This window comes from Coregonus lavaretus (assembly GCF_964263955.1).
Source record: "Coregonus lavaretus genome assembly, chromosome: 9".
NCBI lineage: Eukaryota > Metazoa > Chordata > Actinopteri > Salmoniformes > Salmonidae > Coregonus > Coregonus lavaretus.
In genome coordinates, this window is record NC_139996.1 from 37540674 (window position 1) to 37612581 (window position 71908).

Consider the following 71908-nt stretch of genomic DNA (forward strand, 5'->3'; position numbering starts at 1 on the left):
GTGTCAGACTCTGTCTAGACCCAGCCAACCCCCGATCCCTTACAGGTCCATCAACTTCGGACACTTTGGAACTCCCCATCTTATCTCTATAAACCCACCCACCTACCTTCACCCATTTTCCCTATGCTGCTTCCTTCACTTGTTCTTCTCCTGATTGGACAACATCTAAACTCAGTAACACATTTTAAACTGTTGTGGTGTGCTGTTTTTGATATCTTTTTTTCACCTGTGTAATGCTGTCCTCCTCCTGCTGATTCTGGGGTTTAGACTGAATGCAGTGGTAAATGGGCTGCTCACATCTGACAGCAGCAACATAGACCTGTTGAATTGACAAGAAGGGTGTTGCTATAGCTGCGTTTAGGCATGGCTTCCTTGTTTTGAGTCTGATAAGTGTGTTTCTCATTGTGCTGGAGTTGACCTAGTATTTTATATAAACCTACCTTACACATCCAGTTGTTTCTCCATTGTAACTCACCCACCAAACATCACAATATGCTGCTTTACATTTTCTGTTATGTGTGCTGGTCTAATTCCTGAAATGGAAAAGCAGAAGAGTCTGTGCGCTCTTGGATAGTGATAAAAGTTAATATGGTGATCTTCGATGTCTCAGGTTTGTGGCATTGATTAATACATCATTTAATCTTTACTTCAAAGTCAGATGTTTATATGTTATGTATAAAAGGCATATGTATGCATTTTTTACTATTTTGATTTCTTTAAAACAATGTAATTGTTGGAGTTCAGATGTTTGACGTGATTGATGGGTGACTAGGTGCATTCTTGTCAAATACAGTGCCTTTAGAAAGTATTCATACCCCTTGACTTATTTCACATTTTGTTGTGTTACAGCTTAAATTCAAAATGAAATATATTTTTTCTCACTCATCTACACAAAATAACACATAATGACAACGTTAAAACATGTTTTTAGACATTTTTGAAAAAAAAAATCTAATTTACATAAATTCACACTCCTTTGCGATGACACTCCAAATTGAGCTCAGGTGCATCCAATTTCCTTTGATCATCCTTGAGATGTCACTACAACCTGATTGGAGTCCACCTGTGGCCATTTCAATTGGCCACAGGTGGAAATGATTTAGAAAGAAACACACCTGTCTATATAAGGTCCCACAGTTAACAGTGCATGTCAGAGCAGAAACTATACCATGAGGTCCAAGGAACTGTCCGTAGATCTCCGAGAGAAATGTGATGAGGCATATATCTGGGGAATGGTGACCAAATGGTGACCAAGAACCCAACGACCACTCTGACAGAGTTACAGAGTTCCTTGGCTAAGATGGGAGAACCTGCCAGAAGAACAACAGTCTCTACAGCACTTCACCAATCTGGGCTTTATGCGAGAGTGGCCAGACAGAAGCCACTCCTGAGAAAAACGCCCATGACAGCACACCTGAAGTTTGCAAAAAGGCACATGGAAGACTCTAAGAGCATAAGGCAAAATATTCTGTGGTCTGATGAGACACAAATTTAACTATTTGGCCTGAATGCAAAGCGCTATGTCTGAAGAAAACCAGGAACAGCTCATCACCCGTCTAACACCCTCCCTACCATAGCATCATGCTATGGGGATGCTTTTCAGCGACAGGGACTGGGAGACTGGTAAGGATAGATGGAACAATGAATGGAGCCAAATACAGGCAAATCCTTGATGAGAACCTCCTTCAGAGTGCAAATGACCTTAGACTGGGGGCGAAGATATACGTTCCAACAGGACAATGAACCCAAGCATACAGCCAAAGCAATGCAGGAATGGCTTCAGAACAAAAATGTGAAAGTCCTTGAGTGGTCCAGCCAAAGCCCAGACCTAAATCCCATTGAAAAAATGTGGAAAGACTTGAGGATTGCTGTTCACGTCCACTCCCCATCTAATTTAACAGAGTTTAAGAAAATCTGTAAGAAGAATTTGATAAATCCCCAAATTCAGATGTGCAAATTCAGATGTGCAAAGCTGATATAGACATACCCAAACCTGTAATCGCTACTAAAGGTGCTTCTACAAAGTATTGACTCAGAGGTGTGAATACTAATGTAAATGAGATATTTCTGTATTTCATTTTCAATAAATTTGCAAACATTTCAAAAAACATGTTTTCACTTTGTCATTATGGGTTATTGTGTGTAGATGGGTAAGAAAAAATATATTTAATCAATTTTGAATTCAGCCTGTAACACAACAACATTTTGAATAAATCAAGGGGTATGAATACTTTCTGAAGGCACTGTAAATATGCTTATTCTTTCACGATTATGTAAACATTCTGCAATTGTAAAATAAGGGTATGTTGCTAATAATCATCTAGGTACAGTTGAAGTCAAAGGTTTACATACACTTAGGTTGGAGTCATTAAAACTTGTTTTTCAACCACTCCACAAAGTTCTTGTTAACAAACTATAGTTTTGGCAAGTCGGTTAGGACATCTACTTTGTGCATGACACAAGTCATTTTTCCAACAATTGTTTACAGACAGATTATTTCACTTACAATTCACTGTATCACAATTCCAGTGGGTCAGCAGTTTAAACACACTAAGTTGACTGTGCCTTTAAACAGCTTGGAAAATTCCAGAAAATGATGTCATGGCTTTAGAAGCTTCTGATAGGCTAATTGACATCATTTGAGTCAATTGGACGTGTATCTGTGGATGTATTTCAAGGCCTACCTTCAAACTCAGTGCCTCTTTGCTTGACATCATGGGAAAATCAAAAGAAATCAGCCAAGACCTCAGAAAGAAAATTGTAGACCTCCACAAGTCTGGTTCATCCTCGGGAGCAATTTCCAAACGCCTGAAGGTACCACGTTCATCTGTACAAACAATAGTACGCAAGATAAACACCATGGGACCACGCAGCCATCATACCGCTCAGGAAGGAGACGCGTTCTGTCTCCTAGAGATGAACGTACTTTGGTACGAAGTACAAATCAATCCCAGAACAACAGCAAAGGACCTTGTGAAGATGCTGGGGGAAACAGATAGAAAAGTATCTATATCCACAGTAAAACAAGTCATATATCGACATAACCTGAAAGGCCGCTCAGCAAGGAAGAAGCCACTGCTCCAAAACCACCAAAAAAAGACAGACTACGGTTTGCAACTGCACATGGGGACAAAGATCATACTTTTTGGAGAAATGTCCTCTGGTCTGATGAACCAAAAATAGAACTGTTTGGCCATAATGACCATCGTTAGGTTTGGAGGAAAAATGGGGATGCTTGCAAGCCGAAGAACTCCATCCCAACCGTGAAGCACGGGTGTGGCAGCATCATGCTGTGGGGGTGCTTTGCTGCAGGAGGGACTGGTGCACTTCAAAAAATAGATGGCATCATGAGGAAGGAAAATTATGTGGATATATTGAAGCAACATCTCAAGACATCAGTCAGGAAGTTAAAGCTTGGTCGCAAATGGGTCTTCCAAATGGACAATGACCCCAAGCATACTTCCAAAGTTGTGGCAAAATGGCTTAAGGACAACAAAGTAAAGGTATTGGAGTGGCCATCACAAAGCCCTGACCTCAATCCTATCGAACATTTGTGGGCAGAACTGAAAAAGTGTGTGCGAGCAAGGAGGCCTACAAACCTGACTCAGTTACACCAGCTCTGTCAGGAGGAATAAGCCAAAATTCATCCAATTTATTGTGGGAAGCTTGTGGAAGGCTACCTGAAACGTTTGACCCAAGTTAAACAATTTAAAGACAATGTTACCAAATACTAATTGAGTGTATGTAAACTTCTGACCCACTGGGAATGTGATGAAAGAAATAAAAGCTGAAATAAATAATTATCTCTACTATTATTCTGACATTTCACATTCTTAAAATAAAGTGGTGATCCTAACTGACCTAAGACAGGGAATTTTTACTAGGGTTAAATGTCAGGAATTGTGAAAAACTGAGTTTAAATGTATTTGGCTAAGGTGTACGTAAACTTCCGACTTCAACTGTATGTAGGTAGGTTGCTAGATAGCTAGCTTCTTTGCAAAAAATGTGTCTAGTATTCATGGAACATTGTAAATATCTGACTGCCACTAGGATAGTATTCTGTACAAGAAACAAAAACAAATGCATAAATAAGACAAATATTAGTTAAATAAAATCTGGAACAATATATGAAAATTTGAAAATATACATTTCGTTTTGAATCAAGGTAGTTAGTAGCTAGCTAGCTGACAGCAAAGGTGTCCGCTAGAGATGACATGCAGGAGTTTATAGGGATTTATAGTCTTGCCTGATGTCTACTTTTATGTTAATTAGCAGTTTTCGAATCTGAGAGTAAATAGACCCGAATATATTGTTAAAAGTCACCTTGTCCGAGAAAGATTTACACGGTTATCAAAACGTCACGCCAGGGAAAGCCTACATGAAACACAGACCTTGTTTGAAATGGTTCTAAAATCCACTATGGGGAAAATGGATGGTGAAATGTCACAACTTCCGCCGAGCCTGCCTCCCCTCTTTGTTCGGGCAGGTTTCGGCGTTCGGCGTCACTGGCTTACTAGCTACTGCCGATCCATTTATCATCACTCCATTTGTCTTGTCTTCAATCACACACACCTGGTCCTTATTCCCTCATTAGTGATTGTATAAGTGTTCCCTCTGCTTCCTTGTCTGTGTGGGTGATTGTTTATTGTGGAGGTTAGTGAAGCGCAGTGGAGCTTGTGAATTTTGTATCGACGGGAGTTTTCCCGTGTGCCTTGTATTTTCCAGTGCACCTGTTTTGTGCCCTGGAGTGTGTTTGACGCATTTCTGCGTAAACCTGTATTTTGCGGATTAAAGCCTGTTATTCTGTGATTTACTCTCCTGCGCCTGACTCCTTCAACACCACCTCATCACATGAAAAAACAATTGGAACCATTTCCGTGTTTGACCGCTAGGTTAAATGGGTATTACGACGCGTCTACTCTGGTGCTATATACAGTTGAAGTCGGACGTTTACATACACCTTAGCCAAATACATTTAAACTCAGTTTTTCACAATTCCTTAAATTTAATCCTTGTAAAAATTCCATGTTTTAGGTCAGTTAGGATCACCACTATATTTTAAGAATATGAAATGTCAGAATGATAGTAGAGAGAATTATTTATTTCAGCTTTTATTTCTTTCATCACATTCCCAGTGGGTCAGAAGTTTACATGCACTCAATTAGTATTTGGTAGCATTGCCTTTAAATTGTTTAACTTGGGTCAAACGTTTCGGGTAGCCTTCCACAAGCTTCCCACAATAAGTTGGGTGAATTTTGGCCCATTCCTCCTGACAGAGCTGGTGTAACTGAGTCAGGTTTGTAGGCCTCCTTGCTCGCACACACTTTTTCAGTTCTGCCCACACATTTTCTATAGGATTGAGGTCAGGGCTTTGTGATGGCCACTCCAATATCTTGACTTTGTTGTCCTTAAGCCATTTTGCCACAACTTTGGAAGTATGCTTGGGGTCATTGTCCATTTGGAAGACCCATTTGCGACCAAGCTTTAACTTCCTGACTGATGTCTTGAGATGTTGCTTCAATATATCCACATAATTTTCCTTCCTCATGATGCCATCTATTTTGTGAAGTGCACCAGTCCCTCCTGCAGCAAAACACCCCCACAGCATGATGCTGCCACACCCGTGCTTCACGGTTGGGATGGTGTTCTTCGGCTTGCAAGCATCCCCATTTTTCCTCCAAACATAACGATGGTCATTATGGCCAAACAGTTCTATTTTTGTTTCATCAGACCAGAGGACATTTCTCCAAAAAGTATGATCTTTGTCCCCATGTGCAGTTGCAAACCGTAGTCTGGCTTTTTTATGGTGGTTTTGGAGCAGTGGCTTCTTCCTTGCTGAGCGGCCTTTCAGGTTATGTCGATATAGGACTGGTTTTACTGTGGATATAGATAAGTTTGTACCTGTTTCCTCCAGCATCTTCACAAGGTCCTTTGCTGTTGTTCTGGGATTGATTTGCACTTTTTGCACCAAAGTACGTTCATCTCTAGGAGACAGAACGCTTCTCCTTCCTGAGCGGTATGACAGCTGCGTGGTCCCATGGTGTTTATACTTGCGTACTATTGTTTGTACAGATGAACGTGGTACCTTCTGGCATTTGGAAATTGCTCCCAAGGATGAACCAGGCTTGTGGAGGTCTACAATGTTTTTTCTGAGGTCTTGGCTGATTTCTTTTGATTTTCCCATGATGTCAAGCAAAGAGGCACTGAGTTTGAAGGTAGGCCTTGAAATACATCCACAGGTACACCTCCAATTGACTCAAATGATGACAATTAGCCTATCAGAAGCTTCTAAAGCCATGATATCATTTTCTGGAATTTTCCAAGCTGTTTAAAGGCACAGTCAACTTAGTGTATGTAAACTTCTGACCCACTGGAATTTAAATTTTTAGCCTTTATTATATATATTTTTTTTTTTGTTAATTATTATTCTTTTTTCTTTTTTTTAATGTATTTATTATTATTATTATTATTATTTTTTTTTTTTTTTATTATTATTTATTATTTGTTTTAATTTTTTTTTTTTTTTTTTTTTTTTTTCTCTAGCTGGAGGTAAGCAGGAGGTAAGCTTCTCATATGGTGTTGAGTAAAGCTTAACCATGTATTAGATCGTAGGTAGGTAGTCAGCTGTAGTTAGGTATTGTATTTATTATAGGTTAGTATTGTTGTTATTGTAGGTTTCCGTAGGTAATTGTAGGTTAGTATCGAAGCACGAGGCTAGCTAGCTAGCGGGTAGCTACTGGTAACGATTAGCAACGCTAGAGAGCTGGTTCCAATGTTAATGTAGTGCTAGCCAACGTTTAATTTTTTTGCTTAACCATGTATTAGATCGTAGGTAGGTAGTTAGCCGTAGTTAGGTATTGTATTTATTATAGGTTAGTATTGTTGTTATTGTAGGTTTCCGTAGGTAATTGTAGGTTAGTATCGAAGCACGAGGCTAGCTAGCTAGCGGGTAGCTACTGGTAACGATTAGCAACGCTAGAGAGCTGGTTCCAATGTTAATGTAGTGCTAGCCAACGTTTAATTTTTTGCTGCGTTATGCGTTATGAAAGGAACTAGACACGGACTTGAATTATCTGTTTAGTGTGCTAACACACTCTTGGCAGTTTGTTGTAACCAAGTATTGATGCTAAATTGTGTGTTAATGGATGCTAGCTTGCAAGTTAGCCACGGCGTCATAGCTAGGCATCGTGGGTTGTTGTGTGTAGTTACTGTGTCTTGGCAGTGCCGGCTGTAGCACGAAGCGAGCTACCTAGCCGTTTTTTCGAACAGAGTCAGAGTCAACACAATAGCCATTGTGTGCCGGGTGTAGCACGAAGCTAGCTAGCTAGCCGTTCTTCAAACAAAGTCAACACAGTGGCCATTGCTAGCTACCCAACACGACCAGCTAACTGTACGGTAGTAGCTAAATACAATATACTTGTCCTAGCTAGCCAACGTCTAATCATTGCTGCGTCATGAAAGGAACTTGACACAGACACGAATGATCTGTTTAGTGTGTTATCACACTATTGGTGGTTTGTTGTGACCAAGTGTTGGTGCTAAACGGTGTGTTATTGTTATTGGATGCTAGCTTGCTAGTTAGCTATGGTGTCATAGTTGGCTAGCTGAATAAAGTGGGTTGAGTCTATTCCTTTAAACATTGAACCGCTGTGGTTCACAACAATTCTGATTTCTAAAGGCGGAAGTTGGGAGAGTTTTTGTTCGGGTGGTTCAGTGAAACAATTTTAGTTTCTGAGGTAGACGTTTTTGGTGAGGGAGGCCCTGCTCTCTCCGCTCCCAGATGCTTAGCTCATTTCATTCCGATCTCCTCTGCATTTTTGTAGCCATTTGCTACAGCCTGTCAACTATGCCTCTGCCTATCCCTGTTCTCTCCTCTCTGCACAGGCTACACAAACGCACCACACCGCGTGGCTGCTGCCTCTCTAACCTGGTGGTCCCTGCACGCACCACCCACGTGGAGTTCCAGGTCGCAGGCAGCCTCTGGAACTGCCGTTCTGCTGCCAACAAAGCTGACTTCATCCCAGCCTATGCCAACCTCCAGTCCCTCGACTTCCTGGCGCTGACGGAAACATGGATCACCACTGAAAACACTGCTACTCCTACTGCTCTCTCCTCGTCTGACCATGTGTTCTCGCATACCCCGAGAGCATCTGGTCAGAGGGGTGGCGGTACAGGAATCCTCATCTCTCCCAAGTGGACATTCTCAATTTTTCCCCTAACCCATCTGTCTATCTCCTCATTTGAATTCCATGCTGTCACAGTCACTAGCCCATTTAAGCTTAATATCCTTGTCATCTATCGCCCTCCAGGTTCCCTTGGAGAGTTCATCAATGAGCTTGACGCCTTGATAAGTTCCTTCCCTGAGGATGGCTCACCCCTCACAGTTTTGGGGGATTTCAACCTCCCTATGTCCACATTTGACTCATTTCTCTCTGCCTCCTTCTTTCCACTCCTCTCCTCTTTTGACCTCACCCTCTCACCGTCCCCCCCTACTCACAAGGCAGGCAATACGCTTGACCTCATCTTCACTAGATGCTGCTCCTCTACTAATCTCACTGCAACTCCCCTCCATGTCTCCGACCACTACTTTGTTTCCTTTTCTCTCTCGCTCTCCTCCCACACTACTCACTCTGCCCCTACACAGATGGTAATGCGCCGCCGCAACCTTCGCTCTCTCTCTCCCACTACTCTCTCCTCTTCCATCCTATCATCTCTTCCCTCTGCTCAATCCTTCTCCCTCCAATCTCCTGATTCTGCCTCCTCAACCCTCCTCTCCTCCCTTTCTGCATCCTTTGACTCTCTGTGTCCCCTATCCTCCCGGCCGGCTCGGTCCTCCCCTCCAGCTCCGTGGCTTGATGACTCATTGCGAGCTCACAGAACAGAACTCCGGGCAGCGGAGCGGAAATGGAAGAAAACTAAACTCCCTGCCGACCTGGCATCTTTTCACTCCCTCCTCTCTACATTTTCTTCATCTGTTTCTGCTGCTAAGGCCACCTTCTACCACTCTAAATTCCAAGCATCTGCCTCTAACCCTAGGAAGCTCTTTGCCACATTTTCCTCCCTCCTGAATCCTCCCCCCCCCCCCCCCCCCCCTCCTCTCTCTCTGTGGATGACTTCGTCAACCACTTTGAAAAGAAGGTTGACGACATCCGATCCTCGTTTGTTAAGTCTAATGACACTGCTGGTCCTGCTCACACTGCCCTACCCTATGCTTTGACTTCTTTCTCCCCTCTCTCTCCAGATAAAATCCTGCGACTTGTGACTGCAGGCCGCCCAACAACCTGCCCGCTTGACCCCATCCCCTCCTCCCTTCTCCAGACCATCTCCGGTGACCTTCTCCCCTACCTCACCTCGCTGATCAACTCATCCTTGACCGCTGGCCATGTCCCTTCCGTCTTCAAGAGAGCGAGAGTTGCTTCCCTTCTCAAAAATCCAACACTCGACCCCACTGATGTCAACAACTACAGACCAGTATCCCTTCTTTCTTTTCTTTCCAAAACTATTGAGCGTGCCGTCTTTAGCCAACTCTCTTGCTATCTCTCTCAGAATGACCTTCTTGATCCAAACCAATCAGGTTTCAGGACTGGTCATTCAACTGAGACTGCTCTTCTCTGTGTCACGGAGACTCTCCGCACTGCTAAAGCTAACTCTCTCTCCTCTGCTCTTGTCCTTCTAGACCTGTCTGCTGCCTTTGATACTGTGAACCATCAGATCCTCCTCTCCACCCTCTCCGAGCTGGGCATCTCCGGCGCGGCTCACTCCTGGATTGCGTCCTACCTGACCGGTCGCTCCTACCAAGTGGCGTGGCGAGAAGCTGTCTCCGCACCACGTGCTCTCACCACTGGTGTCCCCCAGGGCTCAGTTCTAGGCCCTCTCCTTTTCTCCCTATACACCAAGTCACTTGGCTCTGTCATATCCTCACATGGCCTTTCCTATCATTGCTACGCTGACGATACACAACTAATCTTCTCCTTTCCCCCTTCTGATAACCAGGTGGCGAATCGCATCTCTGCATGTCTGGCAGACATATCAGTATGGATGACGGATCACCACCTCAAGCTGAACCCTGGCAAGACGGAGCTGCTCTTCCTCCCGGGGAAGGACTGCCCGTTCCATGATCTCGCCATCACGGTTGACAACTCCGCTGTGTCCTCCTCCCAGAGTGCGAAGAGCCTAGGCGTGACCCTGGACAACACCCTGTCGTTCTCCGCCAACATCAAGGCGGTGACCCGCTCCTGCAGGTTCATGCTCTACAACATTCGGAGAGTACGACCCTGCCTTACACAGGAAGCGGCACAGGTCCTAATCCAGGCACTTGTCATCTCCCGTCTGGACTACTGCAACTCGCTGTTGGCTGGCCTCCCTGCCTGTGCCATTAAACCCCTACAACTCATCCAGAATGCCGCAGCCCGTCTGGTGTTCAACCTTCCCAAGTTCTCTCACGTCACCCCCCTCCTCCGCACACTCCACTGGCTTCCAGTTGAAGCTCGCATCCGCTACAAGACCATGGTGCTTGCCTATGGAGCAGTGAGGGGAACGGCACCTCTGTACCTTCAGGCTCTGATCAGTCCCTACACCCAAACGAGGGCATTGCGTTCATCCACCTCTGGCCTGCTGGCTCCCCTTCCTCTGCGGAAGCATAGCTCCCGCTCAGCCCAGTCAAAACTGTTCGCTGCTCTGGCACCCCAATGGTGGAACAAGCTCCCTCACGACGCCAGGACAGCGGAGTCACTCACCACCTTCCGGAGACATTTGAAACCCCACCTCTTTAAGGAATACCTGCGATAGGATAAAGTGTTCCTTCTAACCCCCCCCCCCCAAATTGTAAAGTGGTTATCCCACTGGCTATAGGGTGAACGCACCAATTTGTGAGTCGCTCTGGCTAAGAGCGTCTGCTAAATGACGTTAATGTGCCCTTGAGCAAGGCACTTAACCCTAATTGCTCCTGTAAGTCGCTCTGGATAAGAGCGTCTGCTAAATGACTAAAATGTAATGTAAATGTAATACAGTGAATTATAAGTGAAATAATCTGTCTGTAAACAATTGTTGGAAAAATTACTTGTGTCATGCACAAAGTAGATGTCCTAACCAACTTGCCAAAACTATAGTTTGTTAACATGAAATGTGTGGAGTGGTTGAAAAACACATTTTAATGATTCCAACCTAAGTATACGTAAACTTCCGACTTCAACTGTAGTTTGCCCGCTCCATAGCAAGCTGCTCTATCTGCACTGCATGATTGGTGAAGTAATTTAATGTCGACATAAATGTTACAAAAATATAATTTCAGAGATTTAAAAAGGAACAGAAAGGAGCTATATAAACGGGTACTTTTTGGGGGGTTCGATCTGGTTCAGAACTTTATTTTGCTGGTCGGAAGAGTGGAATGGAACAAAAAAAATTGTTCTGTTCAATAACAAAATTATTGTAAAATTATTTTGATTCCAAACCCTGGTTCACACCCCTTTGCTTCTACATTTACACACAGGGACAAAAGCCTTCTTAATAATTAAGAGCTTGTTTGTGGTTCTCTGAAACATGAGACATCCTCTTTGCTGTGTTCTGTGTGTGTAGTGGGGGTTCATAGGGAGCAGTGAGCTCACTTGGTGATGTCAGAAGTGGGCAGGTCTGTTTTGTATTGGCTGTAATGTAGTTGTCCGTACCCTATTCAGCATCACTGTCTCAGAAGCTATACGAAGGTGGCATGTCCGCAGAGTGGCTCAAAATTACCCTCCCACCTGAACCACAGCACTCCATCTCAGTCCATGGCAACTGTAGTGCCTGTGAGTATTTCTGTCTTTGGGTTTGGTAAATGTGGGGAATTTATGGATGATCCTCAACAGAACTGGATAAGCAGAAGAGTTTTAATGAAATTATGGTTATTATGTAAAGTTAATGGATAAATGTGGGAGATTACAAGGTGGAGAACTACCTAATCTCACTTCATTTAGACAAACCGAAATAGACTACATACTTTTTTGGACAGGAGCCTCAGTTGATAATCTCTGATATGTCAGTGTACCCATGGAGGGGCTTCAGTTCAGCTGTGTGTCTGTCTGTAGCAGACTAGGTCAGGTTGTCTGGCAGTCAGAGTGAGGATGTTCAGCCAATGTGCTCATTATGATCAGGTGTCAAGTAAAATAATCTGGTCATCTGGAGTCTCACTATGAGGTAGATGGATGGATCCAGTGATAGATGGAGCCTGTGAGTGTGTGCTGGGCTTGGGTTTCTGATGGAGAGGGTGATTAAGAGGCCAGTGGCGGCTCGTATGCAAATTAATTGGGTGTGATCTGACAGTGTTAATGTTCTGTATTTATTTAATATCTCTTGTTCACATGTGGCCTGTTTTTTTCTGAACTGTTTACTGAAATTCTGGGCAGAGACAAAACATTTTGCACTGTGTGAAATCGATGAAACAATGTTCATTGTTAGAAACTAAAATGAACAAAACTTAACATAATGCTGTTTTTTTCTTTTTGTGTTTTTGAAAACATAGTAATTTTCATTGACGAGGTTCTGAATTAGTTTTTATTTTGGCACTAAAATCCAGTAAATAGACTTGACATTCTGTGTTGTTTTAGAATGCTAGGCAAAAAAGCTTTATTTGTCTCTCCACATGTATCCTCCAGTTTGCCTCCTGTTATGGAAACAGCACTCTCCATCAGCCTCTCCAACTCTTTGGGAAGGGCCCTAAGTGTGGCTACATGTCCCTCATCGCCTACCGTAGCCCTTGTAATGTCCCCCGCCCACGTCTGGCATGCAATGCCCCTAAATTGACTCTATGTCAGATCTGCAGAATGCTGCGTGTGATGCGGTTTGAGGCTGCTGCTGCAGCCAACAACAGGTGAGGCCGAATCCCCATGCTGCACTCCCCTGCAACATCTCTCTAGATGCATTGTGTCATCTCTCTAGATGGATTGTTGTCAGTCTTATTTCTCTTCATGCCCTGTGTGTGTAGGTAGAATATATATAATCTAGCACTGTCAAAATGTGTTATATTGGGGAGAAGTGGTATGGTCTGAAATTGTCAATTCAATTTTTACAAATCACATGGTCTGAATATTTTTGAGAATGTAAATTAATACCTCAATATACTGTATATATCACTGACTGATGGTCAATCTCTCTGGGTTTCAGGAAGCAAGCATCTTCTCCTCCACCACCTGTCTCTCCGGCCAAGTCAGACAGGAGATGTCTGCCTTCCTGCTTTCGCCGCAGACTTAATACTACTAACGTAAAAAGATTTGGATGATAATGGACCCCAAAGAGCCCACCCCCTACCCTTCCAACAACCCTTACCCAGCCGATGGGAGTGAGTCCCCTTACGTTTCCACACAAACCAGTACTTCGTGGGCGCCCTGTTTTCCGTTTTCCTTAAGGGTTCCAGGATAGAGCTGGAGGGAAGTTCAGGAACAAACATAATGATGGGGAAAAACATGATGAATTGTTGTGCAGTTGAGGTTCCATTGTTTAATTGAGTAAATGAATCCAAAAGACACCTATGAATGATTATCTTTCATATAGAGGCAGACAAATGAAAGGCAGACAGACACAAAGAAAGGAGAAGAATAGGTAAGTAGACACACTTAAAATAACTCTAGACACTAGACACTTAAAATAACTCTAGACACTTAAAATAACTCTAGACATTTAAAATAACTAGACATTTAAAATAACTCTAGACACTAGACACTTAAAATAACTCTAGACACTAGACACTTAAAATAACTAGACACTTAAAATAACTCTAGACACTTAAAATAACTCTAGATACTTCAAATAACTCTAGACACTAGACACTTAAAATAATAAAAGACACTGGACACTTAAAACAACACTGGACACAAGAGACCTAAAATAAGCCCTCCCATCAATTCCAAATGATTCATATGGTTGTTAAATGACATGGAAAATCCCATTCACACCCCTGTAAACACTGACTCCTGTTCTCCCGCTTGACTAAAGCCATGCAGACCTGACCACAGCTGACCGGACACGGGCGCCTGCTGATCTGACAAGGCCCCTGCTAAAACTTTGATGGGGAGAGATGTTTTCTGAATGTGAGGAGCAGAGGAGTCAGGTTGTAGGACAGGAAGCTCGCTCTCAGGTTTCCTCTTGGGGAGGAAGTTGATATTTCAGCCTTGCTACCCTGGGCTTACTCACATGCATCTACGCTAAGCTGCTACTGTGTGTGCAGGTGCATGGAGCAAACACCTTCTCCTTCACTCAGGGTGAATTCTCATAGATACAATTATCTTAGCTAACACATTCAGAATTATGGAACATTAGGATTTCACACCAAAGCTCAACTCCATAGTCCAGCCACCACTGCCTTGCACAGAATAGTGAACAGGGCCCTGAGGCCGAGTTACACATTCACAAACAAAAACAAGACGTGATGCAGCTGCACACGCAAAATCTAAAATAAGGCCCGATTGCATGGCTAAACTTATAGTGTCAAAAGCAAACTCCTATGGTGTAGTTATACACAGTGGTGTAAAGTACTTAAGTAAAAATACTTTAAAGTACTACTTAAGTAGTTTTTTTTGGCATCTGTACTTTACTTTACTATTTATATTTTTGACAACTTTTACTTCACTACATTCCTAAAGCAAATACTGTAATTTTTACTCCATTTAGTTCCCTGACACCCAAAAGTACTCATTACATTTTGAATGCTTAGCAGGACAGGAAAATGGTCAAATTCACGCACTTATCAAGAGAACATCCCTGGTCATCCCTACTACCTGATCTGGTGGATTCACTAAACGAAATGCTTCGTTTGTAAATTATGTCTGAGTTTTGGAGTGTGCCCCTGGCTATCCGTAAATTTAAAAAACAAGAAAATCATGCACCTTGGCTTCAGCACCATTTACAATTGGCCTCCGTTTCCTTGGGTGGAGACATACTAATGGCCAACGGACCCCCTATACAGTACATGCCAATGTAGTTAATTATATAAACAAGCCTAGTTATGCAAGGTGGGGGTGTGAGAGACAACTGACTGAAAAAGGCTACAGGTTGTTCTTACTCCTGTATTCTGATATCAAGGTCAAACAATTAAGGAGCCAATTAGTATGTACTGGTACAATTTCATCTCAAAGTGTACTGCATGGTGTCTATAACACTTACCAAGATTACACAACAATACCATTAGACTACATGCATCAAGCTTGCCTCATCATTACAGACGTGAGAAAGAATAAGGGACTCGGATTCTGATAACTTCCACCAGTTAGGTTTAATCAGGTAAATTAGGTGAATTCTATATACCTGTAGAGTTTTATTTTAGAAACAGTGCTTTGTTAGATGGGTACCACTTTACATTCAGTTACTATTTATAAAGGGTATAACATGGGTTTGTAAAATAGTTAATAGAAGTTTATAGACTGTTAAAAATGAGTTTATAAATCAGTAAAGAACAGTTAACTCATAGGTTAAAATTGTGTGCTTGTTGTTTTGGTGCTTGTGATACACCTGCCTCGTGCAAATATGTGATAAACCAATGTGTGCCGATTGCTGAGGGCCGATAGGTGGACATTTTGTCAGAGGAGAAGTGTTGTGGAGAAACTGCATCAGTTCCTGAGGTGATCAGAGAGCAACACTGTACCAGAGATAATGTATATAATAATGAGATGGTCTTGTCTCCACACTAACAATGGGAGTCGTTGTCCCAAAGGTGGGCAGTCTGCTTATAGCTGTATTCCCGCGTGGACAGATATTCGCCTCTTCCTGTGACTGTATGACACTATGTCACCTGACCTCCCAGAAATTCCATTCACAAGGGCTCCTGTGAAACGGGCTATGCTCAGCTACTCACGTGAACCAGAACGCACTAAGGCGCAGGACTCAGGCGAAACAAAACTTTCAGTAAGGGTCACAGCATGAATGCCTGTGTGTGTGGGTAAAAACACACAATGAGATGGATAAATATACCAAACAACACAACAATCATAGATTGAAGTCTATTCGAATGTAACCAAGTGAATAGGATCAAAAGACACAAAAAATAATAGGTCTTCAAGCTGTGATGTGACACCCTCAGAGTGCTCCTACTAGTAGTCACAATACTGTCATGAGAGTGCTAGTAAGGTGTGAACCAGACACTGATTTGTCTGAGTGATTTTCAGGTATCACGTTGCATAAAAGTTGCACAGCATCGCAGGGTATGATCTGATCTGGTTTCATGAGGGCCATCATTCAACAGGTAATTGCACAAAGCCAAACAGATTCCACTGGTTCAGTTAATGAGCACTGATGGTTCACAATGGATGCTGTCAAAACGTTATCGCCATATCTAGGTTGTGCATGTCTTGAAGCCAAGCCCATTAATGGTTGTGGTGGCAACTTCCCGAGCTATTGTCACCTTTGTCACGTTCGTCAACAATTAATGGCATTGATGACACACTGTTCTTTAACCACCAGATACTGGTAGCATTTATAGTTCTCTCTGATGAATTACATCGTTCAAATATACTGTAAGACTGTATGAATAACAATATGATATGGCAAAATTTGACCAAATCATGACACAAACACCAATATAAATAAAAATCATTTATTTTTATTAATATTATTATAATCATCATTCTACCTAGAGCAGAGAAAAGGTCCACCATGCCACTTCGGTACTACAGTGTGTGGAGGCTGAGCTCAGGCCTGCTGAATACTGAACAGATAGATGGACAGACAGACTGTCCAAGGGGGAGGGAGGGCAGGCTCGCGTTCCTTTTCATTCTCCATGCTTAGTTAAACGAGGGAGGGGGGCCAAAGGGGGGGATAATGACAGGAAAGGATCCTTTTTTTCTTGTCTTTGAACATTTTCTGTTTACCTTATGATAAGAGGAGGGGGCAGAGCAGGGAAGGGGCAGCCGTGAGACATCAGGCATCAAGCTCATTGGTCTGGCTGTTTGACATGTAACTGGGGCAAGCCAACCATAGACTGACAAAGAGAAGGAGGGTGTGTGTGTGTGTGTGTGTGTGTGTGTGTGTGTGTGTGTGTGTGTGTGTGTGTGTGTGTGTGTGTGTGTGTGTGTGTTCATGTATGTGTGTGCGCCAGTATGCACATCTTTGAGTGTTACTGGTCTGGTGTTGCTTTGATCCATTTTCACTGTACACTTGAAGAGGTTTCTGCCACAAAGGGGTAAAAAGTTGAGGTAACAAATGTTCTTCTGAAAGACAAAAAGGGAAGTGAAATGATACTGTTAATGCACATTCATTTTATATAATATTAAAGGGATTTTATTTCAAAGGTTTTAAATAGCAACTTTAACACAGAGCATTAGGCCCTATAAATTTGATTTACAGTATAACGTATTTGTTTTTGATTGTCATGATTCACTGTGATTTAACCGAATCCCAACCACTACAATGGCGAAGTGACTCATACAACTTGTCAAAAGGAATCAAAAAGAATAATAATAGATTCATATGAATCGCTGTAATAATTATTATAAATCTTTTGAGAAATGGGGCATCTGTTATACAGTAAATCAAATGTGTATGGCCTTAGAATAATTTAAAACAATGGAACAATTTAGAACAATAGTGTTTGTGATTCTCTCACTCACCTACTTTCATCGAGCTGTAGTGGATCCACTGGACACCATATTGCCATCCGCATTAGAGAGAGACTGTTCCTTTAGCACAGGATCTGTGTAGAGGAGTCAACATGTTAAAGATCACATCACCTTTCATCAATGCACAATAACTGGCACTCCACTATGCAGCAGAGGTAGTCAGCAGGTGTTGTTCAGGTTGAGCTACTCACAGAAGTAGGGGTGCTCCATGGCCTCTGTGGCCGTCAGTCTCTGCTGATGGTCATAGCGCAGCAGCTTATCCAGCAAGTCAAGAGCCTCAGGGCTCACCAGGTGCTGGTTCTCGGTCTGGATAAATTGCTCCCAGCGTTTCCGCGTCTGTCTGAGTGGGGGAGACAGAGAGCCAACTTTAATACCTCCAGCCTTTAGAAAGTAGTCACACCACTTTACATTTTCCACATTTTGTTGTGTTACAGCCTGAATTGAAAACTGATTGAATTGAAATGTTGTGTTACTGATCTACATACAATACCCCATAATGTCAAAGTGGAATTTTGTTAGTACAACATTTTAGAAATTAATACAAAATGAAAAGCTGAAATGTATTGAGTCAATAAGTATTCAAACGCTTTGTTATGGCAAGCCTAAATAAGTCCAGGAGTAGAAAAGTGCTTAACAAATAGCATAATAAGTTGCATGGACTCATTCCGTGTTCAATAATAGTGGTTAACATGATTTTTGAATGACTACTCCATCTCTATACCCCACACATACAATTATCTGTAAGGTCCCTCAATCGAGTAGTGAATTTCAAGCACAGATTCAAGCACAAAAGACCAGGAAGGTTTTTCAATACCTCGCAAAGAAGGGCACCGATTTGTAGAAGTGTAAAAAAAACAAAAAATGTTGAATATCCCTTTGAGCATGGTGAAGTTATTAATTAGGCTTGTATGGTGTATCAATACACCCAGTCACTACAAAGACACAGGCATCCTTCCTAACTCAGTTGCCGGAGAGGAAGAAAACTGCTCAGGGATTTCACCACGAGGCCAATGGTGACTTTAAAACAGTTACAGAGTTTAATGGTTGTGATATAAGAAAACTGAGGATGGATCAACAACGTTGTAGTTACTCCATAATAATAACCTAAATAACAGAGTGAAAAGAAGGAAGCCTGTACATAATACAAATATTCCAAAACACGCATCCTGTTTGCAACAAGGCACTTAATTACTACTGCAAAAAATGTGGCAAAGAAATTAACTTTTTGTCCTGAATACAAAGTGTAATGTTTGGGGCAAATCCAACACAACACAGAGTACCACTCTTCATATTGTCAACCATGGTGGTGGCTGCATCATGTTATGGGTATGCTTGTCATCAGCAAGGACTAGGGAGTTTTTTTAGGATTAAAAAAACGGAATACAGCTTTTAAGCACAGGCAAAATCCTAGAGGGAAAACCTGGTTCAGTCTGCTTTCCAACACACACTGGGAGACAAATTCACCTTTCAGCAGGACAATAACCTAACACACAAGGCCAAATCTACACTGGAATTACTTACCAAGACGACATTGAATGTTCCTGAGTGATCTAGTTACAGTTTTGCCTTAAATTGGCTTGAAAATCAATCACAAGACTTGAAAATGGCTGTCTAGCAATGATCAACAACCAATTTGACAGAGCTTGAAGAATTTTTAAAAGAATGAGCAAATATTGTACAATCCAGGTGTGCAAAGCTCTTAGAGACTTACCCAGAAAGACTCACAGCTGTAATCGCCACCAAAGGTGCTTCTACAAAGTATTGACTTAGGGATGTGAATACTTACAGTTTAAGTCTGAAGTTTACATACACCTTAGCCAAATACATTTAAACTCAGTTTTTCACAATTCCTGATATTTAATCCTAGTAAGAATTCCCTGTCTTAGGCCAGTTAGGATCACCACTTTATTTTAAGAATGTGAAATGTCAGGATAATAGTAGAGAGAAGGATTTATTTAAGCTTTTATTTCTTTCATCACATTCCCAGTGGGTCAGAAGTTTACATAAACTCAATTAGTATTTGGTAGCATTACCTTTAAATTGTTTAACTTGGGTCAAATGTTTCGGGTAGCCTTCCACAAGCTTCCCAAAATAAGTTGGGTGAATTTTGGCCCATTCCTCCTGACAGAGCTGGTGTAACTGAGTCAGGTTTATAGGCCTCCTTGCTCGCACACGCTTTTTCAGTTCTGTCCAAACATTTTCTATAGGATTGAGGTCAGGGCCTTATGATGGCCACTCCAATACCTTGACTTTGTTGTCCTTAAGCCATTTTGCCACAACTTTGGAAGTATGCTTGGGGTCATTGTCCATTTGGAAGACCCATTTGCGACCAAGCTTTAACTTCCTGACTGATGTCTTGAGATGTTGCTTCAATATATCCACATCATTTTCATTCCTCATGATGCCATCTATTTTGTGAAGTGCACCAGTCCCTCCTGCAGCAAAGCACCCCCACAGCATGATGCTGCCACCCCCGTGCTTCACGGTTAGGATGGTGTTCTTCGGCTTGCAAGCGTCCCCCTTTTTCCTCCTCTTCCTTGCTGAGCGGCCTTTCAGGTTATGTCGATATATGACTAGTTTTACTGTGGATATACAGTGGGGGAAAAAAGTATTTAGTCAGCCACCAATTGTGCAAATTCTCCCATTTAAAAAGATGAGAGAGGCCTATAATTTTCATCATAGGTACACGTCAACTATGACAGACAAAATGAGGAAAAAAAATCCAGAAAATCACATTGTAGGATTTTTTATGAATTTATTTGGTCAATAACAAAAGTTTCTCAGTACTTTGTTATATACCCTTTGTTGGCAATGACACAGGTCAAACGTTTTCTGTAAGTCTTCACAATGTTTTCACACAATGTTGCTGGTATTTTGGCCCATTCCTCCATGCAGATCTCCTCTAGAGCAGTGATGTTTTGGGGCTGTCGCTGGGCAACACGGACTTTCAACTCCCTCCAAAGATTTTCTATGGGGTTGAGATCTGGAGGCTGGCTAGGCCACTCCAGGACCTTGAAATGCTTCTTACGAAGCCACTCCTTCGTTGCCCGGGCGGTGTGTTTGGGATCATTGTCATGCTGAAAGACCCAGCCACGTTTCATCTTCAATGCCCTTGCTGATGGAAGGAGGTTTTCACTCAAAATCTCACGATACATGGCCCCATTCATTCTTTCCTTTACACGGATCAGTCGTCCTGGTCCCTTTGCAGAAAAACAGCCCCAAAGCATGATGTTTCCACCCCCATGCTTCACAGTAGGTATGGTGTTCTTTGGATGCAACTCAGCATTCTTTGTCCTCCAAACACGACGAGTTGAGTTTTTACCAAAAGGTTATATTTTGGTTTCATCTGACCATATGACATTCTCCCAATCCTCTTCTGGATCATCCAAATGCACTCTAGCAAACTTCAGACGGGCCTGGATATGTACTGGCTTAAGCAGGGGGACACGTCTGGCACTGCAGGATTTGAGTCCCTGGCGGCGTAGTGTGTTACTGATGGTAGGCTTTGTTACTTTGGTCCCAGCTCTCTGCAGGTCATTCACTAGGTCCCCCCGTGTGGTTCTGGGATTTTTGCTCACCATTCTTGTGATCATTTTGACCCCACGGGGTGAGATCTTGCGTGGAGCCCCAGATCGAGGAAGATTATCAGTGGTCTTGTATGTCTTCCATTTCCTAATAATTGCTCCCACAGTTGATTTATTCAAACCAAGCTGCTTACCTATTGCAGATTCAGTCTTCCCAGCCTGGTGCAGGTCTACAATTTTGTTTCTGGTGTCCTTTGACAGCTCTTTGGTCTTGGCCATAGTGGAGTTTGGAGTGTGACTGTTTGAGGTTGTGGACAGGTGTCTTTTATACTGATAACAAGTTCAAACAGGTGCCATTAATACAGGTAACGAGTGGAGGACAGAGGAGCCTCTTAAAGAAGAAGTTACAGGTCTGTGAGAGCCAGAAATCTTGCTTGTTTGTAGGTGACCAAATACTTATTTTCCACCATAATTTGCAAATAAATTCATTAAAAATCCTACAATGTGATTTTCTGGATTTTTTTTTCTCAATTTGTCTGTCATAGTTGACGTGTACCTATGATGAAAATTACAGGCCTCTCTCATCTTTTTAAGTGGGAGAACTTGCACAATTGGTGGCTGACTAAATACTTTTTTTCCCCACTGTAAATACTTTTGTACCTGTTTCCTCCAGCATCTTCACAAAGTACTTTGCTGTTGTTCTGGGATTGATTAGCACTTTTCGCACCAAAGTACGTTCATCTCTAGGAGACAGAACGCGTCTCCTTCCTGAGCGGTATGACCGCTGCATGGTCCCATGGTGTTTATACTTGCATACTATTGTTTGTACAGATGAATGTGGTACCTTCAGGCGTTTGGAAATTGCTCCCAAGGATGAACCAGACTTGTGGAGGTCTACAATGTTTTTTCTGAGGTCTTGGCTGATTTCTTTTGATTTTCCCATGATGTCAAGCAGAGAGGCACTGAGTTTGAAGGTAGGCCTTGAAATACATCCACAGGTACACCTCCAATTGACTCAAATTTCTGGAATTTTCCAAGCTGTTTAAAGGCACAGTCAACTTAGTGTATGTAAACTTCTGACCCACTGGAATTGTGATACAGTGAATTATAAGTGAAATAATCTGTCTGTAAACAATTGTTGGAAAAATTACTTGTGTCATGCACAAAGTAGATGTCCTAACCGACTTGCCAAAACTAAAGTTTGTTAACAAGAAATTTGTGGAGTGGTTGAAAAACGGGTTTTAATAACTCCAACCTAAGTGTATGTAAACTTCCGACTTCAACTGTATGTAAGAGAGACATTTCTGTATTTCATTTTCATTACATTTGCAAACATTTCAAAAAAAATATTTGTATTAATTTTGAATTCAGGCTGTAGCACAACAAAATGTAGAATAAGTCAAGGGGTATGAATCCTTTCTGAAGGCACTGTACAACATTATCATCGCCTGGGAAATTACGTTTAATATTCTGGAACTAGTGGGCCACTGTCTGGCAGCTATTAAATAACATATCACTAATAGAATCAAGCTTGTAGTGGGGCATGTCAAAATAACTGATAACCTACAAATAATTCAAATATGCTTCCTCATTACCAGGTAAATACCAGGAGTAACCCTTATTTCCATGTCTCAACGGCACTCCCTTTTGGTACTCACTGGCCAAGAAGGTCCTTGAAGCGTGGGTCCAGTTCAATGTGGTATTTGCGCAGATAACCAAAAAGTTCATCTGTCCCCAGGACTTTGGCAATTCGGACCAGCTGAAATTAGAACAGTGACAATTTCACACAAGTGTTTGTTTGTCTTAGGGAATATGTTTTTATGTACAAGCTAATTTGGTTAGTACATGTATGCACTCACTAACTGTAAGTCGCTCTGGATAAAAGCGTTTGCTAAATGACTAAAATGTAAAATGTAATGTTATCATCAGGTAGTGAATGTGTTATCTACTCTAATAGATTGTTGCAGTCAGTTTTTCCTCTAGGATTCTTTTCAGCAGAGGTGTCAAAGTTAGTTTTCTGCAATTCTAAACATTTTGTCATAGGGTTGAGAGAGAGAAAATGCAGTTTAAAAGCTAATTTCCTGCAATTTTACACATTTTATGCAGTGTTCTTGTGCTATCTGAGTGACACACATAACAAAATCAATGGGGCCCCCATGCATGTCTAGTTTTTATATCTGGTTTTAAGTTTATTCTGAAAACGGTTTACCATCCCGGAAAGTATTTTCTAAAAATACAAAATAAAATAACAAATTGGAGTGGCGGCAACGATTTAACAGTAGCGGCCCGCCGTTGCTAAATAAATATAGGGGAAACACTGAGTCAGTGTTATCATACTATGAGAGAGGTTGAGATTCCACAAGTTAGTAATAACATTGGGTGGAATAAGTTGGGTTGTAGTGAGACTAAAGTTTGGTGGTGACAATAGAAAGGGAACGTCTGTTGAGTGGTTAGTTTGTGGGATACCTGGTCATAATTGTCCTGGCCATGGAAGAAGGGCTCTTTCTGAAAGATCATACTGGCCAGCATGCAGCCAAGACTCCACATGTCCAAACTGTAGTCATACATCTGACAGGAAATCACAGAATCACATCAGTTACTGCCAAATATCAATACACAAACAGCTACCAATAACAATGAAATTGGTACACAACTTGAGCTAATGTACAGACTCACCAATTGTGTCTGTGTGTATGCGTGTTTGCTTGAATGTGCTGGGGATTTACCTGGTAATCTACCAGTAACTCAGGTCCCTTAAAGTAGCGAGATGCTACTCTGACGTTGTATTCCTGTGCAGGATGGTAGAACTCTGCAAGGCCCCAGTCTATTAGACGTAGCTGCAGCACAAATACAAACACACCATGTTACAATAGAAACCACATCGGAAATGTGTCACACAAATTGGCACACGAGGGAAATTGCTACTGCTACTGAACAAGCCTCGTAATTTTTGCAGTCCTGTATGTGTCCTGATGCCATCTGATACAATAAGAATATTGTATTTGACAAAGACTAAAAGAGTTCAACACCCATTATAATGGTGGAGAAATAATTGAAGTCACTTTAGACAAATCTCTGACACATTTATGTTAGCTTTGTAGACTTTTCAAACAGCTTGAGAAGAGGAGAATAACTTTTGGACAAGACACATCATTCACAACATCCGACTACTAGAGCTTTCTAAGGACCAACACAACTCATAAGAAAGGTGAAGAGCTCCCCCTACCTTCCTCATCTGGTGGTCAATCATCACATTGTGGGGCTTGACATCACGGTGCATTATCCCCATACTGTGGCAGTAGTCCAGAGCCTGAGAGCACAAAGACCCAAATCATGTCAGAGACAGAGAAATATTGGCTAGACACCACAAACTAACCCCACAGTTAGGAAGGTATGAAGGTAGAACTAGGAGTGCATGTGAAAACACACAGGGTCAAACTAAGGCTCACCTTTAGTAGTTCATACATGTAAAAACGTATATCAAAATCTGTTAACTTCTGGTAGAGCTCCTGGGCAGAGAAGAAAATAAAGTTTTAGATTCAATTTGCAGAAAGCAAGTATGTGATGCATGCACCCGTGATGAAACAAACACAATTGACCTAAGCACTTTCAACCAACCAAAGACAGACAGACAGAGACATATTGGGTAGAAAATTCTCTGAACAATGCAATGCTAAGTTATGGCCACCAACATGGTATCTGAAACGGCATAGGCTATTAAATAAGCCTTATTGGGTAACATGACCAAGATTCCCACTCATTACACCATACCATATCATTGAAACCCCATGCCTAGAGAGAGATGATTCTACCTTAAAATCTGTGTTATTGATGCATTCAAAGACAAGCGCAGGCGTTCGGGACTGCAGAGAGATTAGGGAGAGAGGACAAATATTCAAGACTCATTAATTGATAAATCAAACATTAAAAATGACATTACGCTATGAGCCATATTTACTGCGAGGGAAAGGTAGAGCAACAAGTGGCTTAACACCCACCACACAGCAGATGCACATCAACATAGATAAAACATGAAAGAATATAATAGCAATCACATCCCAATTTTGTCCCAGTTGCAATTGCAATAATTTTGTAATTAACGATAAGCCATGTCAATATCAGCCTTAGTAATTTCCATTATCATAATTCCCATTTCTGTTATGTAGGCAGCAGCATAGTGAACATGTGATGTAGAATTGCATGTAAGCAATTATTTGAGGAGGTAATTTTATCTGTTGGGTATCTTCCTTGCATCCATAAACATTATTCTCAAAATAACCCTGACAAAATGTAAAAAAGACTGAGTCCCGTTTCCCCACGTACAGTTAATATTAAGGCTGCCATGCAAGAACCAGATTATCTACCTGCTTTTAGATCATCTGTCAGTTAATTAGTTTAAGACTTAATCTGTGAGTAAGACGACTAGTTTGCAGAACTTTGAAACAATCTAAAGTGAACATCACTAACAGAATATCAAACGCATTCACAATAAGTAAAGTATAATATGCTGATATTAGAAAGGAAGTAAACTGTAATACTGTTGATAAGGTGTGGTCTTTCCCCTTCATTAGCCATATCTTCATTTTGTTAAGATAACATTTGTTCTCTTTGCAAGCATAAAAAGGTATACTGACAACAACAAACCTTCAATTCAACAGCCATTAACAGTGCTTTCGGAAAGTATTCATTTACATTTACATTTTACGTAATTTAGCAGACGCTCTTATCCAGAGCGACTTACATTATTATTATTTTTTTTTCATACCCCCTGTGGGAATCGAACCCACAACCCTGGCGTTGCAAACGCCATGCTCTATCAACTGAGCTACATCCCTGCCGGCCATTCCCTCCCCTACCCTGGACGACGCTGGGCCAATTGCGCGCCGCCCCATGGGTCTCCCGGTCATTCAGACCCCTTGACCTCAGCAATCTACACACAATACCCCATAACGACAAAGCGAAAATAGGTTTTTCGAATGTTTTGCCAATTTATTACAAGTAAAAAACAGAAATACCTTATTTACATAAGTATTCATACCCTTTGCTATGAGACTCCAAATTGAACTCAGGTGCATCCTGTTTCCATTGATCATCCTTGAGATGTTTCTACAACTTGATTGGAGTCCACCTGTGGTAAATTCAATTGATTGGACATGATTTGGAAAGGCACACACCTGTCTATATAAGGTCCCACAGTTGTCAGTGCATGTCAGAGCAAATACCAAGCCATGAGGTCGAAGGAATTGTCCGTAGAGCTCCGAGACAGGATTGTGTCGAGGCACAGATCTGGGGAAGGGTACCAAAAAATGTCTGCAGCATTGAATGTCCCCAAGAACACAGTGGCCTACATCATTCTTCAAATGGAAGAAGTTTGGAACCACCAAGACTCTTCCTAGAGCTGGCTGCCCGGCCAAACGGAGAAATCGGGGGAGAAGGGCCTTGGTCAGGGAGGTGACCAAGAACCCGATGGTAACTCTGACAGAGCTCTAGAGTTCCTCTGTGGAGATGGGATAACCTTCCAGAAGGACAACCATCTCTGCAGCACTCCATCAATCAGGCCTTTATGGTAGAGTGGCCAGACGGAAGCCACTCCTCAGTAAAAGGCACATGACAGCCCGCTTGGAGTTTGCCAAAAGGTACCTAAAGGACTCTCAGACCATGAGAAACAAGATTCTCTGGTCTGATGAAACCAAGATTTAACTCTTTGGCCTGAATGCCAAATGTCACGTCTGGAGTAAACCTGGCACCGTCCCTACAGTGAAGCATGGTGGTGGCAGCATCATGCTGTGGGGATGTTTTTCAGCGGCAGGGACTGGGAGATTAGTCAGGATTGAGGGAAAGATGAACGGAGCAAAGTACAGAGAGATCCTTGATGAAAACCTGCTCCAGAGTACTCAGGACCTCAGACTGGGGCGAAGGTTCACCTTCCAACAGGACAACGACCCTAAGCACACAGCCAAGACAACGTAGGAGTAGCTTCGGGACAAGTCTCTGAATGTCCTTGAGTAGCACAGACAGAGCCCGGACTTGAACCCGATCTAATATCTCTTGAGACCTGAAAATAGCTGTGCAGCAACGCTCCCCATCCAACCTGACAGAGCTTGAGAGGATCTTCAGAGAGGAATAAGAGAAACTCCCCAAATACTGGTGTGCCAAGCTTGTAGCGTCATACCCAAGAAGACCTGAGGCTGTAATCGCTGCCAAAGGTGCTTCAACAAAGTACTGAGTAAATGGTCTGAATACTTCTGTAAATGTGATATTTCAGTTGTTGTTTTTTATAAATGTATAAAAATGTCTAGAAACCTGTTTTGCTTTGTCATTATGGGGTATTGTGTGTAGATAGATAAGGGAAAAAACAATTTAATAAATTTTAGAATAAGGTTGTAACATAACAATGTGGAAAAAGTCAAGGGGTCGGAAATACTTTCCGAATGCACTGTATGTATAGAAACATTGATCAAATTGATTTACAATGTAAACAAATCTGATCTTTGAAGTGGCCAGGTACTCAGGTGACTAAGCCCAAAGCTAACCCAAAGCTAGAAGAAAGCAGAGCTGTAAGACATACCACAGGGTCTTTCACTGTGTCCACCAATCGGATGATGTTGGTTCCACCTCGCAAATTCTCCAGGATCTTGATTTCACGCTTGATTTTCTTCTTCTTGACAGGCTAATTAGGGTTATAATAACAGAGACATCCAATCAGACCAGGATGTAGCCTAAATGTTTGACTTGCAGGATGTGACCTCATTAACAACAGTGGTAATGGTGACAGCATCAGCAAGATGTCCACTTTACCTCCCTCTACTTTTCCTCCCATGTCCACCATATCTCCCTCTATGTTTTCCTGGCTGATTATTACTTGGACAATGTGATGTGGTACAGTGGGGTCCATAATTATTGGCACCCTTGATAAAGATGAGCAAAAAAGACTATAAAATAAATAAACACAAATACTGAGCTATATTGTATGCTCAAAAAAAATGGGAAATTATATTACTTTATACTAATACCATTTCTCAGATAAATAGATTTTGTTTAACAAGTAATAAAAAAAACATCTAAAAAAGGGTAATCTCATAAAACATTTTAGAAAAAGTCACAGGGTCATTATCCTTGCAAAAGGAGAGTATTGAAAACAGGGGTGGAAATAATTTTTCTGTATTACTTGTTAAACAAAATGTATTTTTCTGAGCAACTGTATTCCGTTTTTTTTGCACCGCACTGTACTTCCCTCTGCCAAGCTTCCGCACAAAGTGGAAGTCTTTCTTCCTGGTTACTAGAGGGAAGCTATATTGTACGCAAAAAAAAAGGGGAAATTATATTATTTTATACTAATACAGAGAAAGACATTTTAACAAGTAATAAAAAAAATCCTAAAAAGATAAGGCTCAAATGTATTGTCACCTGTTTTCAATATCGTAGCACTCTCTTCTTGTGAAGATAACGACATAGCCTTTTTCTAAAATGTTTTATGAGATTGCCAATAATTTTGACCCCTATCTTTTTTAGATGTTTGTTTATTACTTGTTAAACTAAATCTATATCTCTGAGCAATTGTATTAGTATAAAATAATATAATTTCCTAATTTTTTGAGCATTCAATATAGCTCAATATTTGTGTTATTTATTTTATACAGTATTTTTTGTTCATCTTTATCAAGGGTGCCAATAATTATGGAACCCACTGTATATGTTTAAAGAAAACAGACCACTCTTTCATCGCTGCTGGAGCATACAGAAGAACAAAGCAGGCCTTGGGCAACTTACCTTGAGGATCTTGACCACCACCTTCTCATTGTTGTTGATGTTGATGGCCTCAAAGACCTCACTGTACTTCCCTCTGCCAAGCTTCCGCACCAACTGGTAGTCTTCCTGGATACTAGAGGGAAGATAGTAAAAACTATATTAGTACAACATCGTTTTAAAAGAGAAAACAGATTAATCAATCAATCAATCAATTTTATTTTATATAGCCCTTCTTACATCAGCTAATATCTCGAAGTGCTGTACAGAAACCCAGCCTAAAACCCCAAACAGCTAGTAATGCAGGTGTAGAAGCACGGTGGCTAGGAAAAACTCCCTAGAAAGGCGAAAACCTAGGAAGAAACCTAGAGAGGAACCAGGCTATGAGGGGTGGCCAGTCCTCTTCTGGCTGTGCCGGGTGGAGATTATAACAGAACCATGCCAAGATGTTCAAAAATGTTCATAAGTGACAAGCATGGTCAAATAATAATCAGGAATAAATCTCAGTTGGCTTTTCATAGCCGATCATTAAGAGTTGAAAACAGAAGGTCTGGGACAGGTAGGGGTTCCATAACCGCAGGCAGAACAGTTGAAACTGGAATAGCAGCAAGGCCAGGCGGACTGGGGACAGCAACATCTTTCCTTCCCATCACCACACTCAATATATATAACAGGCCTAGATGGAAAGAGGTTGAATCTTTTTTAAACAATAATTATTTTCCCAGTCAGTGAAAGCGAGAGTGACATTTCAACCACAGAGAGGGGACATTCCAAGTGTCCATCTTTTTGAGGGCCCTTGATTATACTAATGAATAAGAGCAGTGGTGCTGGTACAACCCTGTTTTGTGCATGGAACTGGATATATTAAACTAGTGGTCTAATTTTAACAGATTCAATTAAAGGTCTAGTGAATCTTCAATATAGTGCTGCAACTGTACAGACATTTAATTAATTAAAAGGTTGTGTCTCATTAACAGCTTGTGTAAATGTAACCAAATTAGCTAGATCTGAAAGAAAAATATATATATGCCACTTAAAGGAATGATAATGTGATCTGGCTAAGTAAAGTTTATATGATGTGGGAAACTAAGTAGCTACTGTTGTACAATTTACAAGCATCATTCGGTGCTGCCTCGGCGTCAGCTGCCAGCTAGGCCTGCTCGATCTCAGATTGATGATTTTCCCATCCCGGTCGATAGTACACGCCAATCTGAATGTGCTACGCGCAGACTCACTTACTCAAACCATGAACGTTCCCAACAAAACCTTGTCTACCAAGCTAAATCTCCAAAATACATTACTTTCCAAATATAGTCTTCAAAAGACGTTTGTATTATGGATTAATTATGATAGCTAGCTATCTAGTCTAATATTTCACCCGCCCACACAGAACCAATGCAATGGGACAATATATGGCCACTCATTCGACCATACTGATAATCCATGGTAGTAGTCAAAGATTCTGTTGTGGTAGCTGCCTGTACATCGTGTTGAGTGGAGAGCAAATATGGATAGGCTGCAGCAATAAACTATGAAGGACATCAAACTAAAACTAAAATAGAAAACATATATGGAGATCATTCATTTGATAAAGTATTTGGCAATAAAATACTAAATAATGCATTATGATGTTTAGAAATTCCAGCCCTGCAAAAGATTACAACATGTTACCTCCAGCTAGGCACGTGGGTTTCGTAGTCCCAATATTCCCTGCTCTTCAAAGTGTTGACATCCGCGTACACCCGAGATTTACTGCCGGCCGCCGGGCCGGGCATGGCGAGCACCGGAGCGCGGTCTGTGTTGAGGACTCGATTGACACAGAGCTCGTTTGCTGCTTGGAATGGGAACACAGATCACCGTCCTCGTGTCGGGGCCTGGGGTCTCACGCTGTCCGAGTAAGGGGGTTCCTGGTATCTGATATTTTCCCCCGCGATTTCCCCCGAGATTACCACAGTGCGCTGCGCACGGAGGTTGATGATGGATAAGGGGAGGCTAGGGGCCGTCAGATACAGCTAGTGTTAAGACGGCTGGGAAGATGATGAAAATGGAGTGTTGAGGTAGAAAGGCAAAATCAGGAACTGGCACTATTTACATAAAATAAAAGGCTAAACATTTTATTAAAAATGACCAAAACACTGGCCGAGATGCCAGGCATGGGGGGTTTAGGGATCAAATTATTGCGGTTTAAACCCCCAACCCCCTTGTGGGCCTTAAATCCCGAATCCGAAGCAGGGATCCTACCAGAATACACTCTTCTTGGTATGGCCCTCCCAAGGCAACAATCTTCCTGCGGGGTGGATGGAGATGATGGGGAGGAATTGAACGGGAAAGTCCAATAGAGAAGTTGGGTTTTACAGCTCACCCCTAGCTACGGGGTATTGACTAGTAGCTACTGCCATTTGGAGAGGGGGTGGAGTAGAAATCAATTTTGCTAGCTAGCTAGCATGCTAACTCAGTCAGAATCGCGCCACCGTTGAGCGCGGTGTGGTGCACCCACGCTGGGGACCGTGGCATATGCAAGCGGAGTGAAGACCACTTAATAAATCCCTTGAAAAGCCTGTTGTAGGTCGGGTTTGGGGGCTTTCTTGTAGACCCCAACCCCCCCCCACCCCTCCTTCTCCTCCTCCCCCCGTCCTTATTCCGAACCGCTGGAAACCGGATTTCGATAGAAGGCGCGCCCGGAACCAAACATCTGGATAAACCAGAGGTAGTTTTGAGGAGATGGAAAACTCCATTGGAATCGTATTATTGCCGATTGTGTACGTTGCCTATGCGTCGTCAATGGGCCGCGCGGTGCCTTATGGGTTATTTTGCTACAAGGAGAGCTCTCCTTCAATGAGTGAATGGGAGTCAATTTGGCGCTAGCTCAAAAACACAACATTAGCATGAATTTCGTGAACAAGAAGTATAACATTACAAATATTTTCCGAGATGTCAGATAATTAACTTGTTCTCTGTAATATCGTGTAGCTTTGGAATCGTGACATTACGTACTTTCGAGGAAAATAGGCAGGTTTCTCGATTTATGCCGCGTTCACATGCTAGTCGGAACTAGGAAAATATATAACTCGGAACTGGTTGTAGTTATACCCGTGCCGCGTTCAACGAATAAGCAAGTCGAAAATGTTTTCTAATTCCCCCAAGGGGTGCGTTCCGAGAGTGAAATGCTCTGATTTACAAACGGACAATCTGACAATGCTCTGAATTTGCGCACTTTGGCACTCCAGAGTGAATTTACGAACACACCCCCTGAATTTGAGTAGGAATTGCATGACGATTAGCTTAGCAATGGCGTAGCATGACAACGTGAATCCGATTGGTGGACAGTCTGTTGGGTGGGGCGTTCTACGTTCCTCCATTCTTTGACCAATGGGATTCTTATCTCCTCCTTTCTCTAATATCTCTGGATACATTTGTGGAACGGCCATTTGGCTCCAGGTTCAGCCAAGGCTGCAGTGCCCTCTAGTGTGTAGGATATATTACATTTACATTTTACATTTTAGTCATTTAGCAGACGCTCTTATCCAGAGCGACTTACAGTTAGTGAGTGCATACATTTTTATTTTATTTTTCATACTGGAATCGAACCCACAACCCTGGCGTTGCAAATGCCATGCTCTACCAACTGAGCTACATCCCTGACATATATCAATGTATTGCAAATAATTATTCCATCATTGATCATTTCATGATATCAAAGCATGAACATTTGTCTAGAGCCTAAGAAGCTATACTTATTCATAAAGAATTATACATTTTATTTGGTTGCTAGCCCTCCTGTAGCTCAGTTGGTAGAGCATGGCGCTTGCAATGCAAGGGTTGTGGGTTCGTTTCCCACGGGGGGCCAGTATGAAAAATGTATGCACTCACTAACTGTAAGTCGCTCTGGATAAGAGCGTCTGCTAAATGACAAAAATGTAGAAATATTGCCTTGTTTTTAGAGAAAAATACTATAAAAAATGTGACTATATGGTTGTGCAGGAACATGATGAAAATTATTAACAAGATTTTAAGTGATAACAATTTTCTCCTTGTATTTAGACCTATCAAATACATTATCTAACTATATAGGTATGATAGTCCAATAAATATAATGTCTATGCCCATCATGGCTGGTCCACTCAGACGCATCAATGTTCTACTCCTCGTCCCCAGGTTCGGGCTCGAATGGATGGTTCGAGAGAGAGAGAGCTGATGTGCTGAGATACCGTAACTCGATCGGTTGAAATATGATGATACGAGCGCGTATTTCAGAGAGCGCTCCGTAAGCCACGACCCAATGGGCAGTGCTAGGAATGTTGTTGCACTGGGACCTTAGTGTACCTCAATGACTGGGACACGTTTTACATGGAGAATAGCCTCTCATTTTACTATGGGTCTGCCGGGGTTCTGTGTAGCTTAGTTATGCTAATATATTTGACCTCAGTGTATTGCAGTTAATTTCGTCTTTGACTTAATTAGTAAAATATATTTGAGTAGTAAACAACAAAGAGTCCCAGACAGTTCGCAATAGAACATATCAGAGGTGGGCATCATTTACTACCTAAATTATCGGGATCATCTGGATACCACCAGTGTTTGGAATACATTGAGGTCGTTGACAAAACAGACCATGGGACGCCTTTTCACACGGATATGTATTTGTCAAAAGGTCCGCGGTGGTCTGTGTAAGCTATGCGATTATATTGGAGACAGGTTTATAGCAGTGAATGTCATCTATTAATTTACTGTTATAATATTTCTAATTAGCAGCCATATAACAGCCAGGGAAACTAACTGTCCCCACTTTATGGTTGAACATTCAGATTTTTAGCTGATTTGTTAGGGTTTTCTTGTGATCTAAACAAAACTACTTATTTTACTCAACTACAGATTGAAATAAATGGTGTTTCTTTGAAAAGTGGGCCTGGCTGAAATGAAAAATACATTAAATGGGAAAGGATCCACAGACAGAGACTGTATAATTATTGTGCAAATTATATCTATTGGCTACATTTAGGGTTTTCTTTCATTATTTTAGGCTATCTGGCATTTGTGCGTAAACCTAAACTTTAGGGCCTAACTGTATGCGCGCCAAATAGCCTACACGCCAATTGCCAAATGCTTTTGGGGACAGGCAGAAAAAGTTAACATCAATCCACGGCGGGAAAAAGAACAATGTTGGAGTTTAATTCAATAATAGAAAAGATGCTAAATGTAGAGTTGAAAATAATGAAGGAGGGCCAGAAAAGTAATGTTTGCAAAGATTTGGTTAAAGTAGATCCAGTGGCATGTATTCATGGATGCCAAAGGAAGCCAGTCTTCCCCAAAAATGAAGCAATAATTTTTAAAAAATAAAAATGATATATCTTTCCTCTCTGTGTTTCATAATATTCCTTCAATTTGCAAGAGGCTGAATTTATCTCAGAAAGCATCTGATTGAGCGAAACAGTGAGGGAAAAAGTATTTGATCCCCTGCTGATTTTGTACATTTGCCCACTGACAAAGACATGATCAGTCTATAATTTTAATGGTAGGTTTATTTGAACAGTGAGAGACAGAATAACAACAAAAAAATCCAGAAAAACGCATGTCAAAAATGTTATAAATTGATTTGCATTTTAATGAGGGAAATAAGTATTTGACCCCTCTGCAAAACATGACTTAGTACTTGGTGGCAAGCACAGAGGTCAGACGTTTCTTGTAGTTGGCCACCAGGTTTGCACACATCTCAGGAGGGGTTTTGTCCCACTCTTTGCAGATCTTCTCCAAGTCATTAAGGTTTCGAGGCTGACGTTTGGCAACTCGAACCTTCAGCTCCCTCCACAGATTTTCTATGGGATTAAGGTCTGGAGACTGCCTAGGCCACTCCAGGACCGTAATGTGCTTCTTCTTGAGCCACTCCTTTGTTGCCTTGGCCGTGTGTTTTGGGTCATTGTCATGCTGGAATACCCATCCACGACCCATTTTCAATGCCCTGGCTGAGGGAAGGAGGTTCTCACCCAAGATTTGACGGTACATGGCCCCGTCCATCGTCCCTTTGATGCGGTGAAGTTGTCCTGTCCCCTTAGCAGAAAAACACCCCCAAAGCATAATGTTTCCACCTCCATGTTTGATGGTGGGGATGGTGTTCTTGGGGTCATAGGCAGCATTCCTCCTCCTCCAAACACGGCGAGTTGAGTTGATGCCATAGAGCTCCATTTTGGTCTCATCTGACCACAACAATTTCACCCAGTTCTCATCTGAATCATTCAGATGTTCATTGGCAAACTCCAGACCGGCCTGTATATGTGCTTTCTTGAGCAGGGGGACCTTGCGGGCGCTGCAGGATTTCAGTCCTTCACGGCGTAGTGTGTTACCAATTGTTTTCTTGGTGACTATGGTCCCAGCTGCCTTGAGATCATTGACAAGATCCTCCCGTGTAGTTCTGGGCTGATTCCTCACCGTTCTCATGATCATTGCAACTCCACGAGGTGAGATCTTGAATGGAGCCCCAGGCCGAGGGAGATTGACAGTTATTTTGTGTTTCTTCCATTTGCGAATAATCGCACCAACTGTTGTCACCTTCTCACCAAGCTGCTTGGCGATGGTCTTGTAGCCCATTCCAGCCTTGTGTAGGTCTACAATCCTGTCCCTGACATCCTTGGAGAGCTCTTTGGTCTTGGCCATGGTGGAGAGTTTGGAATCTGATTGATTGATTGCTTCTGTGGACAGGTGTCTTTTATACAGGTAACAAACTGAGATTAGGAGCACTCCCTTATATAAAAGACACCTGGGAGCTAGAAATCTTTCTGATTGAGAGGGGGTCAAATACCTATTTCCCTCATTAAAATCCAAATAAATTTATAACATTTTTGACATGTGTTTTTCTGGATTTTGTTGTTGTTATTCTGTCTCTCACTGTTCAAATAAACCTACCATTAAAATTATAGACTGATCATTTATTTGTCAGTGGGCAAACGTACAAAATCAGAAGGGGATCAAATATGTTTTCCCTCACTGTATGTGTAGCCCATCTATCTGATGCTGTCTGGTGAAAAAGAGTATGATATTGTTGCCGCCAGTAGCATTTAATGAAGCCAGCGAGCGTTTAGCCTCCCGTGATCATTTAAAAATATAATAATAGCCAATCAGCGTTGAGCTAAACTGTGCGAGCTCAACTGTGAATGGTCTCAAAAGTGTCCAACTGCAGCCCGCAATTCAGGGCGTTCCTGCATGTGGGCATTCCCTCTAGCATGACATCTTTATGCTTGTGTGACACTTTTAAATGTGGGTCAATTAAAGTATTATTTGAGTAGACCGTGTCCTTCACTCCTGCCTGCCGAACACCTGCACTCACCGTTAATAGAACTGCGGAACTTCGGTACACAGCAGGAAGGAGGCTGGGGCGACACCGTGTGCGACATCGTCTGCTAGCTTGCTAGTTAGCTAGCACACGTGTCGCCCCTGCCTCCCGCCTGCTGTGTACCGAAAAAAACATGCCCGACAGGCGGGGGCCAAGGATGCTGTCTACCGGTCACTCCCGCCTCCCACTAGCACAGCGGGCAGGAGTGAAACTGTCTGCTAACTAGCTAGCTTGCTAGTTAGAGACACCGCTAGCTAGCACAAGGTGTTGCCCCCGCCTCCTGTGTACCGGAGTTCTCCTTAGGACTAGCTGGCTAAACTAGCACACAATTACCTTCGCTCCCGGCTGCCGAACACCTGTCCTTGCCGTCGTTAACAGAACTGCGGGAAAACAGTGCCCGACAGGCGGGGTCGAAGGACACTACCGGTGTGTACTAGCTATAGCTAGCTACCGTTGTTGCTCCTGCCTCTTCTTCTTCTGTGGGGTTTATCAGTGGTTTGCATCCAACGTTACAGTACATTACCGCCATGAACTGTGCTGGAGCGCCCCTGCCTACCGTGGCACATCTAGCCCCTGGGATTTTTTCCCATTCTTCAAGACAAAACTGCCCCAGCTCCTTCAAGTTGGATGGTATTCACTGGTGTACAGCAATCTTTAAGTCATAAAACAGATTCTCAATTGGATTGAGGTCTGGGCTTTGACTAGACCATTCCAAGATATTTAAATGTTTCCCCTTAAACCACTCAAGTGTTGCTTTAGCAGTATGCTTAGGGTCATTGTCCTGGTGGAAGGTGAACCTCTGTCCCAGTCTCAATTCTCTGGAAGACTGAAACAGGTTTCCCTCAAGAATTTCCCTGTATTTAGCGCCATCCATCATTCCTTCAATTCTGACCAGTTTCCCAGTCCCTGCCGATTAAAAACATCCCTGTCACGATCGCTAGACGGAGTAGACCAATGCGCAGCGTTAGTTGCAAACATACTTAAACTTTATTATCTTAGTGATAATATAAACAACAAAACAACAAACGAAACGTGCAGTCCTACGGTTTACACAACCAACACGGAAACAAACCAAACGGAAACAAGATCCCACAACTATTGTGGGAAAACAGCCTCTATAAATATGGCTCCCAATCAGAGACAACCAGCAACAGCTGACACTCGTTGCCTCTGATTGGGAACCACTCTGGCCAACACAGAAATACAAAACTAGAATCCCGACATAGAAACACAACACATAGAATATACACACCCTGGCTCAACATATAGAGTCCCAGAGCCAGGGTGTGACAGTACCCCCCCCTAAAGGCGCGGACTGCGACCGCACCTCAACATAGGGCTGGGTGGGCATTCCTCCTCGGAGGCGGTTCCGGCTCCGGGCTCGCCCACCACCCTCCAATAATCCCCCCGTAGCGCCCCTGGTCCGGTCTGGCCCCGCTGGCTGGAGCTGGACTGGACATCGTAGGAGCGGATTGCTTAAGCTCCGGTGTGGAGCAGCTGACCGGTACCTGACCAGGCACCGGTGACCCAGGCACGGGTTGTGCCGGACTGACGACGCGCACCCCTGGCTTGGTGCGTGGAGCAGAAACGGGCCGGACCGGGCTGACGATGCGTACCCCTGGCTTGGTGCGTGGAGCAGCAACGGGCCGGACCGGGCTGACGATGCGCACCCCTGGCTTGGTGCGTGGAGCAGGAACGGGCCGGACCGGGCTGACGACTCGCACCCTTGGCTTGGTGCGTGGAGCAGGAACGGGCCGGACCGGGCTGACGATGCGCACCCCTGGCTTGGTGCGTGGAGCAGCTACGGGCCGGACCGGGCTGACGATGCGCATCCCTGGCTTGGTGCGTGGAGCCGGAACGGGCCGTACCGGGCTGACGATGCGCACCCCTGGCTTGGTGCGTGGAGCAGGAACGGGCCGGACCGGGCTGACGATGCGCACCCCTGGCTTGGTGCGTGGAACAGGAACGGGCCGGACCGGGCTGACGATGCGCACCCCTGGCTTGGTGCGTGGAGCAGCAACGGGCCGGGCCGGGCTGGCGACGCGCACCGTAGGCTTGGTGCGTGGAGCAGGAACAGGCCGGGCCGGGCTGGCGACGCACACCGTAGGCTTGGTGCGAGGAGCAGGAACCGGCCGGGCCGGGCTGACGACTCGCACCGTAGGCTTGGTGCGAGGGGCAGGAACAGGCCGGGCCGGGCTGGCGACGCACACCGTAGGCTTGGTGCGAGTGGCAGGAACAGGCCGGGCCGGGCTGGCGACGCACACCGTAGGCTTGGTGCGAGGAACAGGAACAGGCCGGACCGTACTGGGAACACACACCACTGGCCTTAAACGGGGATCAGGAACGGGCCGGACCGGACTGGCAATACACCTCAGTACCTCTCGCCGTGCCTCTACAACTTCCTTCCCTCCTCTCACCAATGGCTCCCGTAACCCGGTGGCCTTCTCTCCTCGTCTCCCATTTCGCCCTGTGGCAGCCTCCTGCTGCCCAGTCGCCCATGCCGTGTGCCCCCCCCTAAAAAATTTCTGGGGTTGCCTCTCGTCCGTCCGACGACGACACTGTTGACGCCGTTGCTCCTCTCTCGCCAGGGCCTTAATCTTAGCCCATGGCCCCTTGCCCCCGAGCATGTCCTCCCAGGACCACGATTTGCCCACCTGGGCCATCGCCAACCTTTCCAGCTCCTTTCCCGGCGCTTCCTCCCATGTCCAGGCCGCCTGCTCCTGGACACGCTGCTTGGTCCTGGTATGGTGGGATCTTCTGTCACGATCGCTAGACGGAGTAGACCAATGCGCAGCGTTAGTTGCAAACATACTTAAACTTTATTATCTTAGTGATAATATAAACAACAAAACAACAAACGAAACGTGCAGTCCTACGGTTTACACAACCAACACGGAAACAAACCAAACGGAAACAAGATCCCACAACTATTGTGGGAAAACAGCCTCTATAAATATGGCTCCCAATCAGAGACAACCAGCAACAGCTGACACTCGTTGCCTCTGATTGGGAACCACTCTGGCCAACACAGAAATACAAAACTAGAATCCCGACATAGAAACACAACACATAGAATATACACACCCTGGCTCAACATATAGAGTCCCAGAGCCAGGGTGTGACAATCCCCACAGTATGATGCTGCCACCATCATGCTTCACTGTGGGGATGGTGTTCTCAGGGTGATGAGAGGTGTTGGGTTTGCGCCAGACATAGCGTTTTCCTTGATGGCCAAAAAGCTCAATTTTAGTCTCATCTGACCAGGGTACCTTCTTCCATATGTTTGGGGAGTCTCCAACATGGCTGTTTGCTTATGTTTTTCTTTAAGCAATGGCTTTTTTCTGGCCTCTCTTCCGTAAAACCCAGCTCTGTGGAGTGTACGGCTTCAAGTGGTCCTATGGACAGATACTCCAATCTTCACTGTGGAGCTTTGCAGCTCCTTCAGGGTTATCTTTGGTGTCTTTATTGCCTCTCTGATTAATGCCCTCCTTGCCTGGTCTGTGAGTTTTGGTGGGCGGCCCTCTCTTGGCAGGTTTGTTGTGGTGCCATATTCTTTTCACTTTTTAATAATGGATTTAATGGTGCTCCGTGGGATGTTCAACGTTTTTTTATAACCCAACCCTGATCTGTACTTCTCCACAACTTTGTCCCTGACCTGTTTGGAGAGCTCCTTGGTCTTCATGGTGCCGCTTGCTTGGTGGTGCCCCTTGCTTAATGCTGTTGCAGACTCTGGGTCCTTTCAGAACAGGTGTATATATACTGAGATCATGTGACAGATCATGTGATACTTAGATTGCACACAGGTGGACTTTATTTAACTAATTATGTAACTTCTGAAGGTAATTGGTTGCACCAGATCTTATTTAGGGGCTTCATAGCAAAGGGGGTGAATACATATGCACGCACCACTTTTCCGTTAGTGATTTTTTTCATTTCACTTCACCAATTTGGACTATTTTGTGTATGTCCATTACATGAAATCCAAATAAAAACCAATGTAAATTACAGGTTGTAATGCAACAAAATAGGAAAAACGCCAAGGGGGATGAATACTTTTGCAAGGCACTATACAGTGGGGAGAACAAGTATTTGATACACTGCCGATTTTGCAGGTTTTCCTACTTACAAAGCATGTAGAGGTCTGTAATTTTTATCATAGGTACACTTCAACTGTGAGAGACGGAATCTAAAACAAAAATCCAGAAAATCACATTGTATGATTTTTAAGTAATTAATTTGCATTTTATTGCATGACATAAGTATTTGATCACCTACCAACCAGTAAGAATTCCGGCTCTCACAGACCTGTTAGTTTTTCTTTAAGAAGCCCTCCTGTTCTCCACTCATTACCTGTATTAACTGCACCTGTTTGAACTCGTTACCTGTATAAAAGACACCTGTCCACACACTCAATCAAACAGACTCCAACCTCTCCACAATGGCCAAGACCAGAGAGCTGTGTAAGGACATCAGGGATAAAATTGTAGACCTGCACAAGGCTGGGATGGGCTACAGGACAATAGGCAAGCAGCTTGGTGAGAAGGCAACAACTGTTGGCGCAATTATTAGAAAATGGAAGAAGTTCAAGATGACGGTCAATCACCCTCGGTCTGGAGCTCCATGCAAGATCTCACCTCGTGGGGCATCAATGATCATGAGGAAGGTGAGGGATCAGCCCAGAACTACACAGCAGGACCTGGTTAATGACCTGAAGAGAGCTGGGACCACAGTCTCAAAGAAAACCATTAGTAACACACTACGCCGTCATGGATTAAAATCCTGCAGCGCACGCAAGGTCCCCCTGCTCAAGCCAGCGCATGTCCAGGCCCGTCTGAAGTTTGCCAATGACCATCTGGATGATCCAGAGGAGGAATGGGAGAAGGTCATGTGGTCTGATGAGACAAAAATAGAGCTTTTTGGTCTAAACTCCACTCGCCGTGTTTGGAGGAAGAAGAAGGATGAGTACAACCCCAAGAACACCATCCCAACTGTGAAGCATGGAGGTGGAAACATCATTCTTTGGGGATGCTTTTCTGCAAAGGGGACAGGACGACTGCACCATATTGAGGGGAGGATGGATGGGGCCATGTATCGCGGGATCTTGGCCAATAACCTCCTTCCCTCAGTAAGAGCATTGAAGATGGGTCGTGGCTGGGTCTTCCAGCATGACAACGACCCGAAACACACAGCCAGGGCAACTAAGGAGTGGCTCCATAAGAAGCATCTCAAGGTCCTGGAGTGGCCTAGCGAGTCTCCAGACCTGAACCCAATAGAAAATCTTTGGAGGGAGCTGAAAGTCTGTATTGCCCAGCGACAGCCCCGAAACCTGAAGGATCTGGAGAAGGTCTGTATGGAGGAGTGGGCCAAAATCCCTGCTGCAGTGTGTGCAAACCTGGTCAAGACCTACAGGAAACATATGATCTCTGTAATTGCAAACAAAGGTTTCTGTACCAAATATTAAGTTCTGCTTTTCTGATGTATCAAATACTTATGTCATGCAATAAAATGCAAATTAATTACTTAAAAATCATACAATGTGATTTTCTGGATTTTTGTTTTAGATTCCGTATCTCAGTTGAAGTGTACCTATAATAAAAATTACAGACCTCTACATGCTTTGTAAGTAGGAAAACCTGCAAAATCGGCAGTGTATCAAATACTTGTTCTCCCCACTGTACATTTTTTAAAAGTATAATAAATCCATTTAATATAGCCTACATCATCACAATAAATCCATTATTTATTTTAGACAGGTCTAAAGAAACATGATATGAAGAAAATGTAGTCTCTTTCAGAAGAATAGAACAGCATACTCTGAGTTGTCCTTATGTTAGGCCCTGATATGGCTATGCTGTGGGCTACATTAGTTCATTTAGCAGATAAGATTTGTTTAGAATTCCGTGGCATTCTTTTTTATAGTATGAAGAATACAATTGAACATAGCTTAATAAAATAGAAAGTATATTTCTCCAAATTATTTCAAAGGAAGTGCGCACATGCGGCTATTCTGTGTTGAGTGGTTAACAAAGAAACTGGTCCTCCTAAATGCTTAATTTAGAGTTATTTATGCAACTTTAGTTGTGATACAAACGTTGGGCTATATGTTTTGATGTTTAATACATTCTAAGGCTGCATGATGGGACTCTAATGATGATTTGAAAAGTTGCAAGCTGCACACACTTCATCAGTCTCTCATTCACAATTTGACAAGCACTTGATAATATTCTCACCAGGCCTCGAATTTCCCGGCGGTATCCCCCTTGTGTGGCCGTATTGCCCCCTAAAAAAATCCATGCCTTTTGCAGCCAAAGTGGCCGTTGTGCCCTTGGGCTGAATATAATAGGCTAATTATATAATTCCCTTCTCCCGGCTGCCGTCCCCCGAAGCACCTCTCACTCACATGACTCTCTCAGATGTAGCCAATGCCCGTCACGTGATCGGGTCCTTCTCACAGGCATTTCAGCGAAGAAGTTGACTACAAGTGAATGAAGACAGGCGCGTCCCTCTTATCGAATTCCGAGGCGCATATTGAAGATGTTAGGACTGTCCACGTTTAGCCTACTTTTCGTCAGCCAACAAGATGAGTAGGCCTAACAAACAGCAAAAGCACTAGCCTATGTCAATCTACTATCCCTCATAGTACAGAAATTGACCTATTCTATTGGTCAACTTGTCCTTCTGTGCAATAAATAAATATTCCGAACATACTCTGGGAGAGTTGTGGGATGCGATAGATCCCAAATTAATTCAACCACTCGTATCAACAAACCTTTTAAAAGCAATGAGGCTGATCATTTAGCTTAAAATGTTGATAAACTATTAAGCAATTTTTTCACATTATAAGGACATCCAGCCAACTTGACAAAAGTGGGGGAAGCATTGGAGTAAACATGGGCCAGCATCCCTGTGGAACGCTTTCGACACCAGTATGGGTGCAACTCAATATTAAGAAGGTGTTCCTAATGTTTGGTATACTCAGTAATATAAATATATATATATATATATATATATATATATATATATATATATATATATATATATATACAGTACCAGTCAAAAGTTTGGACACACCTACTCATTCAAGGGTTTTTCTTTATTTTTACTATTTTCTACATTGTATAATAATAATGAAGACATCAAACCTATGAAATAACACATATGAAATCATGTAGTAACCAAAAAAGTGTTAAACAAATCAAAATATATTTTATATTTGAGATTCTTCAAAGTAGCCACCCTTTTCCTTGATGACAGCTTTGCACACTCTTGGCATTCTCTCAACCAGCTTCACCTGGAATGCTTTTCCAACAGTCTTGAAGGAGTTCCCACATATGCTGATCACTTGTTGGCTGCTTTTCCTTCACTCTGCGGTCCAACTCATCCCAAACCATCTCAATTGGGTTGAGGTCAGGTGATTGTGGAGGCCAGGTCATCTGACGCAGCACTCCATCACTCTCCTTCTTGGTCAAATAGCCCTTACACAGCCTGGAGGTGTGTTTTGGGTCATTGTCCTGATGAAAAACAAATTATAGTGCAAACCAGATGGGATGGCATAGCGCTGCAGAATGCTGTGGTAGCCATGCTGGTTAAGTGTGCCTTGAATTCTAAATAAATCACAGACAGTGTCACCAGCAAAGCACCCCCACACATCACACCACCTCATCCATGCTTCACGGTGGGAACCACACATGCAGAGATCATCCGTTTACCTACTCTGTGTCTCACAAAGACACAGACTCATCAGACCAAAGGACAGATTTCCACCGGTCTAATGTCCATTGCTCGTGTTTCTTGGTCCAAGCAAGTCTCTTCTTCTTATTGGTGTACTTTGGTAGTGGTTTCTTTGCAGCAATTTGACCATGTAGGCCTGATTCACGCAGTCTCCTCTGAACAGTTGATGTTGAGCTGTGTCTTACTTGAACTCTGTGAAGCATTTATTTGGGGTGCAGTTAACTCTAATGAACTTATCCTCTGCAGAAGAGGTAACTCTGGGTCTTCCTTTCCAGTGGCGGTCCTCATGAGAGCCAGTTTCATCATAGCACTTGATGGTTTTTGCGACTGCACTTTTACCAAATAGGGCTATACCACCCCTACCTTGTCACAACACAACTGATTGGCTCAAACGCATTGGAAAGAAGAATTCCACAAATTAACTTTTAACAAGACACACCTGTTAATTGAAATGCATTCCAGGTGACTACCTCATGAAGCTGGTTGAGAGAATGCCAAGAGTGTGCAAAGCTGTCATCATGTGGTCCTCTGTAGCTCAATTGGTAGAGCATGGCGCTTGTAACTCCAGGGTAGTGGGTTCGATCCCCGAGACCACCCATACGTAAAGATGTATGCACACATGACTGTAAGTCGCTTTGGACAAAAGCATCTGCTAAATGGCATATTATATTATATTATTATCAAGGCAAAGGGTGGCTACTTTGAAGAATCTCAAATATAACATATATTTTGATTTGTTTAACACTTTTTTGGTTACTACATGATTCCATATGTGTTATTTCATAGTTTTGATGTCTTCACTATTATTCTACAATGTAGAAAATAGTACAGATAAAGAAAAACCCTGGAATGAGTAGGTGTGTCCAAACTTTTGACTGGTGCTGTATATATATATATATATATTATGTTATTCTGTCTGATCTATTCATCATCTATACTCTTTGTGTGTTTCCTTCATAATTAAACTATCTGTAAGGTGTGTGTGTGTGCATGCATGTTATATTTAGTCAACCCTATAGGCAACCTACTCGGGTGCTATAACTACTGGTACATTGGTTATCGAATGGAAAAAGCTATCGTTACAGTGTTACCCACTGTTTATACTAATCTGGTGATGCACTTGCTCTGGATAGTAAGTGACTTTGAAATCGGCAAAAGCAGACAAAGGAAATATATTAGCTACAAAACGCAGCATGTCAGTAGTCTCCGCAACATCAGGTAGAGAACGGTCTGGAATTGACCAATGGGAACACTTTTAATGGCATAGACAACCCCGTTCAATCAAGAGCGTCCTATAGCAGAGCACACCCACTCCTTTCGACACACCCACTACTCCGAGACCAGTCCCGGACGCAGCTACCTGTACTTGTCTTCCTTGGGCAGGAGCGAGCAAAGACAGAAAGCACAAGTGGTCCGTCTGCAATTAGAATTTGATTGGGTGATGGGAAAGAATGGTTGGAGACCCAAGGCACCTTTACAGAGACGAAGAGGGCACACAAGAGGAATAACTCGGCCAGAAATCTGTTTTTGTATGGAGGTCAATGAGTGTCGAATTTGGTCAACAAAAAATGTAATGGTTTATTTGTTACGTGAGGTGTATTTGATCGAATATAAGTTTCGTAATGATTAGGTTGTTATGAGTGTACTGATATAAGTAGGACACGTGACATCCCAGCAACTTTGAGAAAAAACAATTTATATTGGAGTTGTCTCGAAATGGCTATGCATATTCATGACATGAGGCTAGTAGCATAGCGTATATCTCCATTGAATACAGACGGTTGACGTCAACAACCCTCATCAAATATTCCCAAAATAACGAGATGTATCCACCAATACAAAGAGAGGAATAGGCAGGATTTAACAGCCCACCGTTCCACTCTGTGGACAACGATTCAAATTGTTACATGCTGACTAGACCGGCACGCGCATGTGTCCTTCCAGCCACGATCAGGACACGCAGGTTGAAATATCAAAACGAACGCTGAACCAACTATATTAATTTGGGGCCAAGTCAAAACACATGAAACATTCATGGACATTTAGCTTGCGGTTGCTAGCTAATTTGTCCTGGGATATACATATTGGCTTGTTATGCACAAGGTCCTTTTTTTCTGGATCTTTGTGGAATCCTTACCCATTTTGAGTCACAAATAATCGTGTGTCCTCTACTCCGACAATTAATACACAGATAAAATGGGAAACCTAGTTAGTTTCTAGTAATCTCCTCCTTCAGTCTTCTTCTTCTGTGGAATTTATATGGCAGTTAGCAACCAACTTTAAGGTGCAGTACCACCACCAACTGGACAGGAGTGTGGACCTCAGTTCATCTTTCAATCACCCACGTGGGTATATGCTCCTAAAAACTAATGAGGAGATGGGAGAGGCGGGACTTGCAGCTTAAAAAATAGAACCAAGTTCTATTTTAGCGCCTGGATGAAATGATTGAATAACATGTATGTACATTTATTTTGTAACACTCGCGCACGCAACGCGGGCGGTGTGGTCAGCATGTTAGGGTGGAGACATGAGTATCTCCTCATTATTTCCAAATCTCTGACCTTTACCATTTGTGCAGACAGAACCCTAAACAGGAAACTGAGGCCAGCTGGCAGACTTCCGCTTACCCTACGTGCTGCAATACATAGCCAGCCAGCTGTATTGCGGTGGCTTCTGTACTGCTTATGAATTTGTAATGTGTTATGAAACCCTTATGTGATACCCATCCCATCCATACAGATGGCGCTGAAGACACACCAAGACCTGGAACAAGCTGAAGGCAGCTGCAAGAGCGGGACCAGTTTATGCCCGGTGAACCCTCACATGCTTCCTAATAATTTATTCTCTGCAATTATTCAATCATCCAAAGCAGCCCAAAACCAGTCATAAATCCATCACTCTTTTGTAAACTGAGATATAAAACCACTTATGTAACTAATGTGTTTTTGCTGTTTTTAACTTGCAGTTAATGGAACATGTGTTTGTAAAATGGTTGAACAATCATGCATCAAGTCACTATTAACCAGAAAATGTGTGTTATAATTCTGTACTACATTATCAATGGTAAGTGCAGTCTTTCTACTGTGTGGCATAAAGGACAGGTCATAGCCTGCATTTAAACAAGCATTATACACCGTATTACAAATGAGGAAATGTTGTGATTTTAGTGAATGTACACCTTTTCATATGTTTAACTACCTAATCTACATACTTCAAAAATAATACGTCAGTTCCCTCTGCAATTAAAAACGCATGACATACCCCCTTTATAAATGAAAAAAGTTTATTTGTTAGTGCGGTGTGTATTGAATGCTACATACAGATATCTTAGCATGAATGTACACATACTGTACGTTGTCACGTAATTCTTTTTTTACTACGTCATTCACATACAATTTGAAAAAAAGTTATATGAGGAATAAGTACTATCTGAAGCACTAATACCTGGGACAGATTACAGGAACTAACACAGTAAGCATGCACAGAACAGAGAAAACAGGGTCAACAGGCAGGGGCTAACTGTTATGCACTACACTAGATCAAAATTCATGTCAATCACATTCCTAATGACCCTTCCATCAATCAAACTCCCCCCCTACATCCCAAAGGCCCTGTTAACTCCTTCCAAGAATATAGATATTCATATAGATTTTAAACAATGTTTATATAAATGTGGTATTAATAAACTGAAAAAAAATAAACCGTATACAGTACTTTTACAAAAATAAGACATTCCTAACTGCTCTTTTATGTTGTCTTAATGCCAGATGAAAGACATGAACACATTTAACAAAAGACAGACGAAGACAAATGACACCAAATGTTAGCCTACCCACATGAGTACAAGGAACAGAGCAACAACATGGAGGCAGTCAGATCTGGAGTAGAATGGGTTTCTAATTAACCCTTACCCCAGATTAAGGCCAAACAGTCTTAACTGAAACTCATTATAAACAGAACCTTCCTCAAAATGATAATTACCTTCTCCTATCATAAAATACTTTATCAATACTGCACTCAAACCACAAATCCACCACCAAATGGGACAAAACAAGTCCCCTTGAAATGCTTCACTTGCAAAAAACAAAACAAAAAAAATACCTGCACACACCAAAAATACCAAATTGAGGTCAATTTGAGCCACATTGAATTTGACTTCAAAGTTGACACCGATTTTAGCCTTATTCTTGAGTGCCTTACTACTTACAGACTAGAGGGTAAATCCATTATTTTTGCAATTAAGCTGTAGCAGCCCATTTTGGTAAGGATGCTAGCTTTTTTTTAAAGGCCATAAAAACCAGAAGTTAGCATGACCTGCACAAATATACTGCAGATAAGTTTCTCTGACATAAATTGGGTTAGCTAAAACTACAGACCTGCCCAAGTTCTACCCCAAATGTATGTATTATACAATCCACTTCACAGCCAGGATTCCATTTTCACAGACATGATTTAACAATCATTCATCATAAAAACCTCAAAAGAGCATGAGTGGTCAGAATCCTTGTAGGGCTTACAGACAGAATCTTCTCCTTGGAAACTTGCAACATACAATCTATCCTAACTATGACTTTAAAGAAGAAGAAAAACATTTCAGTCCCCATATGATAAAAAGTAGTAACATATAAAACAGCCAATGCAGTTTTAGAAACAGACAATGGAACTGGTAAACATACTCAAATACATACTGTACTATATACACGCAGTAAGAGGAAGCTTGATCAGGTTTTAGACATTTTCAGCACAGAGTCTACACTGATCTCTGTAGGAATATGAACTGTATATTAGTGTGAAATATAGATTTCTATACAATTTCTATATAGCAGTGAGTATTACTTCAGCTGGTTAATCTCCACACCTTTGGGATCTGGTGCAGTACAATGGTGTTTTGATACAAACATATACTTCCAAATACACACAAGCATTTGTAATATTTCACAATAGCACAATAAACCCTCATGTAAAAAAAAAAAAACATATAGATGTGGAGTTGATACTTTTACATAAAAATCTTAAAGATACTAAATCCCAAAGGGTAAAGAGGTGTCGGATTTTAGTGTATATACATACACTGCTACTACAGTGATATGAGGTTGTGGAAAAGTAACCAATACGCAAGAATCTCAACCCACTACCCACCCAACAAAAACATTTTATATCAGAGTTGATACAGCGTAATTGATTCCGAAATAAAAAAAAGCAAGAGGCCATCAGCAGACTGTAGCAACTGCTGAAACGTAGCAAAATTCAAGTCTTGAGTATCCTGGGTAAGAGTATGGAACATTACTGCATGCAGGAACTCTGTAGATGGGTTCTAGAGTTACAACCACTTTTGTCAAGAGAAGAGTTCTGGGTCATGGTGCAACCCTTAACACTTACAGACCAGTCGAGCAGGTTGAGGGGAACTGGTCCAACAAGTCTACAAGGTAACTTATGTACAAATACAAAGCTTTTCATAGACAGAAATGTAGGCTAATGTGGTGATTTACATTTCTTTCTTTGTTTCCTTCTTGGGCAGTTGATTCAAGAAGGATAGAGGAGAAGGTAATTGACCTGGGCCCAGTTTCCCCAATAGCAATGGAACTTAGGCTTCCGAGGGTTTTAACGATGCATCTTTCCTACAATGGCCGAAGGTGTAACATGCGTTACACAAAACACCACGCAGAGAGAACAGTCGCTAAGTGCATCGTTGGAGCATGTGTCGATACTGATAGGATCGAAACAGAAGTATTTCACAATACTGACTACGGATCAGCTCCTAGAGAGATATTATCACCTACCGCTGCAAATATTGAGGTGGCTTATTCCAATGCTTACTCAATAACAATGCACAAAATCACTGATTTGGCACATCATTGCACACATGTTAGGCTACACATGAAATACAGTATATTGAGACAAATGAGACAGTGTACAACTAGCAAAATAGAACTCAATTTACTGAACGTTAAATGTATTTCAATATGGTTGAAATAGGACTATAGCCTACTGTATTTATATTTTAATGCAGTTATTTCGGTTTTCATTTGACGCTTCGTTTTATAAGTTGCTTGTTTGTATCAATTGCAAAGACATTGGTAACTTTGCATTTGTAGTCAACTTCGTTCACAGAGACGGATAAACAATGTGAGTCTATGTTTAGTGGAGATCTTCTGTGTATAAAGTGACGCAGGGAGGCAAAAAAAAGCATTTGGCGCACTTCGCTGTTCTACGAGTGGTCTCAGGCAGGCGTTAGATTACGAGCGTTTTCAAGTGCAACGTTAATAACGACGGTTTTGGGAAACAGCTCAGAGATTTCACGATGCTCCTACAAAGGTTCTAACGATTAACTTAGCCTTAAAGATGCTTTTGGGAAACCGGGCCCTGGACTAGAACATCCACCCTAGAGTTTGAAGTGAAAGACATATCCTTGATGGTTTATTCTCCTCTGTCCTTCAGATGATAGCCCTAAAGCAGTGACACTTGGCAGTACAATGAGAAGCTGTGACTTCCATTTTTATGAGACAATGATCATTTGTATGGTTTTTTTGGGGTGGGGTGAGGTTATGGATTCTATATGCTGGGGGGAAATTAGGGCTAGCCAGGGACATTTGCTATGAACTGGAAAAGAAGGGAGGGGCGTGACTATATGCAAGGTGGCACAGAGTAACCTACAATAGGGTAACCCACTCCTTCAGATATGTGCTGGACTGTGTGCTCCTGCAAAGCTCCCAGGTCTCCAAAGCATTTGAACTGGGCATCTCTGGAAAGCACCAGAGTGTGCACTCCAGAGATGCCCAGTTCAAGTGTGTTAAGCTGGGTGCTGCAAATTAATGGTAGACAGGGACGTTTGCTATGAACTTGTACAGAATGGAGGGGCATAACTATATGCAAGGTGGCACAGGGTAACCCCCTCCTTCAGCTGTGTGCTGGACTGTGTGCTCCTGCAAAGCTCCCAGGTCTCCAAAGCGCTCTCCACACCAAACACACTTGAACTGGGCATCTCTGGAATGCACACTCTGATGCTTGGCCAGGTGCTCCCGTTGCTTGAAGCCTTTATCACAGCTTGCACACTTGTAAGGCTTTTCCCCGGTGTGGACTCGCCTGTGCCGATTCAGATCAGAAGAGTACTTGAAGCGCTTCTCGCAGTCGGGGCACTTGAGGGGCTTCTCTCGGGACGGGTCGCAGCGGTGCTGCACAAACTCTGAGGATGACAGGAAGCGGCGGTCACAAAGGGAGCACTTCAGGGGCTTCTCTTGACAGTGTGAGTTCTGATGTCGCTGCAGTGTCGAACTCTTCTTGTATCCCTTGCCGCATACGTCACATTTGTAGGGCTTGTCTGTGTCCCTAGATGAAGAGGACGATTCACCGCACTTGTGGCGCAGCAGCTCTCCTGACTGACTGAATTCCTTCTGGCAGGACGCGCACTTGAACAGGTTCTCCATGCCATGGACGTGCTGGTGGTACAGCAGATGGGATGGCTGCAGGAAGCCTTTGTCGCAAAGGTTGCACTTGAAGGGGCGGTCAGAAGGGTTTTTGTGTGTGCGCCTATGGCGCACTAGGGCATACTGCTGTTTGAAACTCATCTGGCACTCCTCACAGTGGAAGGGACGCTCCTCAGAGTGAGTGCGCTCATGCTGCCGCAGGTCTGACGGACGCTTGAAGCCTTTTCCACAGGTGGCACAGCGGAAGGGGCGTGCGCCTTGTGGGTGGCATGGATGATGCAGCAGCTCAGAAGACTCCTTGAAGTGCAGTTCACACAGGTTGCACTTGAAGAGGTGCTCTCCGGAATGGGCGTACATATGGCGCACCAGGTGGGAGCGGTGCTTGAAGCTCTTGTCACACACAGCACACTTGTAAGGGCGCTCAGAGCTGTGGGTGCGCTGGTGATGGGCCAGGTGAGAGGACTGGCTGAAGCTCTTGTCACATGTGTCACACTTGAAGGGCTTCTCTCCGGTGTGCACACGCTCGTGGCGAGCCAGCTCTGAAAGGTGCCTGAAGCCCTTCTGGCAGACAGAACACTTGTAGGGCCTGTCACGGGCCGATGGAAATGTAATTGAGGAAGAGGATCCCACTGTCGCACTCCCACTGGAGGAGGCTCCATCAGCAGATGGCTGCTGAGGGTTGGTAGCAGAGGAGCTAGGGGTGGTGTTCCCAGAGGAGCCCGGTCGGTAGGTCTTCTCACAAATAGAGCATTTCATGGGGTTGGTGCTGTTGTGTGAGGTGTGGTGCTGTGCCAGCGAGGTGAGCAGGGAGAAGCCCATCTTACACACACCACACACAAAGGGCTTCTGCTCCACCTGCACACACTGGTGCTCCAGCAGATCTGTGGCCTGGTGGAAGATCTTCATGCACTGGGTGCACTGGAAAGAGCGGTCCTGGCTCACCATACACTGGTGCTCATGTGGGTTGGCCAGGTGGGAGATGTCGTGGCCGCATGCCCCACACTTGTGGCCGCCCTCGCCCCCTACCTGCAGAGAAGGCTGCTGTACCTGGGCAGGGTGCTGCTGCTGCTGCCCATGCTGCTGGCTGTGCTGCTGGCCATGCTGGTGCTGCTGCTGCGACTGCTGCAGAGCAGGGTCAGGCTGCAGGACGATACCGTAGACGGCACAGCCCAACGCGTTCTCCGCCCCTGGTGGTATGGTGTGCACCACCGGAGGGGGAGCAACAGCGTGCTGCTGCCACGCCTCGGTCATCCTGGCTCTCGTGTAGGGATTCAGTTTTATATTGTAGTGGGTCTTTTTATGAAGAAAAATCAAAAGGTACGTTAATAGGTGGATGGGGTGGAAAATCTGAGTAACTTAGTCTGTCATGTCAGTGGCAAACATAAGCACTTAGAAAATATAAAAAGGGCTTGTTTTTAGGATGCAATAGATTGTGTCTGAAAATAATATGCAGAGGAATAACACCTGCTGCAAAGACACATTTAGAACAAATAAAATACACCGTCTCCACGCGTCTTCAGTCCTCTTCTGATAACTGCAAGAAAAGGAAACGATTATTATTCAACTATTCATTACTACAGTGTGTGGTATGGCTTCCTAGAAGATGTGCAAAATCTCAGTTTCACAGAGACTTCCCCTGAGACAGAATAAAATTTCAGAGCCCAAAAGCATAGACTTCAGAGGAAGCAACACTGCTACTCCTATATGGGCAATTCCACAGTAACAGAGTGAGGCTGACTCACTTTTTCACTTTAAAATGTATGCCAAGCAAAAAACATTGATTGCAAAGTTTAACAAACCATACTATATGCAGAAGTCTACTTTTAACAATTGCCACTGAAAAGGTTACTAAAACACACTTGAGGAACAATGCAGATGGAAAGTTTGGTAACAGAATAACAGTAAAATCTCCCTCAGTTTTTTTATGTGACCACGTTTTCCAAAAACTCTTCAATATCTACTCCAAATTAAGATTCAAAGATGTCTGCAGAAATAATGAGTTGTCAGCTATGATATGACACCTTGAGTGAAAATATATATATATATATTGTTTATTGAACTACACTAAATGAAATGGATCAACACCCGGTAACAGAATGACATCATGGGTCCTTAGCTCAGCTGGTAGAGCACGGCGCTTGTAACGCCAGGGTAGTGGGTTCGATCCCCGGGACCACCCATACACAAAAATGTATGCACGCATGACTGTAAGTCGCTTTGGATAAAAGCGTCTGCTAAATGGCATATTATTATTATTGATCTGTACTATACAGAAATGCATAACTATGAATGTGATTCTCTTCATGGTGATGTATCCTGAATAGGTACACAAAGGTAGAAACATTTAATATCCTCCTTTGCATGTTTGGGTATTATTCTATACATTATTCTAATGAGCTCTGCCCCGAACCATGACCAAATTTGGTTGGTCCAGACCTACCACAGAGAGACACGTTTTAATCACTTAATTCATAAACAAAATTGTTATCAGTAAAAACACTAACTAATTGGTAGGTCTACCTTTAATTGTTACCTCTGTGAACTTTCATAATCCTCCCTCCTCATATGGGAGAGAAATCAGAAAATATCTTAAAGATATGTTGGTTTTTGGTAACAGAATGAATAGACACTAGGCAATATTTCTTAAGAAGGCAAATAATTTGTGTCAAACTAAATATACATGTTAATAACTGTTAATATTAGTTGGCAGGGGCCTTTACTTCAACATTACTGTGTTTTTATGTATTTCTAATACCTTTTAATACTTTTTCTAGTAGATGTTTTTTAAGACCCCTTTTCCATCTGTGTGACCAGAAATCAAAGCCTTTGCTTATTCCTAACTACATTTTTAGGATGGAAAATTGTTTTAAAAAACGTATCTATGCCTTCATTTCCCCAAAACATACTCTTAGCTTTCGTTTGACACCAAATGTGATACGTTCCTATAAACTTCACGTTGGTGGTGCTCATGGGTTTTACATGGAAATAACCCTATCCATCCATCAGATTAAAGCTCTAGAAGGATAGGCTACTTCAGTCCTACTTACCTGTCTAATGATCCATCACTACAAACACACTGAAATATATCCATATCCAAACAAGTGCCCTCATTTTAGACGTATAACAGAGAGGCAGACAATCTAAACTGGTACGTCTGAGTCCAGGCTATTTTTTCAACAACATTTTATCGGGTCAGCAGAACGCCACTACCCCTTTCAGAATGTGTCAATCATATTGGTTTGGGGTGATCAACGATCTGTCTGTGTTGGCAGGCTTTCGGTGACGAGTATTTGACCCATCCGTTTCTCTGCCATCCCATTTGAAGAAATCCTTCACCCCCATCCCCCCATGATTACAGTATTGGTTGTATGCATATCCAAATAATCCACAGCGTGAACACAATCAATACGCATCCATTGGTCGGTGTTCGCGCACTAATGCTAACCGTAGAAAAAAACTCGATTTACCTAGCTAACTACGCCATTTGCCACAAAAGGGAGAAAATTATACGGCCCATCATTTTTACAGTGGCGGGCGACAGTCTCAGATTGCAGCAGCAGAAATCTGTATGGCGAGGTAGCTAGTTAGCATTTGCTAATGCTGGGCTAGGAAAATATTTGGCTATTGACGTTGTTAGCTAACTGATCAACAGAAGCAGGACACTTGTGACATATTGAGGACAGTATTACTGGTAACATACCTTTAACGTTACACTGAAAGTTATTTGTAGAGTCTGACAATTTTGCCAGAAATTACAAATTCTTCGTAGGCCGAACAATATGTTCCTTCATCTACGCAGCCTCGGTCTGTCTCTTGTTCAAGCGGGTTTGCCACCAGGGCCGACGAATTCAGAGCTTTTGTGTCGTTCGAAATGACCCCACTACATTTCTAATATTCTATTTTGCCCAGAGGGGTAACTTCGTTAACACCCTGTCAATGTGTGATAGCTAGGCCAAAGCCATTCTCCTCCCGTTTAAAAAGGCGAGAATATTTGGAATAAAACGTTAGCTAGCTAACTGGCTAGCCTCAGAGATCCTGCCCAGGCACGGGAACATGAATGATCCAATGTTTAATTGGCATGCTCACAGCATATACCCGGAACCTGCAACGAATAGCATTTATCTTTCTTCAATTAGTATAGCTATGCATTACAGTAATACACTTGTGAATTTTCACAAATAGTGTTATTTGATTGTAAGTAAGGGTGTGTGGCTGCCTTGCTATGCTATCTAGAAGATCATGCTACTATAAAGGCAGGATGTTACAAATAATCACTTCTGACAAAACAATCACATTGAATTTGAAATACTCCACATAAGTAGCTAGTTAAATGATACTAACATTAAGTAAATTATGATTAAATATAGGCTACTGTCCAAATTATTTCAAAACAAAACGTCACTGAATATGGAACCTATTTGAACGTACTTGTTTCAGGGGGACATAAATTACCCACAACAACTGTTTGTTTTTATCGGAAGCCATTCATTTGTCAACGTTTCTGTATCGTTACTGCACATTATTATTTTTTATTTTTTTATGACACAAATCAAGAAACTTGATATAAGAATTGATATATTGATTTATGAGCTTTGCTTAGAAGAATGTTAGTCAGCTATAGTAGCAGCTCTGAAGAGGAGACAGAACATTTACAATTAGGGGGGGATGTAACAAAAAGGAAGCAAAGTTGGCACAAAGATGACAACTCGTTGAGGAAGAAGCACAAATCAGAAGAGCACAAAGCGAGGTAACTTCCTTTCCCAAATATTGTTTCAACTATTCTTTATCATCAGCTAGATAGCCTATGATATCTCTCAAACTAGTATGTCTCATTGTTTTAAGTTGCTTTTTCCTAATTGTTTTCCTCAAATCAAATTGTATTTGTCACATACACGTGTTTAGCTGATGTTATTGCGGGTGTAGCGAAATGCTTGTGCTTCTAGTTATATCTAACTATTTCGCAACATAAACCCAATACACACAAATCTAAGTAAGGAATGGAATTAAAAATATACATATATGGATGAACAATGACAGAGCAGGGCATGGACTAAGATAAAGTAGAATAGTATAGAATACAGTATATACAGTACCAGTCAAGTTTGGACACCTACTAATTAAAAGGCTTTTTCTTTCTTTCTTTTTCATATTTTTTTTTACATTGTATAATAATAGTGAAGACATCAAAACTATGAAATAACACACATGGAATCATGTAGTAACCAAAAAAGTGTTGAACAAATCAAAATATATTTTATTTGAGATTCTTCAAAGTAGCCACCCTTTGCCTTGATGACAGCTTTGCACACTCTTGGCATTCTCTCAACCAGATTCATGAGGTAGTCACCTGGAATGCATTTCAATTAACAGGTGTGCCTTGTTAATTTGTGCAATTTCTTTCCTTCTTAATGTGTTTGAGCCAATCAGTTGTGTTGTGACAAGGTAGGGGGGGTATACAGAAGATAGCCCTATTTGGTAAAAGACCAAGTCCATATTATGGCAAGAACAGCTCAAATAATCAAAGAGAAATTACAGTCCATCATTACTTTAAGACATGAAAGTCAGTACATCCGGAAAATGTGAAGAACTTTCAAAGTTTCTTCAAGTGCAGTCACAAAAATCATCAAGCGCTATGATGAAACTGGATCTCATGAGGACCGCCACAAGAAAGGAAGACGCAGAGTTACCTCTGCTGCAGAGGATAACTTCATTAGAGTTACCAGCCTCAGAAATTGCAGCCCAAATAAGTCCTTCAGAGTTCAAGTAACCGACACATCTCAACATCAACTGTTCAGAGGAGACTGCGTGAATCAGGCTTTCATGGTCGAATTGCTGCAAAGGAACAACTACTAAAGGACACCAATAAGAAGAACAGACTTGCTTGGGCCAAGAAACACGAGCAATGGACATTAGACCGGTGGAAATCTGTCCTTTGCTTACTACATGATTCCATATGTGTTATTTCATAGTTTTGATGTCTTCACTATTATTCTACAATATACAGTGAGGGGAAAAAAGTATTTGATCCCCTGCTGATTTTGTATGTTTGCCCACTGACAAATACATGATCAGTCTATAATTTTTATGATAGGTTTATTTGAAAAGTGAGAGACAGAATAACAACAAAATAATCCAGAAAAACGCATGTCAAAAATGTTATAAATTGATTTGCATTTTAATGAGAGAAATAAGTATTTGACCCCTCTGCAAAACATGACTAAGTACTTGGTGGCAAAACCCTTGTTGGCAATCACAGAGGTCAGACGTTTCTTGTAGTTGGCCACCAGGTTTGCACACATCTCAGGAGGGATTTTGTTCCACTCCTCTTTGCAGATCTTCTCCAAGTCATTAAGGTTTCGAGGCTGACGTTTGGCAACTCGAACCTTCAGCTCCCTCCACAGATTTTCTATGGGATTATGGTCTGGAGACTGGCTAGGCCACTCCAGGACCTTAATGTGCTTCTTCTTGAGCCACTCCTTTGTTGCCTTGGCCGTGTGTTTTGGGTCATTGTAATGCTGGAATACCCATCCACGACCCATTTTCAATGCCCTGGCTGAGGGAAGGAGGTTCTCACCCAAGATTTGACGGTACATGGCCCCGTCCATCGTCCCTTTGATGCGGTGAAGTTGTCCTGTCCCCTTAGCAGAAAAACAACCCCAAAGCATAATGTTTCCACCTCCATGTTTGACGGTGGGGATGGTGTTCTTGGGGTCATAGGCAGCATTCCTCCTCCTCCAAACACGGCGAGTTGAGTTGATGCCAAAGAGCTCCATTTTGGTCTCATCTGACCACAACACTTTCACCCAGTTCTTCTCTGAATCATTCAGATGTTCACTGGCAAACTTCAGACAGGCCTGTATATGTGCTTTCTTGAGCAGGGGGACCTTGCGGGCGCTGCAGGATTTCAGTCCTTCACGGCGTAGTGTGTTACCAATTGTTTTCTTGGTGACTATGGTCCCAGCTGCCTTGAGATCATTGACAAGATCCTTCTGTGTAGTTCTGGGATGATTCCTCACCGTTCTCATGATCATTGCAACTCCACGAGGTGAGATCTTGCATGGAGCCCCAGGCCGAGGGAGATTGACAGTTCTTTTGTGTTTCTTCCATTTTCGAATAATCGCACCAACTGTTGTCACCTTCTCACCAAGCTGCTTGGCGATGGTCTTGTAGCCCATTCCAGCCTTGTGTAGGTCTACAATCTTGTCCCTGACATCCTTGGAGAGCTCTTTGGTCTTGGCCATGGTGGAGAGTTTGGAATCTGATTGATTGATTGCTTCTGTGGACAGGTCTTTTATACAGGTAAAAAACTGAGATTAGGAGAACTCCCTTTAAGAGTGTGCTCCTAATCTCAGCTCGTTACCTGTATAAAAGACACCTGGGCGCCAGAAATCTTTCTGATTGAGAGGGGGTCAAATACTTATTTCACTCATTAAAATGCTAATCAATTTATAACATTTTTGACATGCGTTTTTCTGGATTTTGTTGTTGTTATTCTGTCTATCACTGTTCAAATAAACCTACCATTAAAATTATAGACTGATCATTTCTTTGTCAGTGGGCAAACGTACAAAGTCAGCAGGGGATCAAATACTTTTTTCCCTCACTGTAGAAAATAGTACAAATAAAGAAAAACCCTTGAATGAGTAGGCGTGTCCAAACTTTTGACTGGTACTGTACATATGAGATGAGTAATGCAAGATATGTAAACATTATTAAAGCCGCCTTCTGGATGATAGCGGGGTGAACAGGCAGTGGCTCGGGTGGTTGATGTCCTTGATTATCTTTTTGGCCTTCCTGTGACATCGGGTGCTGTAGGTGTGTCCTGGAGGGCGGGTAGTTTGCCCCTGGTAATGCGTTGGGCGGACTGCACCACCCTCTGGAGAGCCCTGCGGTTGCGGGCGGTGCAGTTGCCGTACCAGGCGGGGATACAGCCCGACAGGATGCTCTCAATTGTGCATCTGTAAAAGTTTGTGAGGGCTTTAGGTGCCAAGCCAAATTTATTCAGCCTCCTGAGGTTGAAGAGGCTCTGTTGCGCCTTCTTCATCACACTGTCTGTGTGGGTGGACAATTTCAGTTTGTCAGTGATGTGTACGCCAAGGAACCTGCATTGATACCTGTAATCACAATCACATCTCAGTAAGTGTGTCTGTGCATAGGGAGGATGACAACTCCAAGTCCAGACTGCCTGTTCCTGGCAGTGTGCTGGACATGTTCACAGAGGAAGATGAGGACCCACCAACTGAAGACAGCATGCAACATGGTGGACGGATTCGTTCCTTCAAACACGAGAGAGGAAACTGGGCCACTTACGTGTTCTTTCCATGTAAATGCCTTATCTTCAGAGATGCATACACTAATATACACAATGTTTATGTGTTGAAGGATTGCTTGCTGTCGGTTGTAACATCCCCAGCTTCTTCTTATTTCCCTCAGACATCCCAGAGGAAGGGTTCTTGGAGCTGCTTGATGAGATGACTGAAGTAGCAGCTTCCCATAGCTTCTCCCTCACTCGTACAGATGAGTTTCACCTCAGTTTATCTAAGACAGTGGTTCTGAGGCATCACTGGATCCAGCCTTTCATACAGTCCCTCAGAACAGGCTTGGCACATGGCAGGAGGTCTGCTATTTTTCTCAGTATACCCAACTATTATGTTTTGTCCCTTTGTTTATGTGGAAGGGGTGTTACTATTCTCCATTGTTATATTTTGGTTAGAGGATGCATGTCACCAGAAGTAATCAGGCAGGAAACAAATACTATGCTAAATAGTCTGGATGAGGTAAAATTATTGTGATCTTGTTTATAGGTTCATTTGTTTGGCTGAGAAGCTGAAGGTCTACTCTAATGATGAGAAAACCAGGTACAGTAAGATCTCTTATCACGATCATTGACAGCATGAGTGAGGACGTGCATTCTAAAGCAGTTAGACGTATGGTTTCTTTTGCAGCTAGTCTTACGGTCTAGTCTTCTGCTCTCCCCAACAGGACGTTCCTGGCTGTGGAAGTCTCCACAGGACAGGCTCAGCTACTAGAGCTTATGAAAGCAGTGGACAGCACTATGGAGGAGTTCAACCTTGACACTTTTTACAAGGTCTGAACACAAAACAATTTAGCGTATTACAAATACACTATCAATTTCCAACCCATCACTGTTCTATCTCTCACCAAATTCTTCGGACATCTCTCAAACATCTGTTATAACCCTCTCCTTTGTTAGGTGCATTGATTTAGGATTTGGTCGCTGCGGAGCATGTTTCAGACACTAGTGGCACTGTTGAGCAAGGAATTGATAAACAAATATACAGTATTGTATAAGATCAAGAGTGAATACTGAACTTTCACTTTTCTTCTAGAATCCTTCCTTCCATATAAGTCTGGCCTGGTGTGTTGGTGACTGCACTGAACACTTTCGCAAAGAGTGTCTGCAGGAGTTACAGGTATGACCTGTTCTTATGTTTATTCTGTCCATGTATCTGTTTAATTTGGTAATCTCATCTATTAATATCATCTGTGGCTGTGAAACCCATCACAGAAAGCTGTTTCCTCCACCTGTGGCTTTGTGAGGACTTGATAGATGCAACCCATAGGCTAACTTCATCTAGTTTCTGCCATGTTGATCTCATCAGCTATCTAATCCAATCAGGGGAATGAAACAGCCCCAGTGACTCACTCAGAGCCTAAAGGCTGCATTCAGTACGAAAAAACGTAATGCAACATTCAATTAAACGGTGCTGTGCTGTTCTGAACGACCATTTGAAAAACAGAGGGGTTGGGTTGTGGGTTCAAAATACACCACTGCCCTTTAAATACATCACTCATTGCTTCAAGCCACACCCCGCCACCAAACGGAGCAAACGTACCTCAGCATCTGTTTAAGAATGTTGGACGTTCAGTACAAGCTGTTACGCCACGTAGCAAACGTTCAATTTAACTGAATGCACCCCTTGTGTGTTCTCTCTTCCATCAGGGTCTGGTTGACTCCCATGAGGATGGACCCTTCCTCTTGAGACTGGACTGTCAAGAGCTGCGATGTAAGTCTGGGAACAAGACCTTTTCCATTCCACTACACTGACAACGATGACGAAACCAGTTCTCATTCAGTCTGTGGTCAACTGTAATGTTAGGATACCTCAACAGCGAAACGTGACATCAATGTTCATAATGAGACAATCAATAAAAGTATCTATATTTTTGTAAAATGAGTGAGAGTTGTACCTCCTCTTGAAAGGTTATTCGATTCAATCTAGAAAACGGCAGTGGTGCGATATTTATCAAGCAACTTCCTTTGAAGATTGCACACATCTTCATGTGTGAGGCTTGTTTTGATAAAACACTTATGTATTCAAGCATTGCTGCTACAGTTACTGTATGACACAAGACAACTTGACCAAGTTAAAGGCAACATGTGACCTATAAAACGGTAGTTGTCAACTAAAACTTTAATCTGTTCCATTAATCTTCACAGCCCTTAATCCATTCTTTAAAAAGAGCTTGACTTGATGTGAACTAGTAGGATAGACCCATTAACCTTTTTATATTTAAGAGGTACAATAGGATAGAATAATCCTAACATTACAATCCAGACGATAAGACGCGATGAGTTCAGAAACCCTTATTAAGTGTTGCATGTTCATATGGTAGATCCTGTTTGATCCGTGAAAGTAGATGTGTTAAGACCTCAGAGGGGAAGAGGTAGTCTGTTTTTGCCAGACTAGGCGCTCTGCAGGCACGCTCCTCAGCGGATGTGAGAAGAGACTAGGGTAGAGGAACCTATGATGAGGCTGATATTGAAACAGAGTTGAAGTGTCACCCCTTCTTACTTTAATAACAAAGCACTCACACAGAAGGCCGGCTTAAAGCAATGTTTAACATTACATTTTACTTAATCGTCACAAGGCAGCACAACACACAGATCATGATAGTTCCAGCAATATATTGTTCAAGCCCAACCATAGCGCAATGACATAGCTGATCAGACCGCATCTCCCTGTGCTGTAAACAATCTAGCCTCCACAAAAAGCCCCTGATTTTCTTAATTCATCACAGCTCAATATTGGACATACTGCTAATTCTGAGGATCACATAGTAAATCGTTTTTGGTTCAGCACAACAGGAAACAACCTGGTAATCTTGAGTCTTAAGTGGGAAAGTCCTTTCCAAATATGATCAATTAACATAGTAAAATTTTGATCGACATTAAGGGGAACAAACAGCAATCGTCTGCTGAGGGGATAATTCATAATAAAATAGGATAAAACATTTTACTGCCGCCATCACTTCCTCCTCAGGCGCAGACCGTCATGTGTCCAAAAGCCTATCAGTTGTCTTCTCTCTGTACTATCCCAGTTCTTCATCTTTGTGAATTTGTCACATCAGACAGCAAGCTGAGGGGCAGTAGTTAGTTGAGGTCGCTCAGGGGCCAAAGAGCACGGTCTTGATGTAGGTTACTGTGGTAAAGTTGAGCAACATGGCCACATGCTCATTCCCCTCCAGTTCAAGCATATGGACAGGCTGAGTCTGGTGGCCTATCCAACGCTTGCACTGGGTGGCACTCAGCAGGTTGACCGTCCCATCCCCATCTCCGAGAATCAGTGTGGGGTCTGTATCAGGAAAGTTGGTGTAGAGAAAACCCTCCGCTGTGGGCACTCTGCTGCCATACAGACAGTGTATGGCCACCCTGGGGGGCTCTAGTGCACTGACCAGTGGTTCAGTGTCTTGACGCATCTCCCAGCCGTCTTCAAAGTCGATAGCCTTGAAGAAGTGTTGGTAGTCTTTCACTGTGTAGTTGGTGGTGGGTGTTTGGATTAGCACCTTGTCAGCAGGCCAGGAATGTGAGTATGGGAACAGCCATGTGGTTGAGACTGCAGAGCGCTGTTGTGAGCGGATCTTTAGTGAACTGATGACTGGGATACGGTTATTATCACCTGCAAGGAAAGAGACATAAACCAATGCAATAGTGTAGATATAATAAAATACATGGTTGCTAGACATTACAAATAGTATGCAGCCCACAGTAACTCTACTACTGTGGTTCAGACATGCCTATGCAAACTCTTACCAGTAGCCACAACTCTCAGGGTTTTAGCCACACCAGCCCAAGGTGCACCCAGGGACACAAAGGACTTGATGTAGCGATCCTTCCAGGCCTGGGGCTGATGGTTCAGGAAATACAGGGTGTACATGTTCCCCATGCTGTGGGCCATCAGGACAACCGGACCCCCAGCCTTCTCTGCCATCTCCTCAATCATCTGTTGCAGACTCATGAAGTAGGCTTTGTTCTCATCTGTTAAAATCATATAAAAAAAGGGGGGGGGGGGGGGGGGTGCGTGCGTGCGTGCATGAGACTGATCATTCAAAAACTACTGAGATTAGTATAACAATACTTTATATATACACTGAACAAAAATATAAACGCAACATGTAAAGTGTTGGTTCCATGTTTCATGAGCTGAAATAAAAGATCACAGACATTTTCCATACGCACAAAAAGCTTATTTCTCTCAGATTTTGTGCACAAATTTGTTTACATCCCTGTTAGTGAGCATTTCTCCTTTGCCAAGATAATCCATCCACCTGACAGGTGTGGCATATCAAGAAACTGATTAAACAGCATGATCATTACACAGGTGCACCTTCTGCTGGGGACAATAAAAGGCCACTCTAAAATGTGCAGTTATGTCACAACACAATGCCACAGATGTCTCATGTTGAGGGAGCGTGCAATTGGCATGATGACTGCAGGAATGTCCACCAGAGCTGTTGCCAGAGAATTGAATACAGGCCTATGGCCTCCCAGGCCCACCCATGGCTGCGCCCCTGCCAAGTCATGTGAAATCCATAGATTAGAGCCTATTGAATTGATTTCAAATGACTGATTTCCTTATGAACTGTAACTCAGTAAAATCGTTAATTGTTGCATTTATATTTTTGTTCAGTATATATCCAATACATCTAAAAGGTCTTAATCAACACCCATCTTTCCTTTTCCTCTTAAATGTCGCTCATAATTGCAATGACTGGACCGAAATTAGGTAAGAATAGAAGGCTAAAAACAACCTGACAATGAAAACTATTAACCTATAGTCGATGTCCGCGGAAATGTAATTAGCGTTTTTTTTTAATCCCAGTAAAAAAATGTCTGTTTTAAGCTACAGATGTCGACCTTCCACATCTGCGGTGGAAGGTGGCAGAGCTACAGCGGTGTTTGTCAGACCAGGTGACATCCCGAAAATCGGTCTTCTCATGAAAACGTCTGTAGTGTCCGAACAGTTTGGGATACAAATTAATATGACCCCTTTATGGCAAGATGACTCACGAACACAATTGTTCTCCGTTTTGCTCTACGACCCCCACAAGTACTGTTATGTACCAGGCTAAAACATTTTTATGGAAGTTAATTTATTAAATTTTATTTCACCTTTATTTAACCAGGTAGGCCAGTTGAGAACAAGTTCTCATTTACAACTGTGACCTGGAATAGGGCATTTCCACATCAAAGGTACGGGTAATTTCATGTTCCCAAATATATATACATGTATATATTTTATAATGTTTCATATATCCCACATATAGGCCAGAAACGTCAAAACATACTTCCTTTTGATAATTTTTTTACTGTTTTTCAATGTATGAATTTGTTATTTAATGTGTTTCTATGGGCTAATAGCCGTAAGGCCAAATACAATGTTTCATCAAATAAATAAGAATATACAGTGCATTCGGAAAGTATTCAGACCTTTTTCCACATTTTGTTACGTTACAGCCTTATTCTAAAATGGATTAAATTGTTTTTTCCCCTCATCAATCTACACACAATACCCCATAATGACAAAGCAAAAACAGGTTTAGACATTTTTGCTAATTTATTAAAAATAGTAAACTGAAATATCACATTTACATAAGTATTCAGACCCTTTACTCAGTACTTTGTTGAAGCACCTTTGGCAGCAATTACAGCCTTGAGACTTCTTGGGTATGACGCTACAAGTTTGGCACACCTGTATTTGGGGAGTTTCTCCCATTCTTCTCTGCAGATCCTCTCAAGCTCTGTCAGGTTGAATGGGGAGCGTTGCTGCACAGCTATTTTCAGGTTTTTTCAGAGATGTTCGATCAGGTTCAAGTTCGGGCTCTGGCTGGGCCACTCAAGGACATTGAGACTTGTCCCGAAGCCACTCCTGCGTTGTCTTGGCTGTGTGCTTAGGGTCGTTGTCCTGTTGAAGGTGAACCTTCACCCCAGTCTGAGGTCCTGAGCGCTCTGGAGCAGGTTTGCTTTAAGGATCTCTCTGTACTTTGCTCCGTTCATCTTTGCCGCGATCCTGACTAGTCTCCCAGTCCCTGCCGCTGAAAAACATCCCCACAGCATGTTGCCACCACCATGCTTCACCGTAGGGATGGTGCCAGGTTTACTCCAGACGTGACGCTTGGCATTCAGGCCAAAGAGTTCAATCTTGGTTTCATTAGACCAGAGAATCTTGTTTCTCATGGTCTGATAGTCATTTGGCAAACTCCAAGCGGGCTGTCATGTGCCTTTTACTGAGGAGCGGCTTCCGTCTGGCCACTCTACCATAAAGGTTTGATTTGTGGAGTGCTGCAGAGATGGTTGTCCTTCTGTAAGGTTCTCCCATCTCCACAGAGGAACTCTGGAGCTAATGGCACTGCCTACTCCAGACGACTCTTTTTTAAAATCATATGTTCAAAAAATATTTCATTTTATTTGGAATGCTAAGCCAGACAAAATTAAACGTGCCTATTTATATAATGAATATGAGTTTGGGGGACTTCAATTATTATTAAATATTAAAGCTTTAAACCTCTCACTAAAAGCTTCACTCATACATAAGTTATACTTAAACCCAAAATGGTTCTCCAGTGGATTATTAAGAAAGGCTCAAATGGCCTTCTTGCCTTTTATACAGATTACAACTTCTCATTTCCGTCAAATTGAAAATGAAATATTGTTTAAAGTATTGCCCTTTCTTAAACAAGCCATACAAAGCTGGTTACAATTTCAGTTTTATCCTCCAGAAAAGATAGAACAAATATTACAACAAATGTTATGGTTAAACTCAAATATACTGATTAATAAAAAAAACATTCTTCATGGAAAAAATGTTTAAAATTGGTATTATATTTATTAATTATATTATGAATAGAAACGGTGGAGCTATGTCACATACGCAGCTATCGAAAAATACATGGGAATGTCTGCTCAATCCAAACTTACAACCAACTGATTGCAGCATTACCACAAATGGAGGAGGCAAGTGGAAAAGGGAGAAGGTAGGGAACTTGTTTGCCTTCCATACAGTCGTGGTCAAAAGTTGAGAATGACACAAATACTAATTTTCACAAAGTCTGCTGCCTCAGTTTTGATGATGGCAATATTCATATACTCCAGAATGTCATGAAGAGTGATCAGATGAATTGCAATTAATTGCAAAGTCCCTCTTTGCTATGAAAATGAACTTATTCCCCAAAAAAACATTTCCACTGCATTTCAGCCCTGCCACAAAAGGACCAGCTGCCATCATGTCAGTGATTCTCTCGTTAACACAGGTGAGAGTGTTGACAAGGACAAGGCTGGAGATCACTCTGTCATGCTGATTGAGTGAGAATAACAGACTGGAAGCTTTAAAAGGAGGGTGGTGCCTGAAATCATTGTTCTTCCTCTGTTAACCATGGTTACCTGCAAGGAAACGCGTGCCGTCATCATTGCTTTGCACAAAAAGGGCTTTGCAGGCAAGGATATTGCTGCTAGTAAGATTGCACCTAAATCAACCATTTATCGGATCATCAAGAACTTCAAGGAGAGAGGTTCAATTGTTTTGAAGAAGGCGTCAGTTTCATTTGAGGACAAAAATGTTGACAGCTGCGCCATACAGGTTGCAAAATAAATGGGAAAAGATTTTTGATGTTAAAATGTATGTTTCAAGTTCACATTTTTGTCATTTAGCAGACGCTCTTATCCAGAGCGACATACAGTTAGTGAGTGCATACATTTTCATACTGGCCCCCCGTGGGAATCGAACCCACAACCCTGGCATTGCAAACGCCATGCTCTACCAACTGAGCTACACGGGACCTGTTAAACTGTAGTTTGTTTGTATCCTGTTTAGTGAATGATTACTGTGAGTATTAAAAGGAGTTTAGGCCATGAAACTGTGTGTATGCTAATTTGGAAAGGTTGACCTAATCAGATTAGAGGAAATTGCCTCGGATCAGGGAGCAGGGTCAGGCCCAGGACAATGAAGATGGACGGGTTGTGATTCTGACATGTAGGTAAACAAAGAGAGGACCATGGACATTCCATAGGGGAGAGAAGGGAAACTCATTGAGGTCATAAAATGTATAGCTGGGGTGGTGACCAAAAGGAGGGAAGAGTATAAGAGGTGTTGGGAACTTTCTAAATGTATGCACTCAGCTGACAGCATCCTTGGTATTAAACACTTGAAACTTCTCTTGAGATTTTGGTCTCAATTCCTTATTGCAAAGAGGTTGAAATAGCATTTTTCTTTTTAACACACTTAAATCAACCTTACAAATAGCAGTATTGGGCGATTTGGAAAGCTATAGTCAGTCAATAAATAATATAATAATACTCGTAGGAAAGGTTTTCATCTTTAGCTCACAATCTGTGGATACTATACGATTAGAAAGGTTCGACATTTATGTAAAACATCACAATTGAAAAATATATGGCACATGGAAACCAAACGAGGGTGGTCTATGGTGATAGGTGGGATGGGCTGAGAGTAGCTGAGGGGTGGGATTAAAGAGCTTATGTTTGGTAATGTATTATTGTTATGTGACTGCTTTATTTAAAAGTACCATGTATGTAAAATGTTTATGCAAAATCTATGTAAAATGTAAGGTATTTCTGTTTTTGTTTTTTTATAAATTTGCTAAAATGTCTAAAAATCTGTTTTCGCTTTATCTTTATGGGGTATTGTGTGTAGATTGCTGAGGATTTTTATTCATTTAATCAATTTTAGAATAAGGCTTTAACGTAACAAAATGTGGAAAAAGTCAACGGGTCTAAATACTCTCCGAAGGCACTGTGTGTGTGTATATACACACACACACACACACACACACACACACACACACACACACACACACAGTACCAGTCTAAAGTTTGGACACACCTACTCATTCAAGGGTTTTTCTTTATTTTTACTATTTTCTACATTGTAGAATAATAGTGAAGACATCAAAACTATGAAATAACACACATGGAATCATGTAGTAACCCAAAAAGTGTTCAATCAAAATATTTTTGATTCTTCAAAGTAGCCACCCTTTGCCTTGATGACAGCTTTGCACACTCTTGCTGAGCACTTGTTGGCTGCTTTTCCTTCACTCTGCGGTCCAACTCATCCCAGACCATCTCAATTGGGTTGAGGTCAGGTGATTGTGGAGGCCAGGTCATCTGATGCAGCACTCCATCACTCTCCTTGGTCAAATAGCCCTTACACAGCCTGGATGTGTGTTTTGGGTCATTGTCCTGTTGAAAAACAAATGATAGTCCCACTAAGCGCAAACCAGATGGGATGGCATATCGCTGCAGAATGCTGTGGTAGCCATGCTGGTTAAGTGTGTCTTGAATTCTAAATAAATCACTGACAGTGTCACCATCAAAGCACCCCCACACAATCACACCTCCTCATCCATGCTTCATGGTGAGAACCACACATGCGGAGATCATCCGTTCACCTACTCTGCGTCTCACAAAGACACAGTGGTTGGAACCAAAAATCTCAAATTTGGACTCCAGACCAAAGAACAAATTTCCACCGGTCTAATATCCATTGCTAGTGTTTCTTGGCCCAAGCAAGTCTCTTCTTCTTATTGGTGTCCTTTAGTAGTGGTTTATTTGCAGCAATTCGACCATGAAGGCCTGATTCATTTACATTTACATTTTACATTTTAGTCATTTAGCAGACGCTCTTATCCAGAGCGACTTACAGTTAGTGAATACATTTTTTTTTTTTATACTGGCCCCCCGTGGGAATCAAACCCACAACCCTGGCGTTGCAAACGCCATGCTCTATCAACTGAGCTACATTCCCTCCCCTACCCTGCCGGCCATTCCCTCCCCTACCCTGGACGACGCTGGGCCAATTGTGCGCCGCCCATGAGTCTCCCGGTCACGGCCGGCTGCGACAGAGCCTGGATTCGAACCAGGATCTCTAGTGGCACAGTTAGCACTGCGATGCAGTGCCTTAGACCACTGCGCCACTCAGGATTCACACAGTCTCCTCTGAACAGTTGATGTTGAGATGTGTCTGTTACTTGAACTCCGTGAAGCATTTATTTGGGCTGCAATCTGAGGTGCTGTTAATTGCTGATTTCTGAGGTGCAGTTAACTCTAATGAACTTATCCTCTGCACCAGAGGTAACTCTGGGTCTTCCTTTCCTGTGGCGGTCCTCATGAGAGCCAGTTTCATCATAGCGCTTGATGGTTTTTGCGACTGCACTTGAACAAACTTTCAAAGTTCTTTAATTTTCCTAATTGACTGACCTTGATGTCTTAAAGTAATGATGGACTGTCGTTTCTCTTTGCTTATTTGAGCTGTTCTTACCATACATAGGGCTATCTTCTGTATATCAACCCTACCTTGTCACAACACAACTGATTGGCTCAAACGCATTAAGAAGGAAAGAAATTCCACAAATTAACTTTTAACAAGGCACACCTGTTAATTGAAATGCATTCCAGGTAACTACCTCATGAAGCTGGTTGAGAGAATGCCAAGAGTGCGCAAAGCTGTCATCAAGGCAAAGGGTGGCTACTTTGAAGAATCTCAAATATAAAATATATTTTGATTTGTTTAACACTTTTTTGGTTACTACATGAATCCATGTGTTATTTCATAGTTTTGATGTCTTCACTATTCATTATTCTACAATGTAGAAAATAGTACAAATAAAGAAAAACCCGGGAATGAGTAGGTGTGTCCAAACTTTTGACTGGTACTGTATATATTTTTTAAACCTACGGGGGTCCTATAATTCAAAATCAAATAGCTAAATGATCCTTGGTATGACCATCTTAAAACAATTCCATATGTTAGCTTAGTAGAAACCCAGCCCCGGGCCCTTAGACTCAAGGTCATGGGTATTTAACTCTTACCCTACAAGGTCCAGAGCCTGCTGGTTCTCTGTTCTACCTGATCATTAATTGCACCCACCTGTTGTCCCAGGTCTAAATGACTCCCTGATTAGAGGGGAAGAATGAAAAAAAGCAGTGGAACTGGCTTCGAGGTCCAGAGTTGAGTTTGAGGGGGGTGTCAATAACATTGCTAGCTCCTTACACAAGGACATGCAATCCATCCAAAGACCAAGCTCTGTTCATCAGACCACAAATGTTTCTTTGACAGACATGTATCTACAGCAAATGTGTATGTAAGAATGAAAGGAGGCGGATTTACTTGGAGCTTTACGCCAGTCATACGGAGCTCCTCGAACATCGTCATCTCTCGTGTATCCCCACTCCACCAGCGCCTGCACTATGGTGAAGAAATACATACCTGCAACACAAACAATAGTAGCTTAGTTAAACACACACACAAGAAAAGACTGAGATACTCGCACACTATTAGGGAGTCTGTTGAATAGATACTTTAGGCATGGTAGGGTGATGGGCCCACTCACCAACACTGTAGTTGCTAGGGTCAAGGTATTCCAGAGGGAAGGTCTGTCCAAAGCCAGGCACTCTGACATCTACCCCCGGAGGTGCTTCTGTCTGCCTTGTTGTGCGGTTGTAAATCAGTCTAATGCACAGACAGAGACACATGCCAGAATATTAGAAAAGTTAAAGGTAGACTTAGCGATATGACGTAGATGCAGAAAATTAACAGCATAGTGGGTAAATTCCCACAACAACTAAGAGCGTTGAAGCGCGAGGCTCAACTTCTCTGCTGTTTTGGTCCATGCTAGCACACTTTAACAGCGTGAAGCAATCCCTTGCACAGGCACAGATACTGTGTGTGACTGTGAGAGCAAAGTGTTGCATCTCGGTGCTGCTCATGGCAAACTAATTTAGCTGAGTCTACCTTTAATTACAATGACATTACATTATACAATATTAATTCATTAGTTGTTCCTGGAATAAAGCCACAGCTCAATGACATGTTGTAGTTATTTTGGTTAGAGACCCATCTGAAAACACCTGTTTGAATTAATTCCAGTATAATGTCTGCATTTCAAGAGGAACTAGGCCTAACTGGGGAGAAAAGAAAGACCCAACTGGTTGTACACTATGGCTTCACTGTTAAATAAACTATACACTCTGAGAGACAGACTAATTGTTGAAAACATATTGATTACAAAGAAGGGGATTCAAAAGGTCAATTTGTACAATGTTCAGAAGATAACCTATTCAACCTAGGCTACAGAAAAACAGATCCCTCTCTCATGCCTACCCAGCCAGCTACTTAATAGTATTAAACTAGTATTATTTTATTTTTAATATCAAGTTGCCAGTAGAGATGCTGACAGTAGCTTTATACAGAGCTCAAATTAAATCAGATACCCCCAACCCCTCCTCGCACCAATCACCCTATTTTCCACCTCATGCAGCAC

At 42.5% G+C, this 71908-nt stretch overlaps 4 protein-coding genes across 8 annotated transcripts in view; 1 reads left to right on the forward strand and 3 right to left on the reverse strand.

The window, feature by feature from the left end:
* Positions 1 to 16596: 16596 nt before the first annotated feature.
* On the reverse strand, positions 16597 to 31427 carry csnk2a2b (casein kinase 2, alpha prime polypeptide b). 4 transcript variants are annotated; one of them, XM_084168222.1, is made up of 13 exons: positions 31091 to 31421; positions 30521 to 30876; positions 28874 to 28985; positions 27672 to 27773; positions 24916 to 24966; positions 24553 to 24612; positions 24330 to 24413; positions 23830 to 23940; positions 23570 to 23671; positions 22762 to 22862; positions 17771 to 17919; positions 17571 to 17653; positions 16597 to 17171 (listed from the first exon to the last, which is right to left on the reverse strand). In XM_084168222.1, the coding sequence occupies exons 2-12, from the start codon at positions 30622 to 30624 to the stop codon at positions 17577 to 17579; spliced, it is 1053 nt and encodes a 350-aa protein (XP_084024348.1). In that variant the 5' UTR covers positions 30625 to 30876; positions 31091 to 31421; the 3' UTR covers positions 16597 to 17171; positions 17571 to 17576. The 4 variants fall into 4 exon arrangements, with proteins under 4 accessions (XP_084024348.1, XP_084024349.1, XP_084024347.1 ...); XM_084168223.1 differs by having other exon boundaries at positions 17575 to 17653; positions 30521 to 31427; XM_084168221.1 differs by having other exon boundaries at positions 30521 to 31427.
* A 19258-nt stretch (positions 31428 to 50685) lies between these two features.
* LOC311134965 (uncharacterized protein) lies at positions 50686 to 55114 on the reverse strand. Its single transcript, XM_084168750.1, has 2 exons — positions 55029 to 55114; positions 50686 to 52862 (listed from the first exon to the last, which is right to left on the reverse strand). The coding sequence occupies exon 2, from the start codon at positions 52577 to 52579 to the stop codon at positions 50768 to 50770; it is 1812 nt and encodes a 603-aa protein (XP_084024876.1). The 5' UTR covers positions 52580 to 52862; positions 55029 to 55114; the 3' UTR covers positions 50686 to 50767.
* Positions 54879 to 61527, forward strand: usb1 (U6 snRNA biogenesis 1). 2 transcript variants are annotated; one of them, XM_084168752.1, is made up of 7 exons: positions 54879 to 56075; positions 59485 to 59651; positions 59762 to 59945; positions 60133 to 60186; positions 60311 to 60416; positions 60679 to 60762; positions 61293 to 61527. In XM_084168752.1, exons 1-7 carry the CDS (start codon positions 55933 to 55935, stop codon positions 61395 to 61397), a joined length of 843 nt encoding a protein of 280 aa, XP_084024878.1. In that variant the 5' UTR covers positions 54879 to 55932; the 3' UTR covers positions 61398 to 61527. The 2 variants fall into 2 exon arrangements, with proteins under 2 accessions (XP_084024878.1, XP_084024877.1); XM_084168751.1 differs by having other exon boundaries at positions 55842 to 56075; positions 59470 to 59651.
* A 651-nt stretch (positions 61528 to 62178) lies between these two features.
* Positions 62179 to 71908, reverse strand: part of LOC311135197 (lysosomal phospholipase A and acyltransferase-like) — an 11428-nt gene continuing 1698 nt past the window's right edge. The window contains exons 3-6 of the mRNA XM_084169126.1: positions 70979 to 71097; positions 70756 to 70854; positions 63384 to 63608; positions 62179 to 63249 (exon numbers count right to left, since the gene is read on the reverse strand). Coding sequence (XP_084025252.1) covers positions 62738 to 63249; positions 63384 to 63608; positions 70756 to 70854; positions 70979 to 71097 — 955 coding nt within the window. The 3' untranslated portion in view covers positions 62179 to 62737. The remainder of the gene's footprint in view (positions 63250 to 63383; positions 63609 to 70755; positions 70855 to 70978; positions 71098 to 71908) is intronic.

Excerpts from the sequence above, each read along its gene's own strand:
- csnk2a2b (XM_084168223.1), bottom strand. The coding sequence starts at position 30,624 with ATGCCCGGCCCGGCGGCCGGCAGTAAATCTCGGGTGTACGCGGATGTC. Across the intron at positions 24,967-27,671 it reads ACACAGTGAAAGACCCTGTG|TCCCGAACGCCTGCGCTTGT; the intron begins GTATGTCTTACA and ends ATCTCTCTGCAG. Across the intron at positions 23,941-24,329 it reads TTGACCACCAGATGAGGAAG|CTACGTCTAATAGACTGGGG; the intron begins GTAGGGGGAGCT and ends TTTGTGCTGCAG.
- LOC311134965 (XM_084168750.1), bottom strand. The coding sequence starts at position 52,579 with ATGACCGAGGCGTGGCAGCAGCACGCTGTTGCTCCCCCTCCGGTGGTG.
- usb1 (XM_084168751.1), top strand. The coding sequence starts at position 55,933 with ATGTTAGTCAGCTATAGTAGCAGCTCTGAAGAGGAGACAGAACATTTA. Across the intron at positions 56,076-59,469 it reads TCAGAAGAGCACAAAGCGAG|TGTGTCTGTGCATAGGGAGG; the intron begins GTAACTTCCTTT and ends CATCTCAGTAAG. Across the intron at positions 60,763-61,292 it reads AGTGTCTGCAGGAGTTACAG|GGTCTGGTTGACTCCCATGA; the intron begins GTATGACCTGTT and ends CTCTTCCATCAG.